The sequence below is a fragment of the Amphiura filiformis genome, chromosome 13, assembly GCF_039555335.1.
Source record: "Amphiura filiformis chromosome 13, Afil_fr2py, whole genome shotgun sequence".
Classification (NCBI taxonomy): Eukaryota; Metazoa; Echinodermata; class Ophiuroidea; order Amphilepidida; family Amphiuridae; genus Amphiura; species Amphiura filiformis.
In genome coordinates this window covers 65,788,386-65,860,474 of record NC_092640.1, presented here as the reverse complement: position 1 = coordinate 65,860,474, position 72,089 = coordinate 65,788,386, and the positions used below count along the sequence as shown (strand labels likewise).

Here is a 72,089-nt window from a genome sequence, read left to right as displayed (position 1 = left end):
AAACAATAAGTCGGCTTTATTCTACTATTAAAAGAAGCGTTTATTTTATTTAAAACGACCATACTTGGCGAAATATTATTACATCGCCTTTAGTGTTTTATTAATTTTTTATTGCTAAACATCAAATAAAACGTCAAATCTTGGCTGCTATAAATAAAGCGTCATTCATTGATTGTATTCCGGGTTGTATTGTCGCCCAATTAGCATGATTAGGTGGTTTACTGGTACACAAATTACGTTTCTACGCCCAATTCTCGTAAACACAGAATGAATCTAACCGATCTATGAAAAAAAACACCCAAAAAGTATAGCAATACGTCACCTTTGGGCGCTAATCAATACAAAGTGGAGTGTGGCAACAAGATGACGTAGTTAAAGAGGACGGTACCTCACGTGAGGCATATTTTATTTGAACTTCATGGCAATACACTGTTTTTCACGTTTTAAAAAAAAAAAAAGTATATTTATCAAGTGAAATATTAATAAATAAATGATTATCTGGACTTTAAAAATATAACAACTGATAACAGCATGTTTTAAAGCCTTCAAGTATATATGACACCGCGGAATATGAGTCACATACATCGAACCGGCCACATTTTCTAAAAAGTTTAAAAAGAAAAAAACGAGTCAAAATGCAGCAAAAACCTTCCAAATAAACTCAAATAACAATACAATTTTATTTCAAACCATCACAAACAGTATACAACTCATAGATTTGATTTTACAGTTCACTAAATGGACCTTGTCAACATTTACGCGAGAGGATTTATTACGTTTTGTTTACATTATGACACTGTGTGTATAGCGCCACCAACGGTGGAAACTCCCAGATAGCGATGAGCGCCGGCGATCTTTTTTCTGCAATCGAGATACCGTGCTTCAGGCCGTCTGTTAGTATGTCGGCAATTGGTCACTGACCAGTGGCGAGATGGTGTTGCCAGAGCGTCGTAGATTTAGAGCCAAACTTCTTTGGAATGTTCTTAATAACGGAATTGTAGGCCCCGCCAAGTTGTGACGCAGGCCGCCTCCCCTGTTGAGTGAAGGCTGTTCTTTCTTGACATAGATCGCTTCTTTTACTCCTCTTTCGTCAGTGACCAATTGCCGACAGACCAACAGACGGCCTGAAGATGCACCTAGGATAAGGTGTGAAACTGTTGCCTCTCAAAACCGTGAGTCCAGTTGAATAGTTTTAAGAGTCTAATTTTATATTTGATTATACCTGGATTACCTGGATGAATGACAACCTTCACAAACGGGTCTGTATAATACATCTTTGTTGATCAAATAGTGATATAGTGAACCTACATGCACATGACTAAATCTATACGTCTCCTAAATTCTGTATTACATATCGAGGGCTTAGAGCCAGAACCACGTATGTCCATTTGTTTTCTAAATTACATGTTACTCATTTCGGTAACAAATGGACGGTCAATTCTGCCCTCCATAAGAAAATGTAATTGACTTTGGGGTATATGCATTGTCACTTACGTCTAACTAACTGTTCAAGTGACCATGCATATACCCCAAAGTCACTTGAATTTAATATGGGGGCATAATTAACCGTCCATTTGTTGCCAGAATTACCCGTTTACGAATTTGGGCGCCATCTTGGATTCAAGTACACTTTTGTTGCGGCCTTTATTTTGATGGTTCATCATGGTTCAATGAATATACAAGCACCTTTAAAGATTTAATACTTGCACATGGACATATCGTGCCATTTCATCATATTTTTAACATCTAGTCATATTGGGTCAATGGTGAAATACCCTTTTTTAGTGCCAGAGGTTGAAGGGTTCGACTTTACCGCCTTTGCATTCAAATGTACAGGAAGACCATCAGCTAACAAGCTGTTATACAGCGCGGAGGTGGCCACGAGCGTATTTATAATTATACGTATTTATAAATTAAGTCGAAGCATACTGATTAAGATGTTTTTGCAGCGTCATACTGCACACTACAAATATTATGCTGGTTTCATACTACCCTGCCGCTTGCCGCTGAGCGGCGTGGCGCACGCGCATTGCAGACAAATGGACACAATAAAGGCTTGTCATTGGTTAAAACGCACTGCCGCTTACCGCAGCGGCAAGCGGCAGGAAAGTATGCTGGAGGCTTTACTGTATCCAAATGCTTGTTAAATTACTCGCGCATGCTCCAGCCGCTGGACCAATCACAGTCGACTGAGCGAGATCCTGCCGATGTTTGCCGAATGACCAGCCGAACTTTTAATCTTCGTGTGGTCGGCACGGGGATTTTAGAAAGGTCTTTGAGGGTTGAATGATGTTTTGAATCTGACAACTTTCTACTCGCATTTAGACAAAATGGCAATCTACACGAAGTTTTTAAAACCTTACAAATCGGTGAAGAAATAAGGAAAATAATGACATTTTTCAGCGCACATCTTTTTGATCATCAGAATTTTTAGGCAAGTTGACAATTCTGGAACATTTTGGGATATACATTTCAGCGCAAAATTCACAATTTCGTGGATTTTTTCAATGAATACTTTGATTGTTTTCATCATCGGAAAACTACACAGTATAACACTGCAAGTTTTAACGTGTTACATTTTCGAGTTTTGTGTTACATTTACGCCAAAGTTGGACCAAACTTGAGCAATATTTCGGATTTTCCCGTTTCTACGTGTATAGGGTGCTTGCACAGAAGATCATAAAGATCAAAATAAAACATGTTTCTCGTTCCCTCCCGCTTCCTTTTTTGAGGCCGCTTCAAATTTATTTTTATATTTTTTAAATTCAGTCAAAACTTTTGAAGAAAGATGTTTTGGAAGTTGAGATGTTTTCTATAGCCTTGCTAATATGCAAGAAACACTTCTGGATCGTTCTGTGATCACTAGTGGGGGCGTACCTACCAGAACAATAAAATAAAAAGGGCCTCAAGCCCCTCTTCCTCCTTTTATTTTAAAATCCGGACGAGAAACATGTTTTTATTTTTACTCAGCCAAATCATCCTCCAGACACGCTCCAGAAGACATGCAAATGCATGGAGTACAATACCAATCACCTGTCTAAAGGAGGATTTCGTGATCCTAGCATTTTTCAGTAGCTATCCACGAAAAAAAGCTTATTTCCAAAATTTCAGTTGATTCCGATTTTGCGTTTGCGAGTTATGCATGATTATGTGTATTACACTGCTCCATAGACACAATGTGTTGTAATTTCGTTCTGGTGCACCAGAACGAAATTGCTAAACGAATTAATCTGCAAGAAATATTTAGTACATAAACATGTAGCCAGAGGTATCCAGTGGTGTAAAAATCTCAACTTTTTTTGGGAAAAGTGGGGGGGATGAGGCTGTGGATCACGAAATGCCCCTTTAACTGGTATTGATCAAAGTAATTCTTTGTACTCCATGCATTAGCATATCTTATGGAGCGTGTCTGGAGGATGATTTGATTCACGGCGGGAAGTGCAGTGCAGCGTGAGTGAACACGTGTCACTGAATTAGCATAAAGGTCACACAAAACAGCTTCCGCGCAAGCGTGGTAACCTCACAGTGAAAAGTTTGACCTTAAAAAGCTGTCGAGTATTTAGATACCGCGGTATTGTGTGTAAGTTCGTAGTGCTGCATGGTATGATATATTTTCATGAGAAGGTATTATGACTCCGAGTAGTAACCCGACTAATAACACACGGTTATATAAAACCTACCTACAACATCTGGGCTAGAAAGAAATGTTTCAAGTCCTGTACCGTCCAAATTACAGCGTTGTATTGCGCCACCTCCATCTGCGAAATAAAGATAACTTCCTAATCTATCCAGTGCAAAGTCCTGTACATACGCAATGGAAACTCCGAGAGTAGCGGCTGAACCAGTAGCTAAATCAACTTTATAAATCTCTTGAGCGTCTTCGCAAAACGTATAGGCTACATTAAAGAAACATGAAAAAATAAATACTTTGTAGGTATTACATACAAAACACTTTAAGGCTGTAACACCAGCTAAGTATAATAAACGAAACACCACGGTCGTTTGATGGCATGAAGAACCGTATTCATTTTAAAGAAAAGTTGAACACTGATGGCGCTATTTATCTTAAACCTCGTTTGCATCTTGACAAGGGGTAGACAGTTAAATAATGGCATTAAAACATCATAAAAATTAGTAATGTATAGTAAGGACATTTTCAAACTACTTTTATCATGAAATGAAAGGAATAACATAGCGCTAAATTAAATGTAAAATATATGTGAATAGCGCCATCAATTTCTACACAATATACACACTTTATAGAATAAAAATTAAAGGCATAAAATATGTAAAATGTGATAAAGAAAAGAAAGCCTAAGTTAAAATAAATGAAACACATTATGACATCCCGTTGAATCCTATGTGACCTCAAGAAGTAAAGTTACATGCAATTTATTGAACAATGTTTGTTTTATATAACTCACATACGTAAATTACTTTTTCTTCCAATTAATTGCTTCCACTCGCGTTTACCAGCGTTCCCATGGTAGCTGTGAGTGAGAGCGATTGAAAATTGACCAGTCAAATGACAAGAATCTTTGCCTGGGTTATATAAACCGTGTTAATTAATTGGACGGCTACCATGAGCCACCTGATTCTTCATGCTAGTTTTCCCAAAATAAATTATTACTTAATTACAAAATAAATTCAAATAATGTATTGTCGTGACAAAATCTAAAAGTAGCACGCGTATTGAAAGTGTTCAAAAATTAAAGAAACTATTTTGCTAGCATGTCTCCTGTCTGTGACGCTTCATTTAGATCCGCGTCGACATGTTGAAATTTGCCGATTTTATAGCCATCAGTGTTTCAGTGTTTCAAGACACAATGCAATAAATTATGACCCTAGCAATGTTGCTTGCGACTGTAGCAATGAACTCCATGCAACTAATTTGAAAATGGAGCTAAATTTTTCGATAGGAAAACAATAGAATTTGTAATCGTAAAAAAACATTCGAGTATGTCTGCTATACGATCGTTGAGCATATTTGTCATGCGAGATGCCATGTTGATTTTTATGCAAATTGTATGTAAATTAGCTCATATCTCTTATCTCTTATAGTACCCATGTAGAATTTGGTAGATTTTACAAGCAGAAACCTCAGACTCTCCTCTTTCCACACACTAAAATGATGATGTGTGCTACCGGTTACTCGTTAACTATAGCTCTTTTCCCACCAGTCCCGCTTAGCTATATTAGACCGACAGATAAATTACCAAATCCCTCTTTCTTATACCCCCTTTTTGCGTTTGACAAATCCTGCTTTGTGTAAAATTGGGTTTAGTATAAAAACCTGCATGTAAGTATGTCTAAAATGTATACATACTAGACATCATGATGTATATTTTAGCTTCAGAAAACATTCTTCTAAACACTGCCTTGGTTTATTCAAAGTAAAGTAAGTCAAGGTTTGGGTTAGGGTAAGGTTAAGGGTAAGTGTGAGGGTTAGGGGTAGGTTAGGGTTAGGGTAGGGTTCAGGGTCAGGGTTAGGGTAAGGTTTAGGGTAAGTGTAAGGGTTGTGGTATGGGTTAGGTTAAATTATTTAAAGGTTTAGGGTTAGGGTTAGAGTAAGAGTAAGGTTTAGGGGTAGGGTTTAGGGTTAGGGTACTAGCAAATCTTTCGAACTAGCGTACCTTAAGATTAGGAGATTCATATTGCTAGCTTTGGCTTTCTGTGTTTATAAAAGTGCAGTAATTTTACATATAATAAGCAATGAAATAAGCAAATGAATTAAAATATTTGTAAAAGTTGTATAGCTACTCAGGAACCAATACACCGACAAAGTGTGCAAAACCTCATGGCTCTGGTCAATGGAAGTGTCCGACAATCACAACATTTTGCTTTATATGTTAGAAAAAATAATTATTATAAGCACAAATCACGTGAATTTATTTTAAACAAACTCACATTGGCCATAAAAAAGAACAAAAAACAGCCGTCTCTCAACACACGATAGAGACCTTGCGAAATGAAGTTAGAAACCACAAACTTAAACGTCTAGAGGATTATGTATTCAAAACCACTCTGCCATTAAAGCCGCTTGAAGTTAAAGTTAACGCGAGAATCTATAGTGTGCCGTAAATTATGATGAAATACGTCATAATTTAGAACAATAGTTTGCCTATTTCTTCATAGACTACATAATTACCACTTATGTATTATCCATAATAGACCAATTATTGGAAATCTAATTTGGTTGGGTAAAAAACATGCTACATGTTGCTGAAAATTATTGATTGAATTAGATCAAAATATTTTTTTGTTCCAAACGTCACACTTGATATATACATTTGTGTGTGCTCATGGCGTACACCAAATCAGTTTGCGTAACCGAGTTTTTAGCTTGACTTCAACGCCAAGGGGATTAAGTTCCCGTAAAATGGCCTGGTTTTACTTGAGCCAGCAGTATACGATACTTACTGGAAGAGTAAAGCAGGTGCATAACATTTTTATATATAACATGTCATAGGTTGTGCCTGGTAATAGAGGGGGTAGGGAGGAGGAGAGGGAGGACATTGGAAGTGGACAGGGAGGTGCTTTGCTGGTAGTCAGGGGGGGGCTCCCCCCTGTGGGACATCTTGTCTTCCTTCTTGACCCTCCCCTTTTGGATGCTGGCCGCCGTGATATTTTACGCTTTTAGGCCTTTTTCTGCCATTTTAAGCCTATTTTTGTAAAAACGTTTCCCTTGAGAATTGGCCCACGCCCTCCTAACAGAAAAACCCTGACAAAATCACTGGGGAGGGGGAAACAGGAGTGCGAGCGGGTAATTATAGGAGGGTCAAGTTTGAGAGAGCGAGTACAGATAGAGGGGAGAAGGAGGGGAAAATAAGGAGAAGGTAGGGAAGGGGAAACAGGGGGAAGGGAGAGAGATTCAGAAGGAGGGAAAGAAATAAAGAATATGTATTTCATTAGGCTTTGCGAAGTAAATTGGAATATGAAATTGACAAAGCTGACGAGCCTTTATTAAATAATATTATATATATAGGCCTATAACTATCGTAAGAATATTAATTGAAACGTATAGCTAGTTTCAAAATATTATGATAAGGAGATTAACGCTGGATCCCGACATAATCCATGTTGAGTGGTATCGCGAGTTCATTCATGTTTACTCAAACGAAGCTCTAAAGGTAGAGTCTTTTGTCTTGATGTGGGACTAATAACCACTTAACTAAACAAAAGAGAGACATTTGGATGTAGTCGGTTACAAGCTCTTACACATGCCCTTCTTTTGAACGCACATTGATACACATGTCCCGAGTTTAAGCGACAAGACGCTGTTGTTGCAGTAACCAACCATACGTTTGCGTTGGAGTAAATTTGAGCAAGAAATCCAATCGATATTTCTGAAGTTGCCGTTCCAGTTAAAGTAACTTCATTCCGCAAAGTCTCTGATATTCGAAATTCCCGGTCACTGAACTTGTCTAGTGCAATGATGTCCCAGTAATACAATGATGGCTGACGACAATTGAGCATAAATAACCATTACGTCAATGCACTAGAAATGTCGGCGCTGGAAATTTGAATATCGTGTGTTGAGAGCCTGTTATTTTTATTCGTGCTTGATAATTATTTTTTTCCAACATAAGGCGTAATGTTATGATTGCCGGAGACTTCATTTAAGGGTAAAACACTGGCGCATGCTTTTATTTATTTAATTGCCACATGCAAAATAATACATATCTTCAGTACCTGGAATCGGAGGAAGGACCACTCCTTGAGTAGTCACGCCTGCCATCGTCGTTCCTACTTGTGTAGAAGCACGATTGGTTGTCACTCCCTGTGTAGTCACGCCTGCCATCGTCGTTCCTACTTGTGTAGAAGCACGATTGGTTGTCACTCCCTGTGTAGTCACGCCTGACATCGTCGTTCCTACATTTGTAGAAGCACGATTGGTTGTCACTCCGTGTGTAGTCATGTCTGACATCGTCGTACTTGACAAATCTGTTAATGCTTGCGTCGTTGCAGACTGTAATGGATTCGATGTTTGTTGACCACTCGCTGGTGGGGTAAACATGGTATCAAACAATCATATAGGCCTAATCATTTAAACATTTCTCAAATATTCACAACGCTTTTATGTACAGTTTTAGATTGGTTAGGTGGTACTTTATACTGGGTAGTAATACACTGCAAATTTAAGTTATCTGTTTCTCTAGATCTCCCCTAGCCAACCATAAATAGGGCCATGCGCTCGCGCAATATAATGCTCTTCGTAATGATAATATTGATTCACAGGTATAAAACTGTACCTACATCTTACGATCTGCAACAAACAAATTTTTGCCAAAACTATCAAACACAATGCACACTCACACGACAAAAGACTGCAAGTGGAAGATTTACCCAAGATATGTGGCTCGAAGATAATCTGTTTTATTTAAGTTGTGATACAATTTCTGATGTACTTTTCTTTCATCTCCGACCGGTTAAACAAACAAACAAACAAACAAACATATGCACCCTCGTATAAACATATTGGAAAAGAACCGGTATTATTTACAATTTGTATCTAGAAATCTAGATACTTATTCTACAACATTCTTCAATTACTCTACCTTGTGGAGTATCACAGTTTAAAACTCGTCTAATAATCGCCTCCTTCTGATTCAGCACCTCGTGTGGACAATCAATGATCTTGGGCTCGTAAGATCGCACGGGAGGTTTACCGTGTAATTCCCCCATGATAACAGAAGTGCAGTCGCAAGGACTTGGACTGTCTAAGATCCATCGAAATCGGTTGTCTAAGGCCAGGATAGGCTCTCTTTTAATCAAGCATCTGGTCGCCGTTACATTGAAAATAAAAACTGAAGTAAAAATAATGAAAGATATGTTGATGGCTGGATGTACTAATTAACATTTGATTATACAATAACGCTTTTCTTATGAAGGGGGTGGGCACCATCCCCCTCTTTCTAAGGTTTTGATTTCATTCAGTATACAAACAAATATGATCGTAGCTAGTAGTGATATTAACTAACGCCTTAGTTAAAGAAATCAGATAGCAACGTTTGCAAGATATTTTTTGTGACATATCGAATTACATTCTAAATAGGAGGAACGTCAAATTAATTAAATTATTTAAAATGTTATGACAAGTTATCAAAATTTGTTATTCTATAATTTTGATATTTTTCAGTTCTCGAAGTAAACGTTCAAGAGTATGTAGTTGGATGAAAAGCTGCCAATCAAAATTTTGACCTTTCATATTGAGGATATACATTTCTCCCCCCAAAAAAAAGACCTAAATGTTTTTGGCGTTTGGGGGCAAAATCCATATCTTCAATACGAAAGGTCAAAATTTCAATTGGTCGTCGTCTTTTCATCCCGGCTACACTCACTTTAAGTAAATATCATTAGATATATAAAGTTTATTTCGAGGACTGTTAAATTTTTTAAATTCTATTTTTAGTCATTTGCCATTAAATGTGTATTATATGGTAAATAAAAAAAAAAATCAATTATATTTTTAATTATATGATATTAGAAGGACATTCTTCGTATTCAGAATGCAATTCGATATGTCTGATGTGCTCCTATGTCCCACACGAAATTATTGAGATCTAAATTATTTAATATCAGAAGGACATTCCTCGTATTCAAAATGCAATTCGAGATGCTTGATATGCTCTTAGGTCCCAAAAAATGTCGCTATCCGAACTGCAGTTCTAATATTTTCATCAAAGTACAGGGCACTGTTATTTAAAAGAAGCGATGCTTGACGTATTAAAATATATATATATTGTTTTCATCGAGTCTAATGTAATTAAATATTGCATGCATCCATAGAAACTAATCAACATGAGACGTAGAGTTTTGGTCACAATTAGTCTCGGAAAATAAAACACATGGTTCCACCTGTGATTTTAAAATCCTCCAAATGAGCAAATAACTGAATAGGACTTTAAAACCAACTTAACTGTATGTGCGAAAGACGACAGGGATGTCAGTACTAACCATTGGCGTAGCGTGAGTCCTATTAGAGGGGGTTGGGAGTGCCACCAGGCCTGATAGGGGGTGGAGTGGGGGCACAAGCGGTTTTCGGCAATTTTCCTATGGGAATTTCTAAATTTTCATAGGAGGCTATTTCGCTACGCCACCGGGACTAACCATCAAAATATCGCATAAAAAGTTAAACAGTAACATACAACACCATACAGCATTTTATTGAGCTATAGAATAAATCTAAATATTTTACCTATCTGAAATTAAGTTGTTTTTTTTTTTTCTGTTTATCAGAAAATATAGTGCGCCTGTTATGTTATGCCTGGTTCTACTCAAATACCCGCCAAATACCCGCCAATTGATTGTGGCATAATGCCATAATGCATAAATACCCGCCAATACACAATGAGCTTGTGCCACGTTACATTATGCCACTAAGTAAACAGATTGCTCAAAAATGTCAAGTTTGGAACTTGACAGGTGCTAGTACTAGTGGAGGGCACATATATATGTCATGAAGAGGAAATTTATATGTGACGTGTCATGTCAAGAGGAGACACTTTTGGGCAGGATCGTAAATGGAGAAATAGCCACAAATATGCCCGGGGTGATTTTTTTCACAATTTGGGTTTGTTGCGAATTTGTGATGTTATTAATGTTAAAAATATTGACTGATAGTTTCATACCGGAATATAACTGGCATCTTTTATTTTTTGAGACATTTTTCAAGGTAATTCTAACTCTCAACATTATCAATAATATTTTTAAAGGCCGATATCTCAATTTCCAACTTTATACTACCATAAGTTACGAACTTTGATTTGATTTGTTCGGGTTGTGACAACCCTGGATAACCCAAGAAAGCCTCTATTGAAGCTTATTTCCATTGGGGTCCATTTGAATACCGGGACGGGTTGGGAACAGTCAGGGGTTAACACCCTACTCTTTTCGAAACTGACTGCGAGATACATGTACAGGTATGGCTCTCTGCACACGGGACCGACGGCTTAACGTCCCCTCCGAAGGACGGAGTACTTTCATGATTCATTTACCCAATTCTAAATGAACCATGGGGAGAGCGGAAGTCTAAACTTAATCTACAGATGTTGCCAATTAATTTCAGACTTTTTTTTCCAAGTCTATATCCCAGCAAATCGCCACCGCCGGGAATCGAACCCGGGACCTCATGCACCAAAGGCAAGTACCCTAACCATTGCGCCACGCTCTCCCTTAATATCTTCGCTTAGGAATGTCCGATTTCATTGGAGAAAATGGCGTTGTGGAGCAAAATGTCTCTTTATTTGATATTTATGTAAAAACCTCAAAATTGATAACCTGCCCAAAAGTGCCTCCTTTTGACATGACACGTCACATATTTGTTGATATTGAAATCCCTACGGAAACACTTTCGTGAATTTTGAGATACCAGGTACAATGAAAAATGTATGCAAATGCAATTGCAAACGTTAGAATTAGGTATGCACTAAAGTATGTTAACAATATACACCATAGATTTTATTTTGAATAAAATATTAAATTGCTTTCCATTTTAGAAATATTGTAACATTCAAAATTCAGATTTTTACACGATCGATTGTATTGTATTTTAATATACCCTGCAAATATTCAGGGCTTTATTGACAAAATCTGAAACTGCGATTACTCATAACACTATGTACATATTGTACGGGATGGACATAAGACATCAAAAGAACCGACCTCAATCACGATCAACAGAGTGGCATGCATTGGTGACATAGGCGGTCGAATTAAATTTTGTTATGCGTCATTTGTTTGGCTCATAATGAAAAGGGAATATATCTGACAGTGAAAAATAACACTTTGTAGAAATATACAAATCTACTTATTGGGGAAATGGATTTAATGCCAATTCTCGCTATTCGCAATAAGGGCGCCGCCAGCGGTTTGCGATGTAATCGTGATGTATCATGGGAAAATCGTGATGTATCATGGGAAAAGGTCGACATCCAAGTCCGCGCAATACGAATATTACCATGCTATTACATAGGAACATTTTACAATATATTATACTTTGTCAATATAACGGTATTACACACAAATCGATAGAGAAAAAATTAATTGTGCACATTTCAAATCACATTATTAAGTATTATTGAGTATCGATTCGCGTGTAACACCTTTATTTTGACAAACTAAAAAATATTGTCACGTGTTCCTATGTAATAGCATGGTAATATTCGTATTGCGCGGACTTGATGTCGACCTTTTCCCATAATACATCACGATTACATCGCAAACCGCTGGCGGCGCCCTTATTGCGAATAGCGAGAATTAACTAAATTGTATTCATATCGGTGTAATAAAACGCTTAATATGTATATAACCAAATGAATTAAACAAATCGTGGGACCACCCCGTGCCGAATCTGCAACACCGGTATAGCTGATATCAGCGGCATCACGGTTGTTTGATGTACAGGGTGTCCCAGAATGATTTGTACCGTGTTTGCAAAAATAACTAAAAATAGAAGACGGGCAGTGTATCTATTTTTGATACCAGCATTATAATGTTGGATATGTCTCCTACCTATTCTGTTAATTTCAGCACGCTACCTTTATTTGTTTTGGCGTGGCATGCAATAATGTAAAATCGATGAAAAACGACTCGCATACCTTTGAAAAATGGCACGATACGATGAAATGAAGAACGTGGGATGTTTGGCACAGCATTTCGACGACAACTACTGTTGGGGTTGTGCCTTAAAGCTTGCCGGACAGCTGCAATGTTCGCTCTAGTTCTTACAGTCTTACGAGCACCTGACGCTTCACTCTGCCGATTCCTGACAGTTCCATGCTCGTCAAACTTCTTTACATTATACACTATCGTCTAATGAATCTTCTTTGCGTCTCAACATAGCTGCCGGTTTGCCAGTAAGTTTTTGAAAGAAATCCACGCTGCTGTACAGTAAATTGAGAAGCCGACTTTTCTGTACCACAACCAATTCGATCTCTGCAAGCATTTCAAATGACATGGACCTCACACCACAATAACTATATTTAAAACTACCGCCAAAGAGAGAATTGGATTAGGCCACAAATCCTTAATTCCATATAATGATTGCTTCGTAACGTCATAAATAATAGATAAATATCGGCTATTTAGTGGAAATATGAACAGGGCACAACTAAAATACCTGCATAACTTTTTCCAAATAACTTTGTGCTGAACGGTTAGTAATGTTACAGATTTTCAAAATAGGTTGCGTTGTCAAAACTTAGAATTCATCATTTTTACGCAATCTTCTATAACTTCTACTAGAAATGTCAAATTTTTAAAAACTAAAAAATCTGAGAAAGCTAACTATATGTAGAACTTAAAATGCAAAACAATATGACCATTCAACATGCCCTTCATACCTAAAAAATTCCATCTTTCCCGGTACAGATCATTCTGGGACACCCTGTATATAGAATTGGCTTCATTATTAAGTAAATGCAAACTATAGGTGGCTATATTTATCGTAAATCATATTTCTTAATTTGCAAGGGGTAGGTGATTATTACTGCCATTAAAACAGATGGAATAGGTGAAACAAGCAACAAAGAAATTTTATAAACATATTTCATCAAAAAATAAAAGGAATTTTTTGTATTGAAAGCTTGAAATGAGTAATTTCCAGTAACTAAATAGCGCCACCAATTTTGTCATAAATAGATACATTTTATATCCACAAAAGCTTTAAAATGCTGTAAAAAGTGAATATTTTGTAAAAGATGTGAAATTAAAGTTGAAAATGACTCAAAAGCATCTGTATACATTAGGATGATATCGATCGTAGCTGATTAAGCCTAAAATTGGGTTGTACTTGATGTTTTGTTTGAAAAACTAATAAATGATCACCTCAAACAACCGTGGCATAAGAGTAAATATGAAGTTGTGTACTTACCTGAAATAAACGCAAGATGTTTGAAAGTCTCAAAACTCATAATGTTTGAAGTGTGATATGAATTTAAGACGACAAGTATACCATAGCCACTCCTCGTCAGTTTATGTTCACCACTGGTACCCTTGGTGGTTTAATTAACAATATTCTATCTTAATGATCTCGTTCATTCAGATCAGAATGACAGTTATATATTTAGTTATATTTTTATTCATTGTCAATTATATAGTAACCACTGGTGCTTGTAGATTTTGTAGATTACCTTGGTTTTGGTTTAATTAAAAGCATATCTAGAAACACATGAGATCTTATTAACATGGCTGTGACACTCGTATTCAATTCGACCGTTTCCCCCGAAATGTCCGTGCTTGTGCACGGTTATTATCCACGTATTATGCTTCAGTAGTGATAAGCACTTATGCTGTACTCAATTGTCAGTTGTCGGGCATTTGGGTGCATTTATCAATTATCAGTCTTAATTCCAGATCTACAAATACAGTTAATGATTGTAACGCAATTTGAAAGTACGTTAACATGGTTAAGGAAAGATATACCCATTTTCATCAAATTTAATTTTAGTAGCGAAAATATTAGAACCGTATTTTACTTGTTTTATTGAATTTCGAGCTAATTGATGTACGAGTATGTAACCAAGTCTAACATCATCAGGCTAAAAAAATTGAACGATTTTGATATAAAATTGGATTAATTGAGCCCATATTTATTGGTCGAGCTATGAGTTTTAAAATATTGGACGAGACGTAGTCGAGTCCAATATTTTAAAACTCATAGCGAGACCAATAAATATTAAGGTAAAGCATCAATTTTATCATTATTATGTGTTGGATCCAATATTTTCACACACTTGGGTTCATCAAAACATAATAATGAACAAAATTGGACGACTGTCGAGGAAGTCTATTTCAAGCTATTTTTTAAGATGGCGAATACGGTATGCCCTTAGTTTGACCCTTTCCAGTTCAAATACAACTTATTTATTCAATGTCAACATGGTGGCACCCGTACAATATTTTCCTAGCATATTAAACTTCGTAATTTTACGTCATTTCGATTTTTTAAAGAACGACAAAATATGCATCAGCTCTTCCACAAGCCAATTTCTTTTACATGGACAAGACACGCCACCGTGCGTTTGATTGCGCATTGCGCATCGCCGGCGCATTCCGGGGGGCACATCCATTATTATTTTATGCTCCCGGAATTCAGAGATGGTGGATCTTTGGAATTGGAGTTGACATCGTACCAGGAAGAGGGGGTCTGAGCTGCGGGCAGTCAAGTTTAAGGGTCTTCCTTGCCTTTATGGTTGAAAATCGGCTGGAAAACCAGTGCAGCTGACACCAACACTCAGTATGCTATCACCACCGAAACATGGTGGTTTAAAGTCCTACGTATGCCGACAAGCTAATCTGACCGGGACTGGTAACCCTACTACTGATTTGAAACATGATCAAAGGCATGTCCACGATTCAATTGAGAAATTCCAGGTGAGGGTGAAGATGACATTAAATGACCTCTTCGACCAAATGAAAAAAACTGGAGTCGAACCTAAACCGGTCAATTTCAATCAGCAAGAATATGAACTCACATCAAAGGTTGACACACTTACTAGACAAAATGAACAATTACAAAAGGAGGTACAACAGCTGAAACAATCAATCAGTCAACACGATGAGCAACTAAACAAACAAGAAAGGTTTTCAAGGCGGAATTCAACATTAGAATTGTTGGTATACCAGCTACCGAAAGAGAAAATTGTATTGACCTCGTAGAGGAAATAAAATGCTCACTACCAAGTCTGATCGTAGACTGTAGTCTGATGCCGTAGTTGAACATGCTCACCGTGATGACAAAGGTACACCCAGTAAGTCGCCCACATCCTAATCAAACTATTATCGTATCACTATAAATTAGAAGTATTACAGTGGGTGTTAACTACCCAGTACTTCAGTGTAGATGATCTCACGAAACAAGATCTCGCTGGGAAAAATAAATGGGCCAAGGGTATAAAACTTCGGGGTTTTGTTTTGGAAAAAGGAGAAGAAATGGACAACCACACACTTTTGGTGAGTCGGACTAATCGGTTCCTTTTGATTCCATCACTACCAGCTTTCGGTCTTAAGTAGACTATGCCATAGTCGAATTTTATTAAAAATATGTTATTATTAGTCATGATGAACCCATTTCGTTGAACTCAAAATTATACTGATGTTTATTAAAATTAAAGTATTCAATATAGTAAAATGGTCATAAAGAGTTAAAAATATCAGATGATTAGTGACAATAAAAGTAATTGAATGCAACATTATCTTGCACAATTATAATGGCTCACTTTAATACTGAACAATTCTGATTTTGGAATCTACCAGTTTATTGATAGCGAACCCCGAAAATTCGACTATGGACTTTGAATTGTAAGCATCTACCAATTTATTGCCGAAAATCCGACTATGGACTTTTAATGTTAAGCAGAACTTTACCCCCTGGACTTTGCTCTCTAAAAACACACTGTCAAGCATACTTGTTTATCAGTCAATTAACCACAAGTACTAAGCATGTATAGTACAAGACGCGCTAGATGTTTGATGAGAGATTAACTTCCGCGTCAACACAAAAGCGCCGCAAATACCCCAGACAGTTGTGTACGGTGTAGTTAATGGTAATGGCGCGGGCCCAGACGATTTAAACCATAGCGAGATATGGGCGACCAATCACAAGGCAGATCCATTTAAAGATGCATTACATCATGGCCAATTTTAGTTAGGCCAGAAATTGGCCTAACTCTCCATAGAGTCCCGTGTTAAAAATCATAACCGCAAGGCAAAGTCAGTAGTCCACTTGGGAAGCTAACAAAGAGAGGGAGTAGGGTGACTGAAAAGATCAGATGTGAAAATCTATCAATTGTGCACACATTAATTAAATCAAAGTTTTAAGCTTAAATAACAATATCCAGAGTATGCACAATGGGCAAGTGGACTACGGGGTAGTCTAGGTCTTAAGCTGTGATATTTTCTCGGTTTAATACTGCTTTCGCTTTGAACACATCATCCTCGGTTGTGTTATTTTCTGACTGTTTCACTTTACCGGAACATTTCGATTAATTTTATTTTCACACCCATCACTGAGCACGAAATTCTTAATGGACTGGACACCAACAAAAGTCCAGGGCATTCATTCATAATCAAACAGATTGCTCCCATGATAGTAAAAGATAATTTTGAACGACTTTATTTTATACGAGTCTAATTTTGAACCAGTCTATTTTGAACGGTCTATTTTTACTGAACAAGTCTATTTTTACTGTTTAAGTATCTGAGGGTTTTACAGTAGCAAAGGTCTCCTTTTTGCTTTGCCGGAATGTGATCTTCAGAAACTCCAAAGACTCCAAAACGCTGCTGCTCGCCTGGTCACCTGCATCAAACGCATGAACATATAACTCCCATCCTTAAACAACTGCACTGGCTCCCAATTTCCTATCGCATTAGGTATGAAGTTCTCCTGCTGATATACAAAACTCTCATTGGACATACACCCACCTATTTAGCCGATCTTATTGCACGCTACAAGCCTTCTCGCACGCTCCGGTCTTCATCGCTCAATCTGCTCAAATTCCCGTCTCCACCACCACGTACCATCGTCTATGGACATAGAGCATTTTCAGTGTCCGCCCAATGCTCTGGAACACTCTGCCAATTGATGTTAGGAGCGCTGCTTCAATTGCAGAATTCAAATCTAGACTCAAAACTTTTCTTTTTAATGATTTTTTTGACTAATGCGTTTTATTATTGTATATTCTGATGCTGTTGTATTATGTTTTCTTGCCATGAATTGAAGTTTCAAGGTTCTATGATGTGTAATATTAAGGTTGTTATACTGTTATATTATTATGTTATATTATGTTTTCTTGCCATGAATTGTAGTTTTAAGGTCTATGATGTGTAATTTTAAGGTTTGCTGTAATTATTTGTCTGTATTTTGTTCAGCGCTCAGAGGCTTTAATAATGTGCGCTATATAAATCCCTTGTTATTATTATTATTATTAATTCCGCTGTGTAAGAAAGATGAAATTGACTTGCTTCTAATTATCTCCCAGTCTCTGTTTTACCAATTCTTTCTAAGATCTGGAGCGCCATGTCTTTAACAGGTGCATGTCATATTTAGATCACCACCACATTTTATACAAACGTTAGTAATGTTTTTACAAAAAAATACAGCACATATATCAAATTGGTGAACAAAATTACTGAAGCTGTTGATAATGACATTTTTACAGCAGGTGTCTTTTTAGATTTATTGATACATTCGATACTTAAGATCACACGATATTGCTTAATAAACTTTATCACTATGGATTTAGAGGCATCACACACAAATGGTTTGAAGATTACTTGAGGAATAGGAAACAATATGTTTATTATTATGGCGTTCCATCTCAACAGCAAAATATTACTTGTGGAGTGCCACAAGGATCAATACTGGGGCCACTGCTTTTTATTATATACGTTAATGATATTCACCTTGTTACTTGTTTTCTCACACAATCAATTTAATGTAATTGAGGAGGTACGGTCTTCAACAAAGCGCTTGAAATGGGAACAGTTGGTTCCAGGTAAATAAATTATCTCTTAATGCTTAAAACTATATGTTAATCGGTACCAAGAAGAACACGAAACACGAGTTTAATTTGCAGCTGCATATTGAGTCTTACAGGCACTCTACAATAAGAACACCGCTTGAAAAAGTACCAAGCACTAAGTCTCAAGGTCTACAAATTGACCAGAATATTACTTGGAAAGAGCACATTCATAATATTGATTAAACATGCTCTAGAAATGTTGGTGTCATAATTGTTATATAAATTAAAAAACTTCCTCCCACATGAGGCGTTATGTACATGGTATTACTGCATACCAATTATGGTATTTTAAGTTGGGGATGTGCATGTTCATCATAATATAATTTTTTTTTAAATAACAAAAGAGGGCACTGCGTATTATTAGTGCAAGTGATAATAGAAGTAGCACTAATCCCTTGCTTATTCGATATAACACCATCAGTGTCAGGGACATGTATACATTTGAACTTGGTATATTTATGTTGTTACGAGTCGTACTTGACTCAAGGCCAAAATCACCTTTTACCCGAACTCACACGAATGCACAACACAAATACACAGTTTGATTAAGCTAACAAAATCTAAGTCTTTAATTGAAAACAAAGTATGCACACAATTACAGTTTTATTCTATCAGTACTTAACCAGCGGTCTTCTTGTTGGTGATCCTAGAGTTCTTGCAATGTTAATGTTCTGGACGACTAATGTAATATATCCTTATTCACTTAAATCAGCGACAGAAGAACTTTAATCCTTTGATGAGGAAGAGCACTTTTGTATGCTCGCAATCTCATTCGTAGCTGTATTAAAATAGCTCAATTATTGGCTATATAAACTGATTAAAATGTACTTCTTTTTTGAAGCACGAAGACCATCACACACATGTCCCATACTTCCTTTTGTGGTGGTTTTTTCGCCGAATGCCCTATATTTTGTCCGTACAAAGCAAGCAAGTATTTTTTGTGCGATTTACCTACTTTTTGAAGATATAATTTTTATTAAAAAAAATATAGGGGTATGAACAGTCAATTTAAGCCAAAAAAAGCATTTTGAAAAAATTGTCCCATACTTCCTTTTGTCATGGGAGGGCAAATTTGGCCGAGAGTGAATTACTTAATTACTAGTCCCTTATATTGCGAACATCCAGCAACTGGGTTGATGATATCTGCAGATGAAGAGGTGCCATCTTTCAGCCTTTTTGTAATTGTACCATGAGTCATCGCCAATGTATCTCTATATACATCCAGTAGTGCATCGGATTGCGTGCCATCTGCGGTATACAGATTCGTTTCTTGACCATTAAGCTCAAGTTTGACAAGTGCCCCCGTATTATCGTTGAAATACAACGATCTGCCTGTAATAATAATAAACAACATCGTTATACACCACTCAACTTGCGACATAACCTCTACCGCCCCAAAGTCAACCCCACAACCACATCCATTACCACCACCACCACCACCAACAACAACAACAACAACATCACATGCACCACCACCACCACCACCAACAATAACAACATTAACAACAACAGCATTAACAACACAGCCACCACAACCAACAACAAAAGGTATAACAATTAACACAAAACCACCATTACCACTTATTTTACATCACACATATCCTCATTATGGTCACCCACACACACCCACCCACCCCTAGACTTCTCCGTAGTCCACTTGCCCATTTTGCATACTCTGGCTATTACATTTAAGCATAAAACGCTGATTTGTATTAATTTGTGTGCAATTGATAGATTTTCACATCTGATATTTTCAGTCACCGTACTCCCTCTGTTTGTTAGCTTCCCAAGTGGACCACTTACTTTGACTTGCGTTTAATATTTTTAACACGGGACTCTATGGAGAGTTAGGCCAATTTCTGGCCTAACTAAAATTGGCCATGATGTAATGCATCTTTAAATGGATCTGGCTTGTGATTGGTCGCCCAGATCTCGCTATGGTTTAAATCCTCCGGACACGTGCCATTGCCATTAGGTCCCGGTGCGTAATCTCGCCGATTACCTCTGCGTCGTCTCGGAGCATTTCGATGGCTCTCCTGCGGCTTGCAGTTTCAAGCCGCAGCACGCCGATGAATTAATATAGTGTGGCCATATCCCTGGTTGCGAGCAGTTATGGGCATCGAGTTCGCAACATCTTGCCATCTTCTTGCTCTGCGGTTTGCCATTCATTACTCAAAACCTTTATATTAATGTTTATTTTAGTACTTACTTGAGTTTACTCACCGTGAGCAATTTGCGGATCAGTCGATATAATCCGGCAAAGAATCAACGCACTCAAGGACACTAATTTGTAAGGGTATTGTTGTCAAGTGTTATAAGCCGGTTGCGAGAAATGTAGGAGTTGGGCCGATGAAGCCGATGAACGGGTGACTGAACATGGCTTTTCATCGGGCAGACACACATTTTGTTAGTGCATATCGCAACGGTATTTTATTTCTCAGCATAGGCGCATCGGCGTGGGTCTGCGGCTTGGGTTCCGGGCACGCCGCAGAGTTAATCGGCGAGATTAAGCACCCAGGCCTTAACTACACAGCAATTTATGGAATTTGCGGCACGTTTGATCTGGGGCGACAGTTAAACTCTCAGTGGTGTGTATGGACGTACATTTAGCGCGTCTTACTACCATGCTTGGTACTTGCGGTTAAATCGGATTGATAAACAAGTATGATTGACAGTGTGTTTTAGAGACCAAAGTCCCGGGGGTAAAGTTCTGCTAAAAGTCAAAGTACATAGTCGGATTATTTACTCGGGCTTTCGCGATCAATAAACTGGTAGATTACAAAATCAGAATTGTTCAATATTAAGTGAGCAATTATAATTATGCAAGATATGATGCATTCAATATAACTTTTATTGTCAATAATCATCTAATTATATAAACTTTTTATGACCATTTTACTTATGAACAATTTAATTATAATAAACATAAGTATAATTTTGAGTTCAACGGAATCGTTCATCATGATTAATAATAACATATTGTTTTATCAAAATTCGACTATGGCATAGTCTAACCCACCCCATACTCCCTCACATACAACTCACCAATAGGATCAAACGCTAAACTGAAAGCAGCGGTTGCAGCCGCGATAGTTACCTCACTACCATCAAACACATCCATCCGAGTAACAGTACCAGAACTTACGTAAAACAGCCACCTGTACAGTTGAGCACAATCAATATTAATTGTTTTGGTGATGATTGTTATGTTAATTTCATAATTCAATGAGGGGAATGAACTTCGGGTACATTGTATGACTAATTGACTATTAAACAATGAGGATTAAAATTCATTGAAGAATGAAACACATTTATTTCAATGACAAGCCGAGGGAGTTTATCAATAGCATGACCATGATTATGTAATTTATATGCCTGACGAAATATTGATGGCAATTGACACATTATTGAAGTACGCGTGGCAAAGTCATATCAGGGCCTCTTACTTAAAACTACTCCATTTTGTTAACTTTTTTCTTTCATATTTTCACTACATATGCCTAGAAAGCTATTTATATTGACAACATGTAACATTATTGAGAATAACGCTTCTAAACTCTGATAAATGAACCTTTGAAATTTGGCAAAGTTCTTTTTGGACCACCCTGTACAATACGCACAAATAGTATCAAGTGATTTTTTCACAATTTGGGTTTGTTGCGAATTTGTGATGTTATTAATGTTTAAAATATTGTCTGATAGTTTCAGACCGGAATATAACTGGCATCTTGTATTTTTTGAGACATTTTCCAAGGTAATTCCTACTCTCAACATTGTCAATAATATTTTTAAAGGCCGATATCTCAATTTCCAGTTTTATAATACCATAACCTACAAACTCAATATCTTCACTTACGAATGTCCGATTTCATTGGGGAAAACGGCACTGTGGAACAAAATATCTCTTTATTAAGATATGTAAAAACCTCAAAATTGATAAACTGCCCAAAAGTGTCTCCTTTTGACATGACACGTCACATATTATTCTTCAAAAGCTCCGCAAATTTACGCAAATAATCTGATACTTTCTTTCCTTACCCGTAGTCTTCATCAACAGCAATTCCAGATGGTTCTAATGCGGTGATTTGAATCATGTCAAAAAACCCCAACATGTCTGCTATATACAACCCACCCTGGGCAGTGAAAAATAAATACGCGGCAAGTTCGTCAGTGGCAATCGCTTTCGCACCTGTAACATGATAATAGTGATTTATATATTTTATTTTGGCAAAACCCAAGGATATACAAACTATTCATGTTTTTATTAGATTGCTAAAGCTACATCCTTAGACAACCAAAGAAGGCCGGCCTTCAATGGGCTTATTTCCAATTGAGAATTGAAAATTGTCTCATTTCTATGAAACTTTCTCATCCAAATGAATAAGAAATACTAATTAACGTGTCAACAACCTGTCACATTGTTTTAAATCAGACAATTTAACACGATAATAAAATGTGACATATTGTGAACACATTAATTAGTATTTCTCATTCATTTGGATGAGAAAGTTTCATAGAAATGAGACATTTTCGATTCTCATAGTTTTGTCCAAATCTCGTCACTTTGAAAGAATTCTCATTATAAATTTCCACTAGTGGTGGTTCACAAAGTTTAAAATTCCTAAACCAAACACCTACTTTAAAAAAAGAAAAGGAGCAGTGGGTTGCAATTCGCTGAATGGTAACCTTAAGGGCTTGGATAGCAACGTGTGCACAGTATTTTTTTGTGGGACATGAGCGCACATCAGACATATCGAATGACATTCTGAATACGAAGAATGTCCTTCTGATATCAAATAATTGATGATTTTTTAAAATTCGCGATATAATACAACTTTTATGGCAAACTATTAAAACTTGACATTTTTGACATTTAACAGTCCTCGATGATATTTACTTTAAAGTGTATGTAGCTGGGAGGAACAAAACGACGATCATTTGAAAATGCATTCTCTGCATGGCTGTTTCTGTGTTTTTTCCTATTTCCTCCTTTAATCATTAATCGACGGCGAAACTGATAAAATTGCATCATAGTTTGCTTATATTATTCCCGTCGAAAAAAGCCACTGTTTTTCATGTTATGTTCCCAGGAGAATGCATGACTCTGAATATTGACCTGACTATATAAACCTACCTACAACATGTGGATTAGAAAGAAATATTTCAAGGCCTGTACCGTCCAGATTGCAGCGTTGTATTGCGCCATTTCCATCTGTGAAATACAGCTGTTCTCCTATTCCATCCAGTGCAAAGTCGACGACACCCATCGTAATGGAAACTCCGAGGGAAGCGACTGAACCAGTTGCTAGATCAATTGTATAAATCTCTTGAGCGGCTTCGCAAAACGTAAAGGCTGTATTAAAGAAAAATGACCATAATATTTTGCAGGACTAATACAAAACACGTAAAGGCTGGAACACCAGTCATGAAGATCTTTGAAATATTACGATCAATTTCCATGTTTTTTGTCACAAATAACATTTTATATCCTGAACAGGGTGATTTCAGACCCAAACACTGAAACCTTCACCACTCTTGTTGATGTAACAGATTACATTTTAAATAATATTGATCGGGTAGTTATGTAAGGGCCACTTTTTAGACCTGAAAAAACAAACTCTTTTTGCTCTCGAGTCTTCAGAGTGTAAGTGTTTGTGGACTGGAACTACGCTGGTTCTCCTCACAATTGGGTGAAAGATAACATGCTACCAAAGTGGGAAATTTGCTTTCTTAACACGACCTGTGACTTTTTTGGTACCCCGTGGATCAATCCTGGGGCCTCTTTTATTTACAATATATATCAACAATCACCCAACGCTTGTCAAGAATTCCAAAATTAACCTTTATGCCGACAACACTGCCATTTGTCAGCTATTAACCTAATTCTGAATACGAAGAATGTCCTTCTGATATCAAATAATTGATAATGATTTTTTTGACGGTTTGGAATTTTAGAGAACACGCTTTCACAAATTATCGAATTCTTCAGACCGTCGGTAAATGTGCAATGTTGTGATCCCCTTTGGTCTCAAAAAGCTGGTTACGCTTCTGCCTACCACCTTACCCGGATGTAGAGTAGTCCTTAGAGCTCCAAGAGTGGGGGGAGTGGGGGTCTTTCCCGGTGATAAGATCAAGGTTCTCAGTTTTGTCTCTCAAGACACTAAACATTGCATTGGTGGCACTCACATATTCAACAAAGTCATCTTCAATAATGTATCCATGCATTATTATCCAAATATACCTTCTTAATCAATTGGATAGAATGAGCCATTTTTATTTTATTTTATTTTATTAACGGCATCTTTATAGAGGGTAGCCCAGATCAGTGAACAAAGCACTGCTTTCCACTGGGGCCCTCTTTACATATTAAAATACAAAGTTATAAAAGAATATACAAATATTGAAAAATAAAATTTCCTTAATCTTAAATTACAAAGCACTTAAAATACCAAGAAAAACTGTAGAAATTGCACTTTTGTAAATTGCATGCAAAACAATAAAATAAAGTCTGCACAAAAAGTAACGCAGCTGCCACAAATACGCCTACAGTTCCAGAACCAAATAGCTGCTCCCACAATATCCCAACATAAAAAGGAAGGACGATTCACCCACGCGCACTCCGATGCCCAATCTATCCAACCTGGTTCAACATCAACAACATAGCAGCGCCTCGATAGTAAAATCCCCGTACGCAAAAGCTGCAGCTGTCCGTATGGAATCGAAGCAAGCACAACTCCCAAAAGCACTACTACGCTGTCAATATTGAACAAAATCCGACAAATGGGACACCAAAACGCACACAAGTAAACCACCCCCCCCTCTCCACGCCGAAACATCCCGAAAACAACTACTAGCTCCGAAGCCACAGGCGCACCTATAACAGCCGCGCCACTTCCCGTGCAGACTATACATGTACATTGGATCATAATTTAAAATCAAATGAGCATAACATGTAGGTACAACAAAATTGATAAAATTGCATTTATATATAAATAGATTGCAGGAGTACAATGAGTACATTAGCCACCTGATTCTTTATGCTAGTTTTCCCAAAATAAATTATTTCGATCGTGTATAGTCGTTTCAAAATATAAAATAATACGCGTATCAAAAATTAAAGAAACCACTTTGCCAGCATATTTAGTGTATACAAGCGCGATATTAAGTGCCCAAATTCTTCTTTCTTAAAACTCCTTTGACATTTAGAAATCAAAACTCCTATCATAAATTCTATCATAAAAATTGTCCGTAACTATGTCTAAAATGTATACATACTGTTACGAATTGGGTTTGGCATTTTGTACAAGTTTCTCACCCTCTGGTTCAGCACCAATGATTTTCAGGAATACTGCCCTCATTTTAAGTTGGAGGGAGATTTAAATTGGGTTGTCAAGAGGGCGACAAAATTTAGTTGGGATTTGGCAATCAATTTTTGGAATCAATATTTTGCACCTGTTTTTCCTTTGTATGCTTGATGGGAGTTCTTAGACAATTTGATTTTTCTCATCAGTCTGAGTTTTGCCAGCCATGCATGCAGATCTAAAGGTAAAGAGTGGTGCATTATTACTTGAGTGATTTTTGGGTATTTGGAGAAATGAATTATTTTTGATATGGGTGAAGCTTTGGCTGTTTAATGTTTGACACACAGGTTGTGATAACATGACTTGTGGCCTGGATTTTGTTTTTCTTGATGGACAAGATTTTTGGGCACTCTGAGGATAGTTTTGGAATGAGTTTGTTATTTTCTTGAGCTGTCGTTGTTCTGGAGATTGCTGATGACGCCACAGCAGTTTCGAGCAATGGTTGTTCTTTGTTGCTGAGAGTAAGGAAAATTAATTCTCAGTTTTAAATTGTTTTTGAGCCGTCGTTGTTCTTGAGATAGCTGATAATTGGCAGCAGTTTCGAACAAGGGTTGTTCTTTGTAGCTGAGAATGAGAAAATTGTATTCTAGGTTTTAAATTTTATTTTTCTAGAGCCGTCGTTGTTCTTGAGAAAGCTGATAATTGGCAGCAGTTTCGAGCAATGGTTGTTCTTTGTTACTGAGAATAAGGAAATTGTATTCTCGGTTTTAAATTTTGTTTTTCTTGGGCTGTTGTTGTTCTGGAGATTGCCGATGACGCCACGTCAGCAGTTTCGAACAATAGCTGTTCGTTGTATCTGGGAATTGTATTCTCAGTTTTCAAATTGGTTTTCATTCATTTCTCTAGAAGCTAAAATTACTCGGGGTGTTGAGTTGGCAAATTTTTGGGGGAAAGTTAGACAGGAAAACAAATTTTTGCCTGGCAAAATTAACTGGGCGCGGCAGGTCTAAGCTTGCCAAATTTATTTGCCTAGTAAAATCTGGGCGTGTCAAGTCTAATTAAATTTCATGTTTTTGATTTCCATCAGTTAAATCTTCCCTATGCATTTCAAAATTTGTTTGTGTTTTTGGGTTTTCATTCATGCACGCTTAACACATTGAAGGTTACAGCCGGGGGCGGTTGCCGTGTCCTTTGTGAATGATGCGTTTACGCAATCTCACAATTTTTTTTAGGTTAAAGCGCAACTTGCATTTTTTTTAGTTCCCTGTGTATGCAAATTCCTCAAATCTGGCGCGCGGAAATTTCTTTCTGAGGCCGTGGTTTTGCACCTAATCTGACTAAGACTTGGGTTGTCAAACCGGGCTGGCTGGTTGGGATTTGGGTCCTGGGAGCGGGCTTAAAACCTTCAGTGTTTATTGTTGAGAGCATGTAAATGAAAACTATGAAATGCAATCGGTTTTGAAATTAGGTCGCAATTTATTATTTTGTTTTTATTGTCGCGTTTCATCAAAAATATATTTAAAAGGACAAGTATTTATTAAAATCTCATGTTTAGGCCTTAGTTAAATTTTTGGGGATGTTAAAAATTTAGGGTATCAAAATTTCAGCCTGGGAGCTGAGTATGGCTTTCATTTATGACTACCCTACTTGAGATGTTTTCTAAATTTTTGTCTTGCTGGTTTCCTTGAGAGCTGGCAATTTTCTGGACAAAATAACGAAAAGTACTCAAATTGGAAGTCATGAATGAAAGTCTTGGGTTTTTAGGGTGGTTTAGGTTCCGTGCAGGTTTGGGTCTGCAGGACGTACTTGATCTGGCGATAACTGAGTCGCTTTTGGTCCGATGTTGCACTTCATTTTATTCTGGGTCCCATTTTGTTTTAATATTGTTAACTTCTCTGCTCGGAGATAGACCACAGATTAGTTACACAATATGGGTGGTGGCAGCGCTCGGGAGCCGTGGCAGGACTCCCCACCGGTATTTAGTTAGGGCGTTAGTGTTTGTGATTTCATTTGGCTGTACGTTTTGTGAATTACGTTTTTTGGGGTAGCGTTAAGCCCCAGTTTTTAATGATTTCCAATTCTCTTGGGGCTGGAAAACTTCTCGAGGCCTGTAGCGGTAGTAACGCTACGAGGTGTTTACTATTTTTTTTAATGTTAGGGAAAGACGTCATTTTGGATTTTAGTTGGGGCCCAGGATAGGATTGAGGTGCAATTCATCGGATTTGGAGCGATTTACTTGGCCAGATTTAGTACTGATCCATGCAGGCGCGATTTTGCAGGGATTTAGATATAAATTTAAATGGGGTTTTATAGGTTCATCATTTTCTTACTTACATGAGATTTCAACTAAATATCTTGAGATCTAAAAATAGTGCAATTCATTTTATAAAATTTCGCTGCATAAAAAAAATGTCTTCAGTGCAGTATACAGACATTAATAAAATATCTGTTTTCCATTAAAATAAAATGTGCAATATTTTAAAATGAGATTTTGATGCTTGTAAAATGAAAGGAAAGCGCAGAAATATAAATTAAAATGATTTTTGCCAATATTTCTTGTTTCATATTGATTTTTTATTTGTTGTTAATTAGGCCACAAAATTCCCTCCCCTCTTCAATTTTTGAGGGACTTATCCATTTTATTTCATTCATTCCCTTTTTGTCCGTCACGCTACCCACGGCCAGGGAATTGTCGGACTTCGTCGCAAGTCCGACTTTTATTCAATTTTCCCAAACCCCTGGTCGGTGACATAATTTTTGGTGGCAGCGGTGGGATTAGACTTTGACACAAAAATTATGTCACAGACCAGGTGTTTGGGAAAATTGATTAAAAGTCGGACTTGCGACATCGGATTTATCTAACGATCCCAAAACAATCTTGACCAAACGTACCCCTAAAGTAATTTCCCAACTTAATTCAAGAGAATATGAAATCTTTTAAAGCCTGAGGGCTTTGCCAGCTCTAGAGAAATGCAATGAAAAAATTTGAAAAATCTCCAAGCATACATAAATGAAAGCCATACTCCTGAAAAATTTTAACAAAACAGGCCTAAACATGAGATTTCTGAATATATTTTGATGAAACGGACAATAAAAACAAAATTCAGTAATTTCAAAACCGATTGCATTCCAAAATGAAGGTTTTGCTCCCAGGACCCAAATCCCAATCAGCCATCTCCGGTTTGACCACCCAGAAGTCTTAAAATTAAAACCAAAATCGGAATAAATTTCAGCGCGCCAGATTTATTCATCAAATAATAAAAAAACCAGTTGCGCTCGCCTAAAAAAGAGACTGCGTAAACTATTCACCACGGCAACCCCGGCGGCTGTAAATCTGAAATGAAAACAAAAACACAAATTTTGAAATGCATAGGGAAGAAACTGATGGAAATCAAAAACATTTAAACCCAGAACTACGCAAGCTTAGACCTGCTACGCCCAGTTAAAACAGGCATGAAACCCCCAAAATTTGCCAAATCAACCGGGTGACGCTCAACCTTGCTCATTCAACAGCGTCAGCAAAACAAAGAAAAAAGAATACAATTTCATTGTTTGAAACTTGCCAATTCTCAGCAACAATGAAAATGAAACTGACCAATGTTAAGAACTGCAATGCTCAAGAAATTCTAGAAATTTCAGCTATCTCCAGAACATGCTCAAGAAAAACTAACAATTTCAAAACCTGAAACAATTTTCTCATTCTCAAGGCCAAACTTTCAAAACTGCTGCCAACTATCTCAAGAACAACGACGTGCTCAAAAACAATTTAAAACTGAGAATTCCGAAACTGCTGTGGCGTCATCAGCAATCTCAGAAAACATTCCAAAACTATCCTCAAATTGCCCAAAAATCGTCCAGAAAACAAAATCAGCAACAAGTCATGTTAACACAAACTGTGTCAATCATTAAACAGCCAAAGCTTTACCCATATCAAAAATAATTCATTTCTCCAAATACCCAAAAATCACTCAAGTAATAATGCACCACCACACTGAAGGTTTTCAGCCCGCTCCCAGGACCCAAATCCCAACCAGCCAGCCCGGTTTGACAACCCAAGTCTTAGTCAGATTAGGTGCAAAACCACGGCCTCGGAAAGAAATTTCCGCGCGCCAGATTTGAGGAATTTGCATACACAGGGAACTAAAAAAAATGCAAGTTGCGCTTTAACCTAAAAAAATTGTGAGACTGCGTAAACGCATCATTCACAAAGGACACGGCAACCGCCCCCGGCTGTAACCTTCAATGTGATAAGCGTGCATGAATGAAAACCCAAAAACACAAACAAATTTTGAAATGCATAGGGAAGATTTAACTGATGGAAATCAAAAACATGAAATTTAATTAGACTTTTGCGACTTGAAATGTAGGTACATTATTTTTTTTTGTAGTAGAATAAATACTGATGGAAACAGGTTTATGACATGAATTTGGTTTTTGTGTTTATTTTGCCAACTCAATTGTATATAATGCAACTTCTCTTTCAGGGCATGCATGGCTGGTTCTCCTTGGACTCCTGTACCACCTGTGTTCCATTCATTGTCCCTGGTAATGCTTGTCATTGATTTTTTTTTTGGCATACCTCCTTTGTGAATTAATCAAGCTAAAAATTGTGCCATAATGATGACTATTATGTTATCAGATGATAGTCACTACTTTTTCATGGGGGGACTTTAAATGGATTCGAAATGGAATACAGGTGGTACCGATTTTTTTTTTAAAGATAGATTTATGATAACAATTTTTGATGTTTAAAAACTTAATGAATTTTTTTTTTGCGACTAACGGAAGATATTGGAAATATTAATGATGGATATTTTTTTTATTTATTTAAATTATTGGTGCCAACTTTTTCAAAAAAAAAAAAAAAAAAAAAATTATTGTGCATGATAAACAAATTATTGTGCATGATAAACAAATTATTGTGCATGCCAATTTATTGTGCATGATAAACAAATTATTGTGCATGATAAACAAATTATGATAAACAAATTATTGTGCATACTAAACAAATTATTGTGCATGCTAAACAACTTTATTGTGCATGCCAATTTATTGTGCATGATAAACAAATTATTGTGCATGATAATCAAATTAATGTGCATGCTAAATTATTGTGCATGAAATTATTGTGCATGCTAAACAAATAATTGTGCATACACACAGAATTGTATGCAACTTGATGATTAAAAATGAACTGTAGCTGATTGAACTTGGTACATCAAGATCTACCAATGGGAAGTGGAGCTGAGGGACTGAGAGTGCTGATGAGAAAGGAGGGCAAGGAGGTTGCGCGATAATGACGTATTCGTCGAGTGTCAACAACCTTGGTTCAACTTCAGATGTACATGGCACGGAACAGTTCAAGTTGCTACCACTTTCCGAGATGAGCAGTTCAACGTATAATAAACTTTGTTATAACTTTGATATTGGGAGTCCGGCGTTTCTTCAACAACGTCAAATTCAAACCAAACTTGAACTTTGTCACATTGTTCTCATCTTCAGTTCTTCCTGAAATAAACTTTGTTTTTGAAGCTGTTACCAATCGTGATGGCCATACATACATTTGTACATGGTTGGTTTACATACAACAAGGAATTTGAAGAACTTTGTTATCAATTCTTCGGTGTGCAGTCTGGTGGCTGAAATTTAAGACTTTTATCAATGCTGACATCATCATCGATATCATTTGCTGGGCTGTTATCTTCAGAAATGGAACTTCTACTTTAAACCAAATCTTCGCTTCTAGTGACTCTTCGAAAACCAAGTCTTTACTTCAATCATCTTTTCATTGCTTGATGTAGTTTGTGTCAGGTTTAACAAGTTAACAAGTTCGTCCAGTGAACTTCGACCAAACTTACCAAACCAAACTATTCTTCAACATCGGGTACCAGACAGATGGCGTTGTCTTCAGATGGCCTGCGCAACCAGCTGAAGTCAATTTTGCCTGACCTCTATGCCCTTTCCATTCTCTTTCGTCGATGACTGCTCTGGTGCTGATAACTCTACCACCGACCAACCGATGCAGACTTCATCCTGAAGATGTCAAGAACTTAACCTTTTCTTTAAAAATGTTTGGTTGCTTAAATTTTTTTTATGTCAATATCTGGAGTCGTGTGGACACGACTCTGGTAAGGGGGGGACATTTGTTACGAATTGGGTTTGGCATTTTGTACAAGTTTCTCACCCTCTGGTTCAGCACCAATGATTTTCAGGAATACTGCCCTCATTTTAAGTTGGAGGAGATTTAAATTGGGTTGTCAAGAGGGCGACAAAATTTAGTTGGGATTTGGCAATCAATTTTGGAATCAATATTTTGCACCTGTTTTTCCTTTGTATGCTTGATGGGAGTTCTTAGACAATTTGATTTTTCTCATCAGTCTGAGTTTTGCCAGCCATGCATGCAGATCTAAAGGTAAAGAGTGGTGCATTATTACTTGAGTGATTTTTGGGTATTTGGAGAAATGAATTATTTTTGATATGGGTGAAGCTTTGGCTGTTTAATGTTTGACACACAGGTTGTGATAACATGACTTGTGGCCTGGATTTTGTTTTTCTTGATGGACAAGATTTTTGGGCACTCTGAGGATAGTTTTGGAATGAGTTTGTTATTTTCTTGAGCTGTCGTTGTTCTGGAGATTGCTGATGACGCCACAGCAGTTTCGAGCAATGGATGTTCTTTGTTGCTGAGAGTAAGGAAAATTAATTCTCAGTTTTAAATTGTTTTTGAGCCGTCGTTGTTCTTGAGATAGCTGATAATTGGCAGCAGTTTCGAACAAGGGTTGTTCTTTGTAGCTGAGAATGAGAAAATTGTATTCTCGGTTTTAAATTTTATTTTTCTAGAGCCGTCGTTGTTCTTGAGAAAGCTGATAATTGGCAGCAGTTTCGAGCAATGGTTGTTCTTTGTTACTGAGAATAAGGAAATTGTATTCTCGGTTTTAAATTTTGTTTTTCTTGGGCTGTTGTTGTTCTGGAGATTGCCGATGACGCCACGTCAGCAGTTTCGAACAATAGCTGTTCGTTGTATCTGGGAATGAGAAAATTGTATTCTCAGTTTTCAAATTGGTTTTCATTCATTTCTCTAGAAGCTAAAATTACTCGGGGTGTTGAGTTGGCAAATTTTTGGGGGAAATTTAGACAGGAAAACAAATTTTTGCCTGGCAAAATTAACTGGGCGCGGCAGGTCTAAGCTTGCCAAATTTATTTGCCTGGTAAAATCTGGGCGTGTCAAGTCTAATTAAATTTCATGTTTTTGATTTCCATCAGTTAAATCTTCCCTATGCATTTCAAAATTTGTTTGTGTTTTTGGGTTTTCATTCATGCACGCTTAACACATTGAAGGTTACAGCCGGGGGCGGTTGCCGTGTCCTTTGTGAATGATGCGTTTACGCAATCTCACAATTTTTTTTAGGTTAAAGCGCAACTTGCATTTTTTTAGTGCCCTGTGTATGCAAATTCCTCAAATCTGGCGCGCGGAAATGTCTTTCTGAGGCCGTGGTTTTGCACCTAATCTGACTAAGACTTGGGTTGTCAAACCGGGCTGGCTGGTTGGGATTTGGGTCCTGGGAGCGGGCTTAAAACCTTCAGTGTTTATTGTTGAGAGCATGTAAATGAAAACTATGAAATGCAATCGGTTTTGAAATTAGGTCGCAATTTATTATTTTGTTTTTATTGTCGCGTTTCATCAAAAATATATTTAAAAGGACAAGTATTTATTGAAATCTCATGTTTAGGCCTTAGTTAAATTTTTGGGGATGTTAAAATTTAGGGTATCAAAATTTCAGCCTGGGAGCTGAGTATGGCTTTCATTTATGACTACCCTACTTGAGATGTTTTCTAAATTTTTGTCTTGCTGGTTTCCTTGAGAGCTGGCAATTTTCTGGACAAAATAACGAAAAGTACTCAAATTGGAAGTCATGAATGAAAGTCTTGGGTTTTTAGGGTGGTTTAGGTTCCGTGCAGGTTTGGGTCTGCAGGACGTACTTGATCTGGCGATAACTGAGTCGCTTTTGGTCCGATGTTGCACTTCATTTTATTCTGGGTCCCATTTTGTTTTAATATTGTTAACTTCTCTGCTCGGAGATAGACCACAGATTAGTTACACAATATGGGTGGTGGCAGCGCTCGGGAGCCGTGGCAGGACTCCCACCGGTATTTAGTTAGGGCGTTAGTGTTTGTGATTTCATTTGGCTGTACGTTTTGTGAATTACGTTTTTTGGGGTAGCGTTAAGCCCCAGTTTTTAATGATTTCCAATTCTCTTGGGGCTAGAAAACTTCTCGAGGCCTGTAGCGGTAGTAACGCTACGAGGTGTTTACTATTTTTTTTAAATGTTAGGGAAAGACGTCATTTTGGATTTTAGTTGGGGCCCAGGATAGGATTGAGGTGCAATTCATCGGATTTGGAGCGATTTACTTGGCCAGATTTAGTACTGATCTGCAGGCGCGATTTTGCAGGGGATTTAGATATAAATTTAAATGGGGGTTTTATAGGTTCATCATTTTCTTACTTACATGAGATTTCAACTAAATATCTTGAGATCTAAAAATAGTGCAATTCATTTTATAAAATTTCGCTGCATAAAAAAAATGTCTTCAGTGCAGTATACAGACATTAATAAAATATCTGTTTTCCATTAAAATAAAATGTGCAATATTTTAAAATGAGATTTTGATGCTTGTAAAATGAAAGGAAAGCGCAGAAATATAAATTAAAATGATTTTTGCCAATATTTCTTGTTTCATATTGATTTTTATTTGTTGTTAATTAGGCCACAAAATTCCTCCCTCTTCAATTTTTGAGGGACTTATCCATTTTATTTCATTCATTCCCTTTTTTTCGGCCACGCTACCCACGGCCAGGGAATTGTCGGACTTCGTCGCAAGTCCGACTTTTAATCAATTTTCCCAAACCCCTGGTCTGTGACAATACTAGACACCATGGTGTAAAATTAGCTTTAAAAAACATTCTTATAAAACACTAATGTCTTGGTTTATTCAAAGTAAGCATATAGCACGTTTTGTTCTAGGTAAGTAATTTGCACATCGGACGATGTATGAGGTTTTGAAACAGGGGCCCACTTTCACATAGAGGGTTAGGATTAGGGTAAGGGTTAGGTATGGGATAAGGTAAGAGTAAAGGGTTAGGATTAGAGTACTACCAAACATTTTGGACTAGCGCACCTTTGACTTAGAAAAATCAAATTGCTAGTTTTGGCTGAAATTTGCTGTATATATAAAAGTACAGTCATATCCCATGTAATAAACAATGAAATAAATAAATAAATAAATAAATAAATAAATAAATATATTTGTAAAAGTTGTGGTTTTCAGGAACCCATCAACCGACAAAGTGCGCAGAAACCTCATGATTCTGGTTAAGTGTAAAACTCTGGCGCATTCTTTTATTAATTCCCATATGAAAATAAAATAATACACATCATCATTCACTAGTACCTGGAATCGGAGGTAGGACCACTCCTTGTGTAGTCATGCCTGCTGTTGTCGGTCCTACTTGTGTAGAAGCACCATTGGTTGTCACTCCGTGTGTAGTCGTGCCTGCGATCGTTGTTCCTACTTGTGTAGAAGCACGATTGTTTGTCGCTCCGTGTGTAGTAATGCCTGCCGACGTCGTTCCTACATTGGTAGAAGCACGATTGGTTGCCAAGCCTTGTGCAGTCATGCCTGCCGTCGTCGTACTCGGCAAAACTGTTAATGATTGTGTCGTTGCAGGTTGTAGGCCACTCCCTGATGGGGGAAAACATGGTATCAAACAATCATATGAACATTTCTCAAATATTTAAAACGCTATTCTGCCAGTTTGAGCTCACTGTTTCTCCAGATCTCGCCTAGTCAACCATAAATAGGGTCATGCCTGCGCTTCATATTATTGATTCAAATGTAAAAAGATGTAGCTGCTGATCACGCAGTGTGTAAAACAAAATGTGCCTAAAATATGCGAAATGCCTATCTTTTCCCGATCTGTAACAAACAAATTTTGGCCAAACATGCCACACACAATGTTTTTACAATTGAAGACTGCAAGTAAAAGAATTGCCCAAGTGCGATTCTAATACATATATGGCCATATTTTAAAATAAAATGTGTGGCTCGAAATGCATCTCTGGTCTTTTAAGTTGTGATAAAATGTCTGGTGTACTTTTCATTCATGCCTACTAGAGTACCAAATTGCTCATACATGTACACTCGTATAAACAAAGTGGGAAAAGAACATTATTATAAATCATAATTTTCTTCTGGAAATTAATATACATTTTCCTCAACATTCTTCAATTACTCTACCTTGTGGGGTATCACAGTTTAAACCTCGTCTTATAATCGCCTCATTCTGACTCAGCACCTCGTGTGGACAATCAATAATCCTGGGCTCATATGATCGCACGGGAGGTTTACCGTGTATTTCCCCCATGATAACAGAAGTACAGTCGCGCGGACTTGGACTGTCTAAGATCCATCGAAACCGGTTGTTTAAGGCCAGGACAGGCTCTCTTTTAATTAAGCATCTGGTCGCCGTTACCTTGAAAATAAAAACTGAAATAAAAATAATGAAACATGGTTTGTTGGCTGGATGTATTAATCAACATTTTGTTTATACATGAAGCCTTTTCCTTCGAAGGGGTGGGCGCCAACCCCCTCTTTCTAAAGTTTTGATTTCATTCGGCATATCAACACGTTTGTACGTACACCTATATGATTTAATCTGATCGTAGACCATCCTTTGCGCTCATAACCACCCGATACACACATATGTACACGTAACACTTTGTGTCCATACGGGTCACACGTAACACATTGTGTCCATACGGGTCGTATGGGCACGGTAAATGCCGTGCTGGGATGGATATGCTGTAATACAGCATAAGTATGTCAAAATACGTAGTACGTATTTTAAATTTGTAACATAATTAATTTATAAGCCTAACCCTAAACCCCCTAACCCTAAACCCTAACCCTAAACCCTAACCCTAATCCCTAACCCTAACCCTAATCCCTAACCCTAACCCTAAACCTTAACCCTAACCCTAAACCCTAAACCCTAAACCCTCAACCCTAAACCCTAAACCCTAATCCTAACCCTAACCCTACCCTAACCCTAACCCTAACCCTAACACTAACCCTAATCCCTAACCCTAACTCTACTTTTTTCTCTTACTTTTTACCCCATAATTTCCCTCATTCTTCAAGCCCTGCCCTCTTTCGGGGGCTAATTTATAAAGGCCCTGCATGAAATTATCGATTGCCTCCAAACAAAGGATTTGAGGCGGTGTCCTTTACCGTAGTTATGACGGAGTGCAGTCCATTCAATCAAATGTTGTCATCAACCTATTTGATCGCAGTGCAGGGTTATGTGTGTGAGACGAACTGTCACGGTAGATTGCAATCATGCTTTTGTTGAATGCATTTGAGTAGTCCGCCATATTTACGGGATGATACGTCACATGCAAGGCCTCTATAGTTTAAGCTTGTTGGATATCAATATTTCGCTTCTTTGTAGCCCTGCGGGGCAAACTAATTGGATATCCACATTTCTTTTTTTAACGTCCCGCAGCCACCCCAGCCAGCAACATACCTCACTTCCATAATAGTTTCCATATTCTATAGGGTCAACATTTGAAAATACCTACTAAAGTGAATTTTAAACCAACAGAGGGCGCTATCACTATAATACATAGTATCCATCCCAGCACGTCATTTACCGTGCCTATATGTGTGTATTGGGTGCCATAACGTGGAACGTCGAGTTTAGGACCATCGGTTTATATATACTTCTCCGTAGTCCACTTGCCCATTTTGCATACTCTGGCTATTACATTTAAGCATAAAACTCTGATTTATATTGATGTGTGCAACTGATAGATTTTCACATCTGTATCTGATCTTTTCAGTCACCGCACTCCCTCTGTTTGTTAGCTTCCCAAGTGGACTACTGACTTTGCCTTGAGGTTAAGATTTTTAACACGGGACTCTAGGGAGAGTTAGGCCAATTTCTGGCCTAACTAAAATTGGGCATGATGTAATGCATCTTTAAATGGATCTGCCTTGTGATTGGTCGCCCATATCTCGCTATGGTTTAAATCTTCCGGGCCCGCGCCATTACCATTAACTACACCGTACACAACTATCTGTGGTATTTGCTTAGTACTTGTGGTTAATGGACTGATAAACAAGTATGCTTGACAGTGTGTTTTTAGAGAGCAAAGTCCGGGGTAAAGTTCTGCTTAACATTAAAAGTCCATAGTCGGATTTTCGGCAATAAATTGGTAGATGCCAAAATCAGAATTGTTCAGTATTAAAGTGAGCCATTATAATTATGCAAGATAATGTTGCATTCAATTACTTTTATTGTCACTAATCATCTGATATTTTTAACTCTTTATGACCATTTTACTATTGAATACTTTAATTTTAATAAACATCAGTATAATTTTGAGTTCAAAGAAATGGGTTCATCATGACTAATAATAACATATTTTAAATAAAATTCGACTATGGTATAGTCTAGTTTATATACAGTTAAATCCATTGATTAGAGAGATTGCGATGTTCCATACGCAGCACGTGGACTGTATGTTTTAACGTACGTTTTTACGTACGTTAATACGGTGTTAAATATTGCTAGTCTCGGTTCCAAAGTGGATTGTGCTCATTCGTCACGAAGAAGAACAAGACAGCTGGAACAAAGATTATAATATCTGATCTAGGCCGATAGAGGGCATAGTGATTGAAAAGATAATGGTGACCGCAGGCTACCGAGTCTCTGCCTAATTCAAACAGCACTCTTTTGATTTTGAATAAAATTTTGACTGAACATGCTGCCTAAACTTAATTGTATTTGTGTGCTCTCCAAGTATTAAAGTTGGTCAAAAACATATATTTTGGTAGATTAAGGATCACTACATCCATATTATAACTTTACTTTCAAAATGAGACTTTTTCATCCTGAAAATGTCATGTCGTAAGATCAGCTTATTTCTACGTAACACCTACGTTGGAGTCCAAAAATTGTTTCTGTAGACAAGGGGCATTCTTCAGTGAACGGCTCTTTTCAGAGCAACCAAAACCTTTTAAAAATAACAGATAGGCGAGATCTGCTTGTTTTTGGTTGACAAGGGCAGTCTTCAGTGAACGGCTCTTTTCAGAGCCATCAGTAGGCAAGGGGCGGTCTTCATGTCTCATTCTTTGGCACAGCGTGTCCCAAAAGTAACTTAACATTGTGATTTTGCCATATCTCAAATATTTTCTACTTCATACCAAAATGGAGAACATTATTCACATAGCTTGATCTTTTAGAATTATTCTGATACCAAAAACAGCACTATTGAGGAAATCTTGAACTTCCTGTGCGACTGTACATATGTGTGTATCAAACCCACAAAAGCAAGCTAATAATGTTATTTGTTCAAGCGCACATGAATGATGTGCTTCCCTGAACAATAGAGTTAGTTCACTCACTGCAGTGCACACGCTATACATTTAGGTATGAACATTCATGGATTACATGGCCTAGCGTAAGCGTGACTGCTGTTTTAAATTATAATTAGGATATATTGACAATATTAAACTTTACTTTAAAACAGTTGAAGTGAAGATGAATTTCTTATACACTACGCAAAAAGAAGTTTCTTTATGGTTAGGAAATTTACCCACTATTAAAATCTAGCGACTAATTTTGTACGTTTGCTAAATAAACGCATGCGGGTGATTGTCCTGCACATTTTGACACCTCAATCACTACTCTACGACACTCCTGAGAAAAGATATGAATGTTTAAGTAACACGAGGTCGAAAAATGAAAATTGCAAAAAGGCCTATTCAAGTTTTCAGCATAAAAGAACACAAAAAACAACAAACATGCAGAGAAAGATATTAAGCTGTTTCCATATAAAATCCAGATAAAACAGAAAATGAAGATTACGGATTAAAAACAAACAAACAATCAAACCAACACAGCAAAATTAAACAAAACTGATTTTAAAACGATAACACGTTATATCGTGTTATCACGTCTCAAATGACGAGACTTATTTTGCGTTTATAAAAGTGGGTTTTACGGTACGGTAGATATCCGTTAATTTTATGCCAAAGGGTCATGACCACATAGGCATGTTTGGTATCATAACATTTCTAAAAGAATTATCTACATACTGTGCAATTTTTGTAACAACACTATTAACCCAACGCAAGTTCACAATGTTAAGTTACTTTTGGGACACCCGGTACTTTGTCCTGAAGAAGTCAGAGCTACTCCTGACGAAAGCTTGGCAGTTCTAAACTTGTCCGACGGCGAACCCGCTAAAAACTCACTACTAATTTCTGTGTTTGCTGGGAATATCAAGGAATATCAGATAATATCGTTTATCTACCAAATAATTAACAAAACAGCATTGCAGATAAATCGTTCTCCACGGTATTGCGTATCATTATTGTTGAATGCTCGCGTTTCTTTGTTAGTAATGGTTTCTTGAATTTGTCAGCTTCGCCAGTCTCACAGTGAATGCATAAAACAATAATACTTAACTACACTTGTATTATTTTCATCAAAGTACGGGACATTCTTATTTAGAAGAAACGATGCTTGAATATCCAACATTTGTTATTTTCTTATTAGAATATTGTTTTCATCGAGCATGATACAAATTAATGTCATTAAATGTTGATTGCATCCATAGAAAATAATCACCAATTTTGAGACGTAGAGTTTTGGTCAAAATAATTAATCTAGGAAAATTAAACACATGATTCCACCTGTGATTTTTTTACGATCCTCCGAATGAGCAAATAACGGAATAGAATAGGCCTTTAAACGAAACTGAACTTTTTTCTCAGGACTACAGGGATGTCAGTACTAACCAGTGGCGCAGCGTGAGTCCTATTTTAGGGGGTGGGAGGGGGGAGGTGGGAATGGGCCTGATGAGGGGGATTTTCTATATTTTCATAGGAAGCTATTTCGCTACGCCACCGGGACTAACCATCAACATTTCGCATAAAAAAGTTGAACAATAGCACAAAACACCATTTCACATTTTTATTGAGCTTAGGAATAAATTTACAAATTAAATAGCGCCAAAGTGTTTTTCTCTGTCTGTCAGAAAATATACTGCGTCTGTTATGTTATGCCTGGTTCTACTAAAATGCCCGGTGGTTTTAATGAGCTTTGTGCCACGTTACATCATGTCACTAAGTAAACAGCTTGCTCAGGACTGCGTGGAATGCTGGCTAAGCATGATGCAGTCATGTCTACAGTAGAATTCACCACGACCTTTGCAGGACTTAAACCCCATTAAAAACTATTAAACCAAGATAACACTCATTGAAAACAGCTTAACTATGTAACATTAGATCTTCTCTGGTTAAATTCACACACACATGTGTCTGTTTTACCTGTGTGATTAGCAATGAGCTGGTATTATAGTTTCAGTTGGGTGAACGATTATAAAGCAAACGCAAGGTAACAATTACTGTTAACCACATTCTTGAACATGAGAAACATAATGGCTGTGGGCCGTAACGGGGTTTGGAAATAATTTCTTCATATTTTTTGGTGTTATCTGGCGTTTAAATATCCCTCCTATAACACCAAAGTGCGAACATTTCCAAACACCTAAATTAGCTAAAAATTTAGGACATGTTACAAAACTATATTTTCTAGAATTTCAGAAGAGTACTTTTAATATTGGCCGGTCATTTTTCACCCATACTTCTATCATACACTATTTGTAGAGGTTACGCGTCAATGGTAAGAGCACTGTGTATTGTGTATAGGAAAACGGATAGTAACTGCAGTATGGTACGAAAGTTAGGAACTTTACATTTACAGGCGACAGTACTAGTGGAGGGTACATAAATATGTCATGAAGAGGAAATTTGTATTTGGTAACAGTAACTTAGATAAATTCATATGGAACCACTTTGGGGATACCCGATACAAATTGCAAACCATAGGTACGCCAAAATATGTTAACAATATGCACCATATACATGATTTTTTTAAATAAAATATTGAGTTGCTTTCCATCTAAGCAATATTGTAATATTCATAAATCATTGTATTGTACCTTAATAAAGTAACATACCCGTGATCATTTACGGCTTTAGATCGTGTATTTGTGACAAATTATCAGATTTTTAGTGTCCCGTCGTTTTATTCAATGAACGCTTACGCAATGCTCATAACACTACGAACGTGGCGGTAGAGATAGTCATAGGACATCAAAATAACCGACCTCATTCACGATCGACGCGCATTGGTGACATAGCCGATTTATTTGTTATTTTCTTTGTTTTACCTCATTGTTTGGCTCAAAAGTAATAGGTAATATATCTGAAAATGAAAAATAACATTTTATAGAAAAGAAATAAAAATCTTATTCTTAGGGAAAAGTTACAACATTGATGTAACCTCGTCTTTCACCCTATTCTATTACCCCTATCAATGTCGTGCCATATGGCACGAAATGGCTTAATATGCATGTAAAAATTTTTATTTACACAAATAAGGTCTTATCTTTGGAACAGTTTTGATCATTTATCACTTCTCTATCAACAAAACACCTTTTTTCCTAATATAACTACCATTAACACATCAAAAAATGGTTTAAAATGTTGGAAACCTGCATATTTTGACCATTTTTAGGCCAAATGTTGCCCTAAAAATAGCCCACAAATGTCCATAAACTTTTTAAATATGGTCCAAAGTAACTCAGATTTCTTTTTATTATATGTAGAAACACGGCAGTGTATTTAAAACTGCATAAAAATGCCACATTGATGTACTCATACACTTCAAAATTGTAAATGAAAATAATTTTTTGATCATATTTGCCTATGAGCTCATTAATTATTCATGAGCTAATTTGCATAAAATTTACATAATTAAATAGTAAACTTGTTTTTCTAAAAGCTTAAAGTCCAAGCTTGTCAATGGTATGCCACTTATTGGTTTTTACCCAACCAATAACACTGCAACGCAGTAGTTAATATGATACCTCCACACCACTCAAATATACCACTTTTGTGGGGGTAATAGAATAGGGTTAATTAAAGGGGCATTTCGTGATCCACAGCCTCATCCCCCCACTTTTCTCAAAAAAAGGTGAGATTTGTATATCACTGGAAACCTCTGGCTACATAATGTTTATGTACAAAATATTTCTTGCAGATTAATTCGTTTTGCAAAGATATCGTGAAATTTGAATTTCGTTCTGGTGCACCAGAACGAAATTACAACGCATTGTCTATGGAGCAGTGTAATAAACATAATCATGCATAACTCGCAAACGCAAAATCGGAATCAACTGAAATTTTGGGAATAAGCTTTTTTCGTAGATATGTACTGAAAAATGTCATAAAAAGAGGATGCTAGGATCACGAAATCCTCCTTTAAGAGGTATTGTATTCATATCGGTTTACTAAAACTCTCAAATATGTACCCAATTGACTTGGAACCCAATTGACACAGGTCCATCCCTTGCCGACTTTTGCAGTACCAGGATAGCTGATAATCAGCGGCATAAAAGTGTTTACAATAAGGTAAGACCATTTTAAAATCTTTATTACTTACCTGAAATAAACACAAGATGTTTGAAAGTCACAAAACCCATAATGTTGAAGTGTGATAGGAATGTAAGAGCACATGTATACCACAGCCACTCCTCGTCAGTTTATGTTCACTACTGGTACCCTTGGTGGTTTAATTGACAACATCTTAACAATCTTACGGTCATTACTCTTTAGAAAAGATCAGAATGAACTTTTCATAACCAATCAGTAATGATACGTGTAGATTACTTTAATTAACAGCATATCTAGAAACAGATGAGGTTTTATTAATCTTTTTTTTTTTGATGGTTATGCTCCTCAGAAATTAGGAAATTGTGGGTCTTTGGAAGCTGATGGCGGCGAACCGTTAAGAGGGGGTATCAGAGCTGCAAGCGGTCAAAGTCATGGGTCTTACTTGGCTTTTTTACTTGACGCTCTGTTTTTGGTCAAATTCAGGGGGTGTTTCGGAACGGCGTGGTCCACAAAATATAGGTCTTTCCTTGGGAGCATACCCGTATGGTCATTTGTGAATACACTCAGAGGAATTAGTATTATATATTATATATCATATTCGTTACGCTTCCGAGGCCGGTTGAATTGCTCTCACACATTTTTGTGATGTCAAATACCTAAAGTGCAGCTTTGCGCCACCTCCCGTGGTACCCCCTCCCCATGTGAGGGGTCTGGCTCATACACTATATGGTACTTAAGGGGTGGGGTATGAACCTTTGGACAGTATTTATTGTGATTGCGATTGCACATTGAGTATGTGAGTGACTTCATTTGTGCAAAGGAGATGCTTATCCTATATAGCACCGTAAAGATTCGCCTAATGGTGCACTTGGACTCCTTTGCCTTGGGGTAAATGTCCAAATAGAGAGCTCTCTCCTCTGAGATCCAAACAATAATTGCGGTTCCGTGTTCTTATTTTGCTGGTGGGGATTTTACGGGAGGGCACTTTTAGGTTGTGCCTAAAATTCCATTTATGTCAAGGGAGCCCATAGCGCCATTATACGGTATATTATTACTCCAGAATCCTTGTTATTAATCTTGCTCGTCAGTTTATCTGCACCATTAGCGCATTCCAGGGGGGAGGAGGGGACACATCCATCATTATTTTATTAGTGGTTATGCTCCTCGGAATTTGTCTTTGGGATCGAAGCTGACAGCGTACTGGTAAGAGGGGTCTATCGAAGCTGCGAAAGGTCAAAATCAAGGGTCTTTCTTGGCTTTCTGGTTAAGAATCGCCTTTAATTAATCGCCTGGAATCAAGTGTCTTTCTCTCTTGGCTTTCTGGTTAAAAATCGCCTGGAAAAACATGTGAAAAAAAATGTGAGGAATGAACATTTTAGAGGTCCTTCAGAACTGAGATTATCAAAATCAGAGGTTGTTCAGCACTCTGTTTTTGACATATTCAACGGTCTTTCGGAACTGCCCGTCTTTCCGGGGGAGCATTCCCGTATGGTCATTTGCGAATACCAATTAACAACATGTTTAAGTTTGAATACACTCAGAGAAATTAGTATTATATATTATTATTATATCATATTCGTTACGCTTCTGAGGCCGGTTAAATTGCTCTCACACATTTGTGTGATGTTAAATACCTAAAGTGCAGCTTTGTGCCCCCTCCCGTGCCCCCCCCCCATCTGAGGGGTCTGACTCATACACTATATGGTACACGTGGATTGCACATTGAGTATGTGAGTGACTTCATTTGTGTAAAGGAGATGCTTATCCTATAGCATCAGTGTGAGTGATAGCTGTTGGTAATGTCCGGGTCGCTTAATTCCTTTCTGCAACCATAATGGGCCGCAATATATCACTAACCGCATAGTCCGAGGCAAGGTTCATTATTGTCAGGGTTAGGGTCTTAGGGTTAGGATTAGGGTTAAGGATATGGATTAGGGTTAGGGTTAGGATTAGGGTTAGGGTTTAGGGTTAGGATTAGGATTAGGGTTTAGGGTTAGGGTTAGGGTTAGGGTAAGAGTTAGGGTTTAGGGTTAGGGTTAGGGTTAGGGTTAGGGATTAGGGTTAGGGTTAGGATTATATACGTATTTATAAGTACTAATATACTAGTAATACTATGTGTTAATAGTATATGCACTTTATTTCGTAATCAATAAGTATGATAAACAAACACCTTCCTGGCACAACGACTCATAGCACAGTCGGGTAGGCATTAGACTATGGATCCATAGATTGTGGGTTCGAACCCCAGGTAAACCGTTGTAGAATTTTAATTCTAGCAATTTCTTTTTATTTTATTAAGTAAGAGGTAATAATAATGGTAATAAACTCGTGTTATATGTTATGTGTAATCGTATTGCGGCCCATTATGGTTGCAGAAAAAAATTACGCATCCGGGTCTAGAATTGAACATAATAGAATGTTTTGTTAGAAAAATTAATAAATAATCACATCAAAAAACCTGTGGCTAATAAATATCGATAATATTATGTTTCAATTTTAATGTCTATCCGCATTAGGCATAAATGCGTCATAATTACTAAAATCAGGTGGCAATAATGGGCCGGTAAAGTTCAAGGCTATGAATTTGCATTGGAACGCCGTTAAGAGAATTTGGTTTAGAAACTCATAATTTTGTATAGGGATACGAGACCGCATTTAATCCAAATAATAATAATAATTAACCACACGGAGGAATTCTGCTTCAAAATGTTTATAGTGATGTGGACCATACGCGGGTTTTTGTTTGCGTTTTGCATAATATTGGGAGTTGGAGAAAGGATAAGATATGATGGGTAAGTCTACTTGAATACAGCCAGTTTATTTACATAAAAATAAAAACAAATTATATGGCTTAAGGTGGTACTATATACACCCCCTGATAAATTCTGTGACTAATTTTGCATTTTTCTCAAAAATCAACTGCACAACGGTAAAAAAAAGTTATTTATATTTCAGCGATTCAAGACAAGTGGTTCATAATAATGTAAATGAGGTGCATTCTATCGGTACCTATTTTCTTATCATAAATAACGTACCGCTTGTCTTAAGGGCTGGGTATGAACGTTTGGACAGTATTTATTTTGGGACATTAGAGCACATCAGACATATCGAATTGCATTCTGAATACGAAGAATGTCATTCTGATATCAAATAATTTTGATTTTTGAAATTCGCAATTTAATACACATTTTATGGCAAATCATTAAAATTGATATTTTTGATATTTAACAGTACTTGAAGTAAACTTTATAAATCTGATGATTTATACTTAAAGTGTATGTAGGTGGGATGAAAAGCCGACGATCAATTGAAAATTTTGACCTTTCGTATTGAAGATATGGATTTTTTTCCCCAAAACACCAAAAAAAAATTAGGTCTTTTGGGAAAAAAATCCATATCTTCAATATGAAAGGTCAAAATTTTCAATTGACCGTCGGCTTTTCCTCCCTGCTACATACACTTTAAGAATATATCATTAGATTTATATAATTTACTTCGAGGACGGTTATATATCAAAATTTGAAAAATATCAAATTTTTATAATTTGTCATAAAATTTGTATTATATTGTGATTTAAAAAAATGAAAATTATTTGATATCAGAAAGACATGCTTCGTATTCAGAATGCAATTCGATAGGTCTGAGGTGCTCTCATGTCCCACAAAAAATACTGTCGAAACGCAATAAACGCTCATTTTGGATCCCTTAAGTCAAATAAATTCCAGTGTAGTAACTGGATTCCTTGCCCCTGGTCCATGGGGGCCAAATGAGGCATTTTTGACAATTGAGTTACTGTAACTATTACCTTGTACAAACATTAGGCTATCATATACTGAAAACACCAACGGTCTAATATATTTGGTTCTAAAGTTATGATGTGCGCGCATGCTTTCATTACATCCAGAATTGACTGCTGCAACAGCCTTCTCTTGGGACTGCCTGAGAAACTGATTCAACGTCTCCAACGCCTACAGAATGCCACGGCTAGGCTTGTCTGTCTTGTAAAGCGCAACGAACACATAACCCCAATCCTCTACAAACTACACTGGCTCCCCGTCCGTCAGCGGATCAAATACAAAACTCTCCTTCTAACTTTCAAATGTCTTCACAACATGGCTCCCACTTACTTAAGCGAACTAATCTCACGACACAAACCGAAGCGTAACCTACGTTCTTCATATCTCACACTACTCGAAATACCAGCTACTCCAAGGACTGTGACATATGGCTCGCGATCTTTCGCCTCAACTGCCCCATCATTATGGAACGAGCTTCCGGAAGCAATTAGGAGCATCCAATCCATCAACCATTTCAAAAAATCACTGAAGACTTTTCTGTTTAACCAGCACTTCAACTGATGTTCCTTTTTGAACTTGCATGGCTCATGTGTATGCCTTTTAATCTGTTGTCTTTGAAGAGAATATTACTGTGTTAACTTGCCTTTTTTAATGCTATGTGACATGTGAATATTTCGGTCACCTTTTATAATGTTGTGTTTTTTGTTTTTTTGTTTTTTTGGTTAATAGTACTTTTAAGTTTGTACCATACTATTTAGTTATAATTTTGCTCAAGATTATTGCTTTGTAACCTGTGAATTTTCAGTCACTTGTGTTTGGGGAATAGTAGTTTTTAAGTTTGTAATGGTAGCTTTTGAAGTCTGTAATGTAGTTTATATACTTTGTGTACTCCACTCATGTGTTTTTATAATGTTTTTATCCTTTGTATAACAGCGCTAAGAGGCTTTCTTGCATACTAGCGCTTTATAAATGTCTTTATTATTATTATTATTATTATTTGTTGTGATGTCTATTTTCTTTTGTATTTTAAAGTTTTTTAATCCATATTTTTGCTTTTAAAAATGCAAAAATAGTCACAAATTTATCAAGGGGTGTAGGAGTCCGAGATATTATTATAGCTTTTAGTAATATTTCTTAAACTATTACAAGCAACTATTGACTTGTTTTGACTAGAGCGGGCATTTAATTATTTCACAACAATATTTGATTTTATAAATAAGTGAAGGTGGAGTTGTACTCTTTGTTCATTCATCATTATTGTTCATATTATTAAAGTCAGAAAATGGCAAGTAGAAGCAGTTGAAAGTTATTTTAAAAGGGCATTTCGTGATCCACAGCATCATCCCCCACTTTTCTCAACAAAAATTGAGATTTTTATATCACTGGAAACCTCTGGCTACATACTGTACAAAATATTTCTTGCAGATTAATTCGTTTAGCAAAGATATCGTGAAATTTGAATTTCGGTCTGGTATACCAGAACGAAATTACAACACATTGTCTATGGAGCAGTTTAATACACATAATCATGCATAACTCGCAAACGCAAATCGGAATCAACTAAAATTTTGGGAATAAGCTTTTTTCGTGGATATCTACTGAAAAATGTCATAAAAAGAGGATGCTAGGATCACGAAATACTCCTTTAAATAATATAATGGTAACACAGGCTGTATCAAAATGATTGGTAGGCCTAGCCATTTGTTTTCGTATATTATCATTACTACGATGAATTGATATTACTATGAAGGTCAAAATGCCACATGCCAGACGGGCTAATGCTTTTAGAATATTACAAGCCAGACATTAAAAGTACATGCCATTGGCGTGTGGAGGTGTGTATGTATAAAGTCCAGCCCTGATCATCCCAAAGCTCCTCCTTGATATGGATACTCGGCCTGATAGCAACAGCTGTTCGCGCCACAGCACTGTACTAAAATTCCAAACGGTTGATGTGATTGCTTATTAACCCTAACGCCCCAGTTGCTTTTTGGCGAGGGAAATAAAGAAGAAAGGAAGGAAGAAAGAAAGAAAGAAAGAAAGAAAAAGAAAGAAAGAAAGAAAGAAAGAAAGAAAGAAAGAAAGAAAGAAAGAAAGAAAGAAAGAAAGAAAGAAAGAAAGAAAGAAAGAAAGAAAGAAAGAAAGAAAGAAAGAAAGAAAGAAAGAAAGAAAAAGAAAGAAAGAAAGAAAGAAAGAAAGAAAGAAAGAAAGAAAGAAAGAAAGAAAGAAAGAAACAGCTTGTATATAGGATGTCTGGAAGCAACCTTTGACACAGCGGGTCGTCTTCTTGTACATTTGAATGCAAAGGCAGTAATGCAAAAAAAGTTGTCTATTTTTTGTATAAACGTTACTGTGGATAAATATCTTTTTCCGTCTGCAAATACTTTCAAAATATCACCTGATCAGGTTGTTTTCTAGCCGTTTCTAAGAAAACATCAAGGCTAGCAACACCGTTCCTCGAAAGCGCTCACGGTAAGTGGTAAGCGAAACAAACAAGTTTAATTTAATAACTTTCATTTCAAAATGTTGTTTTGGATAACATATGTATAACAAATTCAGTTAATACCTGAATTTTATGATATTTATCTAAAGGGTTCCTATTCATGTCAAAGGCATGAAGATTTGGTCACTCTTGCTGGTCTTGGTATATAGTCGAATGTCAGTTCTGGTTTGAAAATACTGCAATTTCTTCCAATAATATTACTCAACTCAAAAAGGAACAGAGCGACAAAATGGGTCACTTGAAATCAATGTTGATTAAATTGTACTCATATTGAGTCAACATTAATCAATATTGATTTCCATTTTACTCGTTGCTCGGTTCCCGTTTTATTCAACATGAGTAATTGTTACTATACTGCGCCAAAAAAGCATCAAAAATCCGTGATCGTGTGAATAATCCGTGAGAAATCTGTGATCTAACACAGATTTTCACGAATTTTTCAACTGGTCACAGATTTTTCACAGAATAATGTCTCCTGTTCATTCCATGCCAAAGCCCCCAAGAGGCAAATAGGTATCAATGGTTTTTTTAGAATGACGTCATACAATAATGCAGAATAACACCTGTTAGCCAGTGTCGTGCCATGCAGCAACTGGAACGGCTGTATTTCCCGGAATACGTTTCAAATCTTACAAAATATTAGAGAGGGGTACTAATTATCAAGCAAAATTTGATAGATTGTGTTGTAAATGTTTTATTGAGTTGAAATGACTATCATATTATAATTCGTCGGCTGTATTCCATAGTGGCGTATAGTGATTTTTGGTCATTTTTTTGAAAATTGGCACATATGTCTTTAATGATGTTCTCTTTCATTTTTCTAAGTCTCATCAGTCATAATTAGCTAATTAATTAGTAATTGATTAATTAAATGTGGCGTATAGTTACAAAGTGACATTTTTCGTATTCCATAGTGGCGTATCGACCATACGCCACTTTTTTACACATTTTATAATTATGAAATATCGGCAAAATGAAAAACATCGTATGTCATAGTGGCGTACGCGTATCGGACCTATACGCCACTATGGAATACGATGTTTTTCATTTTTGCCGATATTTCATAATTATAAAATGTGTATAAAAAGTGGCGTATGGTCGATACGCCACTATGGAATACGAAAAGGTTAGGGTATTGCGTTTTGTTCGTTTTCCATAGTGACGTATAGTTTTATTGTCAGTTTGCCAGCAAAAGTATGTATTTATTTCTTTTGAAAAATATATAACAATAAAATCTATTTAGTTTACTACAGAAATTTCACATCATTTACAAAATATAATGAATGTCTGATTTACACAACTCGATTTTAAATTGGCATTTCTTCAAACCCGATTTTCTCGAAAAGTTGTTTATTCGCGGCGCCCCACTATACGCCACTATGGAATACGGACGACGAATTGTTTGATGTTTTAATGGTTAAAATTTAAATTTTATGTTCAAGGTTTCAAGCTCTATTACCAACAAAAAAAATGCCGGTAGAATGTCAAAATCGCTCGGATAGAAATGGTAATAATAAACCCCCTTGCCAAAAATATCAACTCAAATTTATGTTTTACTGAGTGAATGTTTGTACTCGGACTCTTGGGATATTACCATGTAAGTGAATGGGCAATGCTGTGTAAGCAATTCTCCAAAAACTGATAATAAAACCATGGCCGAATTTTCTGGGATAAGAGTAGAACCCTTGCTTGGATAGTAAAACATCTGATACGCCAACGGTTAGACTGAAAATTGCAGTAAATCAACGTCCACGTTTGACGGTGTGGATATCACATACGTCCTCATTTGCAAGTAAATAAAATTAGTGTGGGGTTTGGTATGTTAGTTGTAGGGGTTAGGTGTGTATGTCGATTGTACGTCCACTGTTAGGCTGACAATTGCAGTAAATCAACGTCCTCGTTTGACGGTGGATATCACGTACGTCTTCATTTGCGAGTAAATAAAAGTAGTGAGGGTGTGGTATGTTGGGGTTATGTATTCTATTGCAGCGAGAACTGATTTAAAGCCGGTGTGTTTTAAGATCAATGTTACTATGTTCACTGATGTGATTTCAATGACGTCACAACGACTTATTAGATTTTTACCTGTAACCATTACTTGCCTTGTGTTCTAAAAGAATGGGATCTCCTTTATCGAAATAATGCCATTGTTCTTATGTGTCAGCTTTGTTTGTCTCAATATTTGAGGACAAACACCGCTAGTTTATGCTCCGACTAACCTTCATTTCGGATATAAAATAAACTACAGGCAGCCACAAGATGGGAAAAGTCACGTCATCACATCCCAGTACGTAGAGAAAAGTTTTCAATAATATAAACATTTTTAGAGACATATAATGTTATAATGATCATTTGTGTATCGTATTATTAATATTGTTTTAAGCTTATCTTGGCATTAACAGCTGAAATCTATATAGGATAAAAAGCTGACGAAATTTCGGCAGGGCACGAGTGTCTGCGCAATGGGGTCGCCATAGATAGCTGGTCTTTGCCTTCGTACAGGACAGGCAAGTGTAGCCAGCAATCGGGCTAATTACCCTGATTGGAACCGACTGTAATGAGGTCTTTTATTTTATTTACAAGATGAGCCACGGGGAGAGCGGAATTATATTCTTATTGGCCCTTCTTGGAATTAAACCCGGGACCTCTCGCACCACTGAACTTTAATTTACATTCCATATATTTGTCGCATCCTAAAAAACTGTTAACCTAATTTTGGAGACGGACATAGTTTATTAGCCAGACTAGATACAAATATGCATTATCTTGGATTTGTCTAACTTGACCTTATTTGTTTATTCCACAGATACCAGGTGTTACGAATTACTCCAGAAAATGAAAACGAACTCCGCACTCTTCACAATATGCAAAGCTCTAGCCTTGGAGAAATGGTTAGTTGTGGCTGAAGAAATTAGCAACAGTGTCATATACGTACCAGTCCAACGTCACCCATCGATAAAATGTCAGAAAGTGCTTAGAATACTCGCGCATGCGCCAGTTTTTGCCAAATCATGGTGCTACATAATCACGTGTATTATCTGGAAACACAGTTTAGGCGCTTTGTGAAAGTGGTTTAAGACGACACAGCTGTTTTGGCAACAGTCTAAATTGGGTCTTAAACGTCATATGTTGTAATGTTTGCTACCAACCAATTGCTATCGTATTTGTCCAGTTGTACCAAAATAAGTACAAGATTTTCCCCACGTAATGCTGCCACGTCGTCATAATATTCAAAAGTACCAAGTTTAAGTCCATAATTTTACCAGTGAAAAAATAAATACATATTTATAAATACGTATTTATATACGCACGTGACTCATGGGTGGACGACATACCAAGACCAGCAAGCTTGACCAAAACCTCATTCCATTGACTGCCGTTTTTGGTATTATTCTGCCGCTTACCGCCTTTGCATTCAAATATACATAAAGATCACCCACTGCATCGAAGGTCACTTCCAGAATTCATGTCTACATGCTGTTATGGCGCGGAGGTGGTCACGTGCGTATTTATATTAATAGTCGAAGCAAACTGAATACGATAACAGTCTGCCGCCTGGACAACCAATTCTTTAGAAATGCTTAGTCGCGCTAAAAGTCGATCGATACATGTAAAAATCAGCACAATTCAGAGATACACCTTTTTGCTATGAAATTAATTTTCTCGGTCAAATATAAAGCAATATTTTTTTTTCTTCAGTAATGTCAGTTAAAAACTTGGTGCTTGAATATACATTTTTTTAAATCCTGGTGTTAAAATTAAGCATCAAATTGTGTCTTTTAGTGTGATATTTTTGATTTTTATAGGCCTTGAATTCGCCTGCGAGCTTTTTACGGAATTCATGTTTTAGCGTCTCAAACTAACATAGTTTGCTAAAGAAAGATATTTCCCACCTCTGTAAAGCACATCGTGTGGGTCTATATGTTATAGTTTTGTCAGAATTTCCGTTTTTGTTTTACCCTTTTTCCATTTATGCTCCGAAAATGTCAAACTAAGTAAAAGTAGGCAATGGTGAGTACTTTTATCTCGAGAGCAACCAGTACAAATAGTCGATATTTCCTTTGTTGTTATCCAGGTTAATTTTTCATTGAAAGCAAATTGCCCGACCAGCGATTAAATCCCCAATTGGGTGTTCTGGTTAAACATGATCAGTAGGAGCGCTATAGGTCTGGGAATTTCTTTGCTATATTGAAGTTCTGGCAACACTATAGCCATGCCGGTATTCCTATTAAACCCAGGGATATCGATCCAAAATGCTAGTACTAGCCTTTAGATTTCACGTGTTGATTTAGAAATTTTTTCAGCCGACAGTGAAAGATGGTGAAATAAAAACGGAAATTCTGACAAAACTATGATATATAGCTCACGGTGATGTGCTTTAGAAAGTTGGGGAAAATCCTTCATTAGCGAACTATATTACTTTGAAAAGCTAAAAGGTTGATCCAAGAAAAAGCTCGCGGGCCGAGCTGAAGCCTATAAAAATCGAATATCTTACACTAAATGACTGAATTTCAGGCCTAAGTTTAACACCAGGATTTTAAAAAAAAATCAGTATCAAGCATTATAGTTTTTCCAGCCATTTACTGAAAAAATGAAAATTATTGCTTTTCATTTGGCTGAGAAAAAATTTTTACACTGAAAAGGTGTAACTCAAAATTTTGCTCATTTCAACACCAATTTCGATCGTTTGTATTGCCTCATTAAATGACTGAGTGAGCCTTGCAGAACAAAAGAATCGGTTGTGCAGGTAGCTGACTGATAACTGGTAATATAAGGCAGTAGGTGTACATTTTATCCTTAAAATTAGCGCAAAATAAACGATTAGTTTAAGTCATTTGGGTATAAATACCAGCGTACGAGTTATAATCCCAACAATTCCTCGTTATTTTCTTTAAACAGATTGACTTCTGGAAGGATCCAACATTTGTGAACAAACCGGTTGATATCATGGTATCACCGGATTCAAAGGATTACATTATCCATTCGCTTATGCGTGGAGGAGTTACTAAAATTGTTACATTTATTAAGGATGTGCAAGCCATGATTGAACCACCAAAGAGGCGCATGGTTAGATCAACAGAATTTGATTACTACCATTTTAACACAATTGAAAGTGTAAGTTTTTTTTCTTTCTTTCTTTCTTTCTTTCTTTCTTTCTTTCTTTCTTTCTTTCTTTCTTTCTTTCTTTCTTTCTTTCTTTCTTTCTTTCTTTCTTTCTTTCTTTCTTTCTTTCTTTCTTTCTTTCTTTCTTTCTTTCTTTTCTTTCTTTCTTTCTTTCTTTCTTTCTTTCTTTCTTTCTTTCTTTCTTTTTCTTTCTTTATTTCTTTCTTTTTTTTCTTTCTTTCTTTCTTTCTTTCTTTCTTTCTTTCTTTCTTTCTTTCTTTTTCTTTCTTTCTTTCTTTCTTTCTTTCTTTCTTTCTTTCTTTCTTTCTTTCTTTCTTTCTTTCTTTCTTTCTTTCTTTAATTCCTTCTTTCTTTCTTTCTTTCCTTTTTCTTTCTTTCTTTCTTTCTTTCTTTCTTTCTTTCTTTCTTTCTTTCTTTCTTTCTTTCTTTCTTTCTTTCTTTCTTTCTTTCTTTCTTTCTTTCTTTCTTTCTTTCTTTTTTCTTTCTTTCTTTCTCTCCTTCTTTCTTTCTTCCTTTTTTCTTTCTTTCTTTCTTTCTTTCTTGTTTTATTCTCAAATATAAATGAAATCATGATCCCTCGGCTTTGATTGAAGGTATTGACAGACTTATGCAACAAATTAAAGTTGACGTCACTGATTCCTACCATCAACGCAAATCCCAACCTTAAGGTGGTACTACACCCCTTGATAAATTTGTGACTATTTTTGCATTTTTCTCAAAAAATAACAACACACTGCTAACAAAAGCTATGTATATTAGGGGCAAGGAATTTAGTTACTACACTGAACTTTCAGTGACTCAAGACAATCGGTACGTTATTTATGATAAGAAAAGAGGTACCGCTAGAATGTACCTCATTTCTTAACATATATAATGAACCACTTGTCTTGAATCAATGAAATGTCAGTGAATTATTGGATTCCTTGCCCCTATAATACAGGGTGTCCCAGAAAAAAATACCGGGCAAATGAATTTGGACGTAAGTCAAGAAATAGACATCAGAATCCAAACATCTAAAAATTAGTATGTAGCCCATCGTATTCTGCATCTCATACGCTAATTTTGTTGGAATCGGTTGACTGATTGCACGGGACTGATTGCGAAGAAATGAGCGATTACATAACGCATGCGTCAATTCACTTCATTCCAAGTTTGAACAAAAGATTATTCAACATATGCGCACTGGTGGTAAAACTGTCAATGGGCTTCATATTTTGTTCGGTGAACTCCTTTTCGTTCTTTTTAAAACAATCTGTTTCTGGCAAAACATTGAATTAGGTTTTGTTTAAATTTAAAAACCTTCACGATATTGAAAATGAAAGCTTGCATGTAAGATGATGCTCGGTACTTGTAAATATATTTTTCGTTAATGTTGATAAAAATGTTGCATAAAGATTTATTGCATAAAGAATTCCAGCTGGCTTAAAACATTTCTCACACACATTAATGTTTTTGGAATATTTCCAAGAAATTGTAATGCAAAGTTTTTAATCTTTTAAAACTTCAATATTAATGTTGCATGGTATCAAAAATCACACGTAAAGCTGTAAGCATTTGATCATTGTCATTCTTGGCTAAAGTGTTCTTTTGAAAGTTAAAATATAACATATTTGCACAACCTAAAGAAGTTACAAAGCTTTCAATTGCATAAATCAAAGTTTTCTCGGACAAACTGTTATTCATCTTCAGCATGAAAGCATGAATAACGTAACACCGTCGGATTATAAAATAGATAATGTGGACTAAATTTAATCAGATACACAAACTTTAGGAAGCGGTGAGCGGGTATGAAAAAAAAGCGCCTGTTGATCAAACTTGGAATGAACTGCATTGATGCGCGCACTATGTAATCGTTAATTTCTTCGCAACCAGTCAACCGAATCAAATAAAATTTCGTATGTGATGCACCATAAAATAGGTTATGCGCTACATTTTAAATTGTTTGATTCTCATGTCTATTTCTCGACTTACGTTCAATTTTATTCACTCGGTATTTTTTTCTGGGACACCCTGTATACATACTTTTGTTACCAGTGTTAATAACCAGAGTAATAAATACACCATGGCTACAAAAATGCTCTCTCTCTCTCTCTCTCTCTCTCTCTCTCTGAAGTCGTGTTCACACGGTCGGACTTAAGTCACTTATTCCCGGTAATAAGTTACTATTACCGGTTGTAAATCACTTATTACCGGTAATAACTCACTTGTCATGATGCAGTCATGTCTACAATAGAATTAACCACGACCTTTGCAGGACTTAAACCCCATTAAAAGATATTAAACCAAGATAACACTCATTGAAAACAGCTCAACTATGTTACATCAGATCTTCTCTGGTTAATCCCACACACACATGTTTCTGCTTTACCTGTGCAATGAGCAATGAGCTGGTATTATAGTTTCAGTTGGGTGAACGATTATAAAGCAAACGCAAGGTAACAATTACTGTGTGGCCTTTGTTCACGAAATGAGACAATACTGTTCATATTGTTAACCACATTCTTGAAAATGAGAAACATAATGGTTCTGGGCCGTAACACGGTTTGGAAATAATTTCTTCATATTTTTTGGTGTTATCTGTCGTTTACATATCCTTCCTAAAACACCAAAGTGCGAATATTTCCAAACACCTAAATTAGCTAAAATTTAGGACATGTTACAAACTATATTTTCTAGAATTTCAGACGTGTACTTTAAATATTGGCCGGTTATTTTCACACAGTGACGTTAACTAGGCAATGTACTACACTACGCAAAAAAAAGTTTCTTTATGGTTAGGAAATTTACCCACTATTAAAATCTAGCGACTAATTTTGTACGTTTGCTAAATAATCGCATGCGAGTGATTTTCCCGCGCATTTTGACACCTCAATCACTACCCTACGACACTCCTGAGAAAAGATATGAATGTTTAAGTAACACGAGGTCGAAAAATAAAAATTGCAAACAGGCCTATTCAAGTTTTCAGCATAAAAGAACACACAATAAAAAACCATGCAGATAACATTTTTTGTTTACTTGCTGAGCACATTTCAGGCATCATACTGCCGCGGCTTCCAACTTCACTTGAGATTAATCTCTTTTTCTTGCAGTACTTTGTGTGTCCACCGTTGGCTTCCCTTACTGCAGCAGCCACGCGGCGTCTCGTGCTCCTAATGAGGCATCGAATGTTACCTTGCTCAATCCGGTTCCATTCATTAATAACGATGCGACGCAATCCCACCAGAGTTGTATTTGCCTTTATCTTCTTTTTGTCTCTTGAGCTGATCCCAAAGGTTCTCCAAGGAGTTAAGATCAGGGCTTCCGGAGGGCCACTCAAGTGTCTCAATTCCTTCTGTTTTGGGAAAATATTGAACATACAGTATTTTCCAAACTGCTGTAATCATGACCTGTTTTCAATCCCTTTTCCAAACCCATCTCTCAAAACGTAAATGTCTTAGTACCCACACGCCTTTGTTTTTGATCATTCATCTGCACAATAAGCAACGAATTATCCAACATGCATCAGGGAACATGCTTTAAATTCAAATTGAAAAGGCGTGAATAATGAAACCGTCTTTGATCAGTGAATCAGCTCTAAAACCATTGAATAGGCTTCTTTGCAATTTTAATTTTCGACCTCGTGTTACTTAAACATTCATATCTTTTCTCAGGAGTGTCGTAGGGTAGTGATTGAGGTGTCAAAATGCGCAGGACAATCACCCGCATGCGATTATTTAGCAAACGTACAAAAGTAGTTGCTAGATTTTAACAGTGGGCAAGTTTCCTAGATCCTAACCATAAAGAAACTTTTTTTGCGTAGTTTATTACCTATAACATACACTAAAACACCAAAGTGCGAATATTTCCAAACATCTAAATTAGCTAAAAATTTAGGACATGTTACAAAACTATATTTTCTAGAATTTTAGAAGAGTACTTTTAATATTGGCCGGTTATTTTTCACACGTTAACTAGGCAATTACCCATACTTCTAACATACACTATTTGTAGAGGTTACGCGTCAATGGTAAGAGCACTGTGTATTGTGTATAGGAAAACGGACAGTAACTGCAGTATGTAATGTCCGACCGTGTGAACACGAATTGACTCTCTCTCTCTTGATTGATCGATTGATTGGATAAATGAATGACAAATTGAATAGTCTATCTGTAACATCTGTAATAGAATTGCGTAATAACTTTAAGCTTGCAATTGATTTGTAGATTAATCGTTGGGTAACCGATACAGCCACAGAATACGCTACTGTAACTGAAGGATCTCTGGGTAGTTCCTTTGAAGGCAGGTCTATAAAATACCTGAAGGTAATAATCTTATGATTTATTAGAACTGAAAGTGGTTTTGGATGCAGTAAGGCTGGTGAGGACAAAGGAGGTTTGGGAGGTTAGGGAAGGAGTTGGGCTTCACACCAAAATAGTGGTATACACCAATCCGAGAAGCGTTTACTGTATTTGGCCCTCTATTGACGGAACCACGGATGTACCGGTGCGGGAGATATAATGTGTTCAATCAATTCATGATCGTGTATTGAAAATCACTGCTGTGTACAATAATCTGTATAGCACATTAACAAGTAATCGATGGAACCCCCGACCTTGGGACACCGCAGTAATGGCGTAGTTGGATTGGTGTATAGATGAATCCAACGAGCCAAGTGGTGGTCAGAATTTGCACCAAATTGGTGTTGTTACTGCCCAATTGGGTGGATTAAATCCGCTTAAAAATCGATGTTGAATTGTATTGTATTGTAAACTTTCATCATTCTTTTATCTAGTGTAACACGGGTGATGAAATGCAGTTTAATATCCCCGCCAAGGCCACATCATTTCACATTTTAGGTGGGATAGACCTAAAGGGGGACCCAGCTATGGCGGCCATTGAGGTGTATGAATGCGTGAAAATGGATTCGTCTATAGGTGCATAAATACATGTTGAAGAGGATTGTAATCTGCGCCCTCGGTCAATCAACGTTTAATGACAAGCATAATATAAAATACGAAAGATTCAGGCTACCATTAACCTGGTATATTCCGGTAACCATTTCTTCTTATTTATAAAATATATTTGAATAATTTTTCATTATAAGATTTCACAGGGAGGATCAAAGAAAGCCGTAGTAATGCAAGGAGGTATGCATGCTCGTGAATGGCTATCACCAGCTACTGTTATCTACTTAGCAAAAAAGGTATATTTAACACATTATGACTATGATACTTACAAGGATAGAAATACGATGTCCAAAATTCAAACAACTGACAATTCTACAATAGCCGCAATTCCTCATACTACGCATACGACGCGTGATATTTGGTCGGGGAAACTAATAATTTAATCTTGAGCTATTTCGTATTTTCTCTTTTTTTTATTTATTCAATTATTTAGCAGTACTCTACTTACTTATCTATACGCTTTACATTTAATGAACATTTAGGTTATCGTTTAGGTTACCGTTTTATTGGGGGGTGAATTATTTCAGGATTTAACCTAGTCTACTGTAGTAGAACATTTTAATTTATCATCTCCTAATCCCTATGGAAAATCTACCAATCCTGTTCTGATACAACAGCTCAGGTATCCATGAGAAAAATTCTCTGGGCAGTGCAGTCACTGGGGACATGTTATGTGTTATGCATGTAAAGGTATGAATTGTTTATCAAAAAAGGAATGCAGAGCAGTCTAATATCTACCAAGTCTGATTACAATGTTTGAATTTTATCCCTTTGGGAATTTATTTCTGGTTTGGAAAATTTGTTTATGTTGTTTTCACGATGTACCTGGAATTTTCAAAAATTTTATCTTGATTTTTTGCTCGAGTTTTGCTCTTATTATTTCATGTTCATCAAATTTACAGCTTGGCGAAGGAGGTCCCGAAGCGACTGAAATGCTCGACAAGTTCGATTTTTATATAATTCCTGTGTTGAACGTAGATGGCTATGCATACACATGGACTAATGTAAGAAATGTATGTTTTCAAAATACGTAACTAATTAAAAGAAATTCAGTAGTCTGATGAAGGACTGTTATCACTCAGCAATGACGTAGATTTCTTTTTGACATGGGGGTGGGGTTGGAAAAATGTCTTCAAGTATAGAGAATCCAGCACCTTTTGGAGATATACTAAGTTAATGAAATGAATTTGGAGAAAACCTTACGCAGTGGATTTAATCGTGGTATTTTGTGGTATCTATGGGTGTTACTGTTAGGGTTAATATAATTTTCGTAAATTAATGGTAATTGAATGATTTCTGTTGCAATTAGTGGTGTGTGATTCCTTAATTTGATTGGTCTATTATTGCATTACAGAACAGAATGTGGCGGACGACTCGTTCACACTATAATTTCACGTATTGTATAGGAGTGGACCCAAACAGGAACTTTGACATTGATTGGGATGATTCGAAAGGTAAACTACGTTATTACACTTCATACCAATTCATTGATCATTCGCAACAAGACATAACCCAAGTATAATGAAAGACAAAGATAAAAATAATTTATCGCGTCTGTCAATCTAATTCGAACACGGTTTGTTTACAAGTGTCGTGATGATGACTTGCTGAACGCGGCGGTTTAACCGGGCGCCTTATTGTTAATTTCGCACCTTTAAGCATATAAACCATCTCAAAGGTTAGGTCTTTATAGTAGGAAACTTTCTTTCGCGAAGGCACCATGTCAACAATGCCTAGAAAAGTTGTTTTTTGCCTTGTAAAAGTACGTAATTTTTCGCCATTTTCTGCTATTCCTTTTCTCCGATCGGCACCAGATAAATCGGCCTTCCTTTTACGCGCTATTAACCTGTGTAAACCAATCAAGGATCGTAATTGACAGTGACATCAGACGCGATAAATTCTTTTTATCTCTGTCTTTCATTATAAATTGATATGACCTATATTACCGGACAACAGTTTTCCCCTCTATTCACGATATCATCATCCTTAGAGACAAAAGTTCGTACGCTCTATCGTTAGCGTGTTTTTTGATCCGCGAAGGCATTCTATATGGTGTGCTTTGTTGTCCGAAGCAGATATTGCAGATCTAATTTTGCACTTGAACTATGATGCTCGATTTCGAAACACCAAATTTATGATTCGTAAAGCCGCAAAGCTGTTCAAGACGTAGGCATATTGCGGGAGAAGGGAATCATGTGTGCAGAGCCTAGAGGAGCTCTCGAATCTGAAGCTTAACTTCAAATTAAAACAGGTGATAGGCCCACCGTAAATTGGCTAACGCCTAGCGCCTATTTTCTTATTAAATGTTATGAATTAGTTTTATTCTCTCATATATGTATATTAGGTGTAATAAAATAAATACTACGTGATATTTTCAGGGAAACAGGGTCACTATTTTTACCTCGGTACTGCCTACCGACCTACCACCAAGTGCCTCGGGATAAATAATTTCCCCTATTTCCCTTCAAACCATATAGTATTTGTATACTATAAGATTCCTATCGGAGGCACAAATACACCGCCGCCAAGATACTTTGCAGGGAATGTGTAGTACCAGTATAGTACAAGTGTAGTACCTGTGCAGTCCTACTGCTGATGGTTGCTGTGCAGTAGCAGCATTGGTGTTATGTAGGTACTTTTTGTGCACCAGTCAGGCACATTGGCGATGTGCTACTTGTGCTGGCGGCCGCAATAATAATCATGTATGCTCGAAGATTGAACAATATGTTCGCAAAGAAGAAACACTTTCAAAGAAATAAGCAATACCCACACACATTGAAAGGGTTTACTTTTTTCTTTCTTGCTTGCATTATCTTCACTCTCCCTTTGTCCAAATTGTTGCATTTCATTTATCTAGTGCAACACAACGATCGCTCGAGCACGAGTTTCTCCCTTTAGTTAACGCGATGCGATTGTACGCTCCTTCGTGCGTTTTTAATCATCGCTTACTGTTGTACGAAACCACAGGATCGCAGCAATAATATGATATCGTTGAACAAAACCCAATATATTGTTCACGACTGTTTATGAAACAAATCCAATGATTATAATAATAGATCCATAGGTCCATCAAATGTTCAACTTTATTTATTGGCTTTTTAAATCTCATAGGAGGCATACTTGTATACCAGCTTATTTATACCCATTTTTGGCAGTGGCGTAACTAGGGTTGGCAGCGCCCGGGGCAAGAAATAATATTGGCGCCCCTACCCCACCCGAGAATATCTTAGACGCGGGCAGTGGTGATTAATTGTGGTTGCGAGAAGTTGAATATTGATTTTGTGCTGAAATGCGCAAAATTTTGACTTTCATCGCTTGGAGGGGCGCAGAATCGATGCTGAATTGATCAATTTGGCGCTCCCCTAAGGGTGGCGCCCGGAGTACGTTGCCAACCCCCGCCCCCTAGTTACGCCACTGATTTTTGGCTGCGTATTTGTATTTTATCAATAATTTCTTTAAATTAATTTGCAACAGATGTAGGTGGGTCTAGTGCCATCCCTTGTAGCGATACGTACCGAGGTTTAGAGCCGTTTTCCGAGGTTGAAGTTGCAGCACTTCGTGATTTTGTGATCAGTCTCGGCGGCGGCACGAATAATAAGCACGGTGGAAATGTGGCTATGTACATTGACTACCATACTTACAGCCAACGTTGGCTGTTCCCGTTTGGCTATAAAACATGGGACGAACAAAGAACGTCCCGTGCCCTGCCGCGGAAACCCGGTGTTGGTGTGGGTGGTAATGGTGTGTCCGGCCGTAACAAGGATCGAGTATTGCTGGTAGGTATAGTTATCCCCCAGGAGTTATCCCAAACGGGGAAGAGATACGAACTGTTGAAACCGGCAAGTCAAATGTTACGTAAATGTTTCTCAAGCCGAGATTAAACTGTGCATCGTTACGATATTTCAATTTAACTACTTCCTACTGAGGATATTTTGCTCAAAGTCGATTTCATCGATACGGACCACAAATCATGAACCACAAAATAGTAAGGGGTCACTCTATGAAATTCGTTAGATAAAACGGGTGTATTTTATTTTTTTAAATATAAGTTGCGCAATTAGATCAGACAAATAAAATATAGCGTCACCGTGCTCGTTAGGAGTTCTTTGTATTTCTCCAAAATGTATTAAAACTTACACACCTCGATAGGCTACTAACACGCGTACAATGCCAACACGAAACGCACGGTATTCGTTGCACGAAACGCTTCTTATGTTACGGATCCGGAGATCTTAGAGGGGTAATTAATGGACTAAAGAGATCCAGACTAGCCACAATTATAAACAACCAAAGTGCCAGCATCGCCCGATAATGAGGGCCGATCTTTCCATGAAGTGCGACAGAAGAACTTGCTATAATTAAAGACAGAGATAAAAAGAATTTATCGCGTCTGACATCATCATACTCGAGCACGGCTTGTTTACAAGTGTCGTGATGATGACTTGCTGAACGCGGATTTTTAACCGGGCGCATTATTGTTAATTTTGCACTTTGAAACATGCAAACCATCTCAAAAGTTAGGTCTTTATAGTAGGAAACTTTTTTTTTGGCGAATGCACCATGTCCACAATGCCTAGAAAAGCTGATTTTTGCCTTGTAAAAGTACGTAATTTTTCGCCATTTGTTGATATCCCTTTTCTCCGATCAGCACCAGATAGATTGGTCTTCCTTTTACGCGCTATTAACCTGTGTAAACCAATCAAGGATCGTAATTAACAGTGACATCAGACGCGATAAATTCTTTTATCTCTGTCTTTAATTATATGCACATCGCCTATTTTTACGGTCTGGCGTGATTATTAGAAACCTGTATATGCGAGAATTTACAGCATACAAAGCTCTTGGACTCTTGGTGAATTATCTGCATTAGTCTATAGGGTAAACACACTCAGGCTAAGCAATAGTTTCTAATGTTATTTCATCACCATTCTTACCATTATTTAGCAAGGTGGTGCAGAAAGAGCAGTTAAAGCATTGAAAAGAGTACATGGAACTTTTTACGACGTAGGCGATCTTATGACAACTATTTGTAAGTTTAGAACTTTTTTATGACACCTGTTTAAGATTAATATTTTTTATTTAAATACCATACATACCAGTGATATACAATACATAACGTGCCTATAGCCCCCTCTCGAAAACTTTTGTATTGTATTATTATAATTATACTGGCTTAATAAGCATTTTGTGCCACTTTGATTGCGAACTTCTATGATGGAGCTGTCCTTTTAATGGGCTATTCCATTTAAAATCCACACTACCCCTGTGGAAGATTTTGGAAATATGTTCCACAGAGGCAGTATGAATTTTAAATGGAATTAGCTTTATAAAGGCAGCTCCATTTGAATTTCACACACCCTCTGAGAAAGCTTCGCCCTGAATATTTCACTTAAGTTGTGTGAGTTTCAAATGGAGCTGCTTAATGTGCTAATTCTATTTGAAATTCATACTCCCTCTGGGGAACATATTTTCAAAATCTTCCACAGGGGAAGTGTGGATTTCAGATGGAATAGCCCAATGGACATTAATTTTACATGTAACGTCAGTGGTTATGAAGCAAAGGTTTGGAGGGCAGTATCATGATTTTTGTCTGGGGAGCAGGTAATGGGGTAGCAAATTGGGCTTTTATTTTCTAAAATGCGGGATGTTGGATGAGTATTGGTTCTGGCTGGGTGAAGCTGGGAACAAAATGTAAGCGTTAACGTGTCCACTATGCTTCTCTTTGAGCTACCACTGAGTATTGAGAGGGAGGCATAGGTTGGAAAACTAGACGAATGAAAAGAAGAAGAAAATAGAGGGAGAAGGAGGAGGAGGAAGAAGAAGGCCAAACACTTTAAGAAATATGTCGTTACCGAAAAATTATTTTATTTGTTATTTTAGATCCAGTAACTGGTGATAGCTGTGATTACATGTATGAAGTACAGAACGTTAAATTCGCATACGGTGTAGAAGGGCGAGATCAAGGAGATGAAAATGGTGAAGGCGGGTATGGATTTATTGCGCCACCAACTGAAATTCAACCTAGCGGTGAAGAAAATTGGGCTGCTCTTGTAGCTCTTTGCAAATACGTATTTCAGCACATCTAAAACACGACGTTATTTGCTTAAAGAATTAACTAATATTTTGATGTACCGGTATACATAAGGCACACAATGGGATAAAAGCAATAAAAAGGAATTATTATTATATATGTGACTCGACCTGACCCGCTCAGGTTAAAGGTGGAAATTTTGAAAATTACTACCATTACTAACTTTCTTGTATTTATTGATGTTGAATCCCCTGTAGTTAGGTCAAAAACCTCAATTTGGTGACCACTCTCTGGCTAGTAAGGTCTATGGACCATTTAGAAAAAAAAATATCCCCCATGTCCCTCACGAAAATCCCGGCATTTTTCGCTAGAGGCCAAAGTCCAAAATGGCCGCCGCCACCATTTTGAAAATTTAAGTTTTGAACCAGAGCACCTATAATCATGCACAAAGTCACTTTTTCGGATATGTCGAGTACAAGGATTCCGATTCTGACATTAGTTTGACATCATGTTCATTAAGAAATCCAAGATGGGGCCGGCACCATCTTGAAAAATTTAGATTTGAACCAGAGGACCTAAAATCGTGTACAAAGACACTTTCTTTGGATAAGTCGACCACAAGGATTTCGAATCTGACATTACTTTGACATTACGACCTCATTTTTACCCAGAAATCCAAGATGGCGGCCGCCGGCGCCTTCTTGAAAAAATAAGTTTGGAACCAGAGTACCTAAAATGGTGTTCAAAGACACTTTTTCGGGTAAGTCGACCCCAAGAAATCCGAATCTCACATTAATTGGACCAGGAGGGTGAAAGTGCATAGGAACAATGACGGAAACTACGTCACGCTATTGTTCGCCCTAGGATACATCATTCGCCATTTTGTAAATATTAACGCATGATCGTTGCTTTGAAATTTCCACCGGATAGTCTGTGGATAGCGTAAGAGCATGCTTTGACAATGCGCAAAAAAATATTATCATGAAGATGTTTAAGATTGATTCATAGATATTTCAAAAATTACCGTCATATTGCATAGATTCACCAAAGAATGGTTTGTTAAGTACTATACTTATATTTAGTAATTAAAATCAGGAGAATTTTAAGAAATCAATGTTTTTACCTGTCGGTATTACAACTCGTGAAACACATTAGTGATGTGCCTGGGTGACCTAAATCTACTAACCTTTAACGCTTCCTCTATGAACTCTAACCCTCCTGCAATATGGCGCCTATTGTCTAGACCTAGGTTACATCTTCCGGTTTGGTTATGTAACCTAGGATGCTTATCCCTTCGTATAGATCCCTGATTGGACGTTATAACATAATTTTTGCCCAGAAATCCAAGATGGCCCCATTTGGTAGAGCGTAAATGTAATTTTTGAATGGGAGCACCTAGGATCATGAATTAACTCCCCTTTTTTGGCTAATTATAAAATAGTAATGGATATGGAACCTTATCTGGGGTTAAGTTGCCTTATCTGGGATTTACGCTCCTTATCTGATGGAAGGTGCCTTCTCTTGGGGTTAGACTGCCTTATCTGGGCTTACGTCTCTTAGCTGGGGTTAAGGCGCCTTATATGGGGTCTAGATGCCTTATCTGGGGTTTAGACTGTGTTATCCTAGGTTTACGTCCTTCATCTGAAGTTAAGGCGCCTTATCTGGGGTTAAGATGCCTTATCTGGGGTTTACGTTCCTTATCTGGGGTTAAGGCGCCTTATCTGGGGTTTAGACTGCCATGTCTGGGGTTTACTTCTCTTATCTTAGGTTTATGTTCCTTATTTAGGGTTAAGGCGCCTTATTTGGGGTTGTGACTGCTTTATCTGAGGTGTACGTCCCTTATCTGGGGTTACGGCGCCTTATCTGGGGTTTAGACTGCCATATCTGAGGTTTACGACCCTTATCTGGGGTTAAGGCGCCTTATCTTGGGTTTAGATGCCTTATCTGAGGTTTACGACCCTTATATGGGGTTAACGACCGTTATCTAGAATTAAGGCACCTTATGTGGGGTTTAGATGCCTTATCTGGGGTTTATGTTCCTTATTTAGGGTTAAGGCGCCTTATTTGGGGTTTGGACTGCTTTATCGGGGTCTACGTCCCTTATCTGGGGTTACGGCGCATTATCTGGGGTTTAGACGCCTTATCTGGGTTTAGAATACGATATGCTAAGGTTAAGGCATCTTAGCCACAGGTAAGGAACGTAAACCCAGGATAAGGCCGTCTAAACCACAGATAAGGTGCCTTATCCCTAGATAAGGGATGTAAACCCAAGATAAGGCAGTTTAAACCCCATATAAGGGACATGAACCCCAGATAAGGCGGAAATGACACACTTATACTTCTGCTCTCATTCAAAAATCACATTTACGCTCTACCAAATGGGGGCCATCTTGGATTATGCAAAAATTATGTTATAACGTCAAATTAATGTCAGATTCGGATTTCTGGGGGTCGACTTACCCGAAAAAGTGTCTTTGTACACGATTTTAGGTACTCTGGTTCAAAACTTATTTTTTCAAGATGACGCCGGCGGCCACCATCTTGGATTTCTGGGTAAAAAATGAGGTCGTAATGTCAAAGTAATGTCAAATTTGAAATCCTCGTGGTCGACTTATCCAAAAAAGTGTCTTTGTACACGATTTTAGGTCCTCTGGTTCAAAACTAAATTTTTAAAGATGGTGCCGGCCACCATCTTGGATTTCTGGGTGAAAATGATGCCGTAATGTCAAACTAACGTCAGAATCGGAATCCTTGTACTCGACATATCCGAAAAAGTGTCGTTGAGGTTTTTGACCTAACTACTAGTCTCTTAAGTACTTGGTTGCAAAATTATGAACCTTTTATATGTCCCTTTTTGTGTATTTTTCTCCCCACTTTTTGCCTATATTTCTGTTTCATTGCCGACTTTAGCCTGATTCTCCAGATCTGGTCGCATATTTTCTGTACAAATATTTTGTTTAAATGCTCCACCAAACGATCAATAATCTTAAATTTTATAATGATATCTCATTTATATTTGAAACAATATAATATTACATACTATACAAAATTCCAACATCGCTGGAAAAAATCGAATAAAACAAGTTGACCCAATATCATGTGATATAATTACCAAACTGTACTTTTTGTGAGGAAAAATAGTCAAGTTGCACCAAATTTTACATCTTCTGGGCGTACAAGTGTACGTGTGTATCAAAGATGTAAATCGCAACCTCTTTTTTATTCGACCCTTCTTGCACACATTTCATTGGACAATTTTGGCATATAAACCACATATATGAATGAAGTAAAAATTTCACACCTCACTTTTGCTTTATATTATAATGATTTCTTACAAACAAAATCGACCATATTTGTAGTCTCTGCTTTGTATATATGTTCAATATCATTGACAGTCTTTAATATCGTGTTTGACGTACACTTGTTGTGTTTTTTCTGTGTAGTACACGCATTCATGTCGTACGTGCTGAATCTTCAATACTGGGTACATAAACGACCTCGCTTCGTTACAGGAGAGTGACTTTGAATAATAAGACGATCGATATATCACGGCGTATGGAAATCGCAACTTTTCTTTGTTAGGACGCTTGAAGTATTAATGGAATTTTATTTGGCGACATTCGTTAATTTGATATAAATTGAGCATATTACACTTATTCGTACGAAATTGTCTTACATTGTTCTCCAGTTAATGCTTACAAGTCTATTATTGTATTATTAAGGTTATATAATGGATTTTTCAAGGCTTGATTCCAGAGGGGCGTAAGTTAATAATAGAAACAGCCATGCAGAAAAAAATGAACTCAAGCGTACTTGGTGTATCAATCTACATGCACAATGACCACGAACTTAGGGAGGACAGTTTCACTTAGCTCAGCAATGCTTTGCTGTCTTCGATAGCGCATTGTATCGGAGAGGTACCTGGCTTTTATCAGAGCCCAAACCCATAAAAGCCTGTAGCAAACTCTGTCAGGCTCCGCTCAATTGTACACAGCGCTCCGATACCACGCTTTGACCAAATATCGATCGAATCTATTTTACGACCATGCTTGAATTAACAACTCCTTGAAACCTAATTGCACTATTGACTTTCTATTGACCGCAACACGACCCCATACATGCTTATTTAATGACCACTTGAGTAGTTGATAAGTGGGTCGTTATGTACTTACTAAACACAAAGGAAATGGATTATGGTTTTACCATCGACCGTGTTTTTAATCCTGCTGCTCTGCTGAACGCTCCGATAGATATCAGCAAACTCGTATACTGTTCGCTTGTTCCTATCGAACGCTCCAGCGTACATGAACAATTATCGAAGACAGCAAAGCATTGCTGAGCTAAGTAGACCAGAACGAAATTACAACGTATTGTCTATGGAGCAGTGCAATACACATAATCATGCATAACTCGCAAATGCAAAATCGGAATCAACCGAAATTTTGGGAATAAGCTTTTTTCGTGGAGATCTATTGAAAAATGTCAGAAAAAGAGGATGCTAGGATCACGAAATACTCCTTTAATATAAGTGGATGCGTGCGATATCATAAGTTATGGTCAACAGATTTGAAATCAAACTAATTGTTGATTTTTAGTTTGAAAGCTAATTTTGGGTAGAGACTTTAACATTTTACATGCATTTCATTGGAGTGGACTCGGACTAGACTCTTTCGTGCTCTGAGTGCGGCAAAAAGTGCACTCTAGTCCGAGTACTTGGCATTTATATAATAATTATCATCTATGTTATTGGTACTCACCCCGGGTATATACCGGCAGCCACAACCTCATTTGCGAAATACAATAGTCAGACAAGGATAAATAATTCTTAAAATAAACGTTTGCGTGTTAAATATGTAGTTAAGTTTTTAGTTAGCTTTACAACATATACAAAAGACAGAGCACCAAACAATACAGAATAATGATTAAGCAAATACAAGGCATCAAATAATTTAACATACAATATACGTGTACAAACCACAAGTTTCATCCCAGACACGCGCCATGCACATCACCAAAAGTTGCAAGCCATGGATAGCCCGGCTACATACAGCCTGTCTCAAAAAAAGTTGTCCAAGTGAAAAGCACCCTCTTTGGCAATTAGCAAATACCGCTGTGACATCATACTTACATCAACTTTAAGGGCACAGTCTTAGGTCTCAAATACCGTTTGGACTGTTCAATTTGCTTTTTTAAATCTCGAAATATGATTAGTTAACAACGAAAGGGTAAAATCAAATATGTGCCACTAGGGAATAGGGCTGTACATATGTAAATCGAAGATAGCTGATGTTGATGCGTCTAATGGGGCTAATCGGGCTCGTGCATTAGACGCATCAACATCAGCGCGTGTGCATTATAAGTTCATTAACCTATAAGTGTGCAATATTTGTTCCATTTATTTATCTTTTAATTTGTCGTAAGTTGAAAAAGAGAATCATTATACCTGCACAGTAAAAACAGTAAAAATAATTTTGTATTGTTGTGTAATTGATGCATTCTTTTGATTTCACGAAGGAACTCTTGATAAACTTGATGCTATCATTGATTTACATGTACAGCCGTCTTACCTAGCAAAAGTGGCACAATTGTGATTTTACCATTTCGTTGTTAAGTAAACATATCTCGAGATTAAAACAAGCAAATTGAACAGAATAAGCGGCATTCGAGAGCTAAGACTACGCCCTTGACCTTGATGTAAGCATTATGTCACCAAATTTATTTTCTAATTGCCAAAGAGGGCGCTTTTTCTTTGCACATTGTTTTTGAGACAGGCTGTTTGCCTATTTCAATATGGTCCCAACAGATGCTTACCGAAGCATTAATTCAGTGGTTGTTTTGTGTTTGGTTCAAGGTTATTTCATATGCATTGGGCTGCTGATATTTTGCAACAGTTAGGGGCGCACCATTAGATTTCCAGGGGGGCATGGGAGATTTTTGAAGAAAAAAAAAATTCTCCCACTAGTGCGACGAAAAAAAAACTTTACCCACTAGTGAGACGAAAAAAAAAATTTTTGCGTCACTGATAAGTAAAAAAAAAATTTCCCCCACCGAACTTTGTATAAAAATTTACATTAAAATTGAAAATAAAATACTTCGCCGCCGAAGGCGGCTTTAAAAAAATTTGTGCTCTCGGAGGCGAAAAAAAAATTCTGCCTGACCCAAACTCCCATGCCCCCTGAGAATCTAATGGTGCGTCCTTACTACACTCTACATGTTCACAGGAAAAATAACAGTTTAAATAGTTTAATATAGAAAGTTTTACATAGATTCCCTGTATTTGTATTATCCTTATTATCCTTATTATTATTATTATTATTATTATTATTATTATTAT

The 72,089-nt window shown here is 37.0% G+C and overlaps 2 protein-coding genes across 2 annotated transcripts; one reads left to right on the top strand and one right to left on the bottom strand.

Moving 5' to 3' along the window:
* Positions 1–19,451: 19,451 nt before the first annotated feature.
* LOC140167850 (uncharacterized) lies at positions 19,452–36,248 on the bottom strand. Its single transcript, XM_072191141.1, has 6 exons — positions 36,122–36,248; positions 35,276–35,566; positions 23,659–23,877; positions 22,563–22,713; positions 21,570–21,682; positions 19,452–19,856 (listed from the first exon to the last, which is right to left on the bottom strand). Exons 1-6 carry the CDS (start codon positions 36,246–36,248, stop codon positions 19,612–19,614), a joined length of 1,146 nt encoding a protein of 381 aa, XP_072047242.1. The 3' UTR covers positions 19,452–19,611.
* A 9,751-nt stretch (positions 36,249–45,999) lies between these two features.
* LOC140167849 (carboxypeptidase B-like) lies at positions 46,000–65,810 on the top strand. Its single transcript, XM_072191140.1, has 10 exons — positions 46,000–46,143; positions 52,458–52,542; positions 54,551–54,766; positions 58,981–59,079; positions 59,862–59,960; positions 60,627–60,728; positions 61,079–61,178; positions 63,199–63,500; positions 64,669–64,753; positions 65,605–65,810. Exons 1-10 carry the CDS (start codon positions 46,058–46,060, stop codon positions 65,808–65,810), a joined length of 1,380 nt encoding a protein of 459 aa, XP_072047241.1. The 5' UTR covers positions 46,000–46,057.
* The last annotated feature ends 6,279 nt before the right edge of the window (positions 65,811–72,089 follow it).

Coding starts and splice junctions, on each gene's coding strand:
- LOC140167849 (XM_072191140.1), top strand. CDS start 46,058: ATGTTTATAGTGATGTGGACCATACGCGGGTTTTTGTTTGCGTTTTGC. Junction 59,080..59,861: donor GGTCTATAAAATACCTGAAG/GTAATAATCTTA, acceptor TTTCATTATAAG/ATTTCACAGGGAGGATCAAA. Junction 64,754..65,604: donor CGATCTTATGACAACTATTT/GTAAGTTTAGAA, acceptor TTGTTATTTTAG/ATCCAGTAACTGGTGATAGC.
- LOC140167850 (XM_072191141.1), bottom strand. CDS start 36,248: ATGGGGGAAATACACGGTAAACCTCCCGTGCGATCATATGAGCCCAGG. Junction 22,714..23,658: donor TTCTAATCCACATGTTGTAG/GTAGGTTTATAT, acceptor ATCATGTTACAG/GTGCGAAAGCGATTGCCACT. Junction 19,857..21,569: donor TTTAGCGTTTGATCCTATTG/GTGAGTTGTATG, acceptor TTATTATTACAG/GCAGATCGTTGTATTTCAAC.